Source organism: Myotis lucifugus, unplaced genomic scaffold (assembly GCF_000147115.1).
Source record: "Myotis lucifugus unplaced genomic scaffold, Myoluc2.0 scaffold_20, whole genome shotgun sequence".
Lineage (NCBI taxonomy): Eukaryota > Metazoa > Chordata > Mammalia > Chiroptera > Vespertilionidae > Myotis > Myotis lucifugus.
In genome coordinates this window covers 2,602,232-2,674,320 of record NW_005871068.1, presented here as the reverse complement: position 1 = coordinate 2,674,320, position 72,089 = coordinate 2,602,232, and the positions used below count along the sequence as shown (strand labels likewise).

Genomic DNA, 72,089 nt, shown 5'->3' with positions numbered 1-72,089 from the left:
GAATGCTTTCAGTTAAAACCATTCTGAGGTAGACCTTTTAATAGAAAGTGACAATTTAAATTGCCATGATAACAGCGTAAATGGTGCTTAAAGTCATTACTAGACTGATGTCACAGTTGGCTCCAGACCAGTTTGTTAAAGCCAAAGAAAAGGTGTTGGGGGAAGGGAGGAAAGTAACTAAATGGTGAATCATTAATTCCTTTTATATTCACTGTAATAACATTAGCCGTGATGAAGTCATCTGGCTCCCAATGGATGTAATGTACGTTTCTATTGAATTCCACATTATTCGGTTCTAATGTCGCCCTGATGAATGCCTAGAACTCAGGAATTGCTCCAGTCACAGGCACTTACTTCTCTGCAGTTACTTTGTTTTCTTATCTTCACTCCCATGGTCCAAAGAGGAGAGCGGTGGCTTCCATTTGCTGGTTGGAGTTTCCAAAGTATAAGTGCTAGATTTATCTATGGCCTGTCTTTCCTCTCCCTTAAATAAGTCAGATTCTCCTGGAAGCTGTTGGAAATGGCTCTCACTAGCTTTCAAGGAGCTCTGCTCTTCCCCCAGAGCTGAAGGTGTCATGTCATGTGAGTTGAGGTCAAGGCCACCTGAGCAGTGCCATTGGTCAAACTTGATTGGTTTAAACAAACCAACTGGTTTGCTGAACCAGGGAGGTCACATCTGGGGGCCCAGTGGGTGGGGGCACCGTAAAACCTCGGGCAGTGTGGCTCTGTGAACCTGGAAAGGTGCTCATAAGTGGATTAAGGTTGAGTTTGGAGTACTGGGGACAATGGGAGGGATGGTGATAGGGGTCAGGAGAAATGGATGAGGAACAGAGAAGCCTGTGGGATTGAGGGCCACTCAGTCACCTTCACAGTATCTCACTCAGATGTCTCGGTTCTGAAACATCCCCCCCTTAAAAGTAAGTTAATCATTAGGCACAATAGGTCAACTAGCTTATTATAAAATTACTAGAGGCCCGATGCACGAAATTCATGCATGGGTAGGGTCCCTAGGCCTGGCCGGCGATCAGGGCCGATCTGTGGGGCGACTGGCAGGGTGATGGGGGTTGGAGGGCCCGTTGGCACCCACCTTGGCTGACCTGGGGCCTGCGGGCAGCTCCTGCGTTGAGTGTCTGCCCCCTGGTGGTCAGTGCACGTCATAGTGACCAGTTGGTCCCCCATTCAGTCGATTTGCATATTAGGCTTTTATTATATAGGACTAGAGGCCTGATGCACAAAATTTGTGTATGGGTAGGGTCCCTAGGCCTGGCTGGCGATCAGGCCAATCTGCGGGGTGACCGGCGGGGCAATTGGGGGTGCTCCCCCGCTGGCACCCGCCTTGGCCAGCTTGGTGCCACCCGCTCACCAGCCCTGCCCCCCACTGCTGCTGCCAGTCGCCTCCCTCTGCGGGGCCCCCTGCTGGCACCTGTCTTAGCTGGCCTGGGGCTTGCAGGCTGGGGGCAGCTCCTGCATTGAGCATCTGCCCCCTGGGGGTCAGTGCACATCATAGCGACCGGTCGTTCCACTGGTCCTTCCACCGTTCAGTCAATTTGCATATTAGGCTTTTATTATATAGGATTTTAAAATAGAGGGTGTGGCCCTGGCCGGTGGCTCAGTTGGTTAGAGCATTTTTCGGATACACCAAGGTTGTGGGCTCAATCCCCAATCAGGGCACATACAAGAATCAACTAATGAATGCATAAATAAGTGGAACAAACAAACCAATCTTTCTCTCTCTCCCTCTCTCTGTCCCTTCCACTCTTTCTAAAAAAAGAAAATTAATAAGTAAAATACAGGGTATACAAAAGTAGGTTTACAGTTGTGTGTATACAAAACAGAGTTGATTCTTGTATTATTATTTATTATTGTATTATTTTCCATATGAACAACTGTAAACCTACTTTTGTCCCCACCCTGTATGCTGCACATTCCTTTTCCTTATATAAAAATTACCTCAAGGAATTAATAATTATAACTGGGTTCACAGCAGAAAAATATACTTCACATTGTAAACTTAAAAAATTTTATTTAGGACTGGGTTTCTGAAGTTTCCTGAGCTCATACAATTTCAGGGTTCTGGGAATGATTCTATACCTTTAAAATTTTCCCTAAATCAGACATTATAATTTCTGGAATTTCCATCACTCAAAATTGGAAGTGATCATGGTGACCATCTGGGACATGATATTAGGGTCTTAATTTGGGGTCTGGGATGGGTTACAGAGAGACCATGAAAACCATACACAAAAGAGAGAGTTCATTTCTTTCATCAGAATGAGAAAGGAGCTTGCAAACCAAAAAAAAAAAAAAACAGTTAATCCAACATTACTTTACTAAAAACACAAAACACACACACACACACACACACACACACACACAGAAAACAGAGGCCCAGAGAGGTGGCTGACTTCCCAAGGCCCCTGATAGCTCTTGGCCAATCTATAAAATCCTGGTCTCTGATTCCCAGTCCCAAACTGCTTATTAAACTTTTTACAATTCTTCCTCCTTTTGCAAAACAATGCATACTATAGTGCTGTGCTTTTCTGAAGGTCGCTCTCCTGGCATCCTCAACTCCCTGGGACACAGCTGTCCCTGGCAGAGGCAAAAGGGGCCTTGGAGCCACTAAAATTAGTCACAACGTTCATGCACATTGGTCCACGAAAGAAGCACCCCAGAGCTCACCTTCCACGCCATTCATTTGCTTAACAACAACTTATTGAGCTAAATCGTTATTGATGCTTTCTTTTTTTCTTTCAAATCATAAGAGAAAGTTTCTTTGGCAAGTTACAGAGGTAGTAGAAGTGAGCCAGCTGGGCTGTGGAGGCTCAGGAAACAAGATCCAGAAGCAGAAGAAGGGCCCTTGGAGGTTAGGAGAGGGCAGGGAAAGGCGGAAAGCGCCTATCAATGCTTTCTTTATACATAATTCGGACAAATTTTGTTCTCCAGTTTCACGGAAATAACAGCAAGTTAGATGAAAGAGGACTGCAAAAGGCAAGGACGTCGATCCCAAATTGTGAGAGACTCGCCCACAGCTTAACAGCAGAGGGAGAGCAAGACACTGTCATAGAGTGAAGACTCTGAGCCATGAAGCAGACGGCAAATGACTTCTCACAGTTTGTCTGGTTGGCTGAACCAGTGAGATCACATCTGGGGGCCCAGTGGGTGGGGGCGCCATAACATCTGGGAGGGAACACAGGGCTGGGCACAGTGCATTTTAGAAAGCTCTTTATTTATGGGGTTAAAATGCATGGCATGTGATGAAAACACACGTCCACTCAAAAGCTTGTATAAGAATGTTCATAGCACCACCATTCAGATGAGCCAGAAGGTAGAAACAATCCAAATGTCCATCAACAAATGAATGGATAGATATATTCACCAACAGATGCCTGCAGCATAGCCATACAATGGAATGTTATTTGGCCTTAAAAAGGAATCAAGTAATGATGCTACAATGTGGGTGAACCTTCAAAACATTATACTAAGTAAAAGAAACCAGGACCATATAGTATACGATTCCATTCATATGAAATGTCCAGAATAGGCAAAACTATAGGCAGGTCCCAGGTTCGATTCCGGTCAAGGGCATGTACCTGGGTTGCGGGCACATCCCCAGTAGGAGATGTGCAGGAGGCAGCTGATCGATGTTTCTCTCTCATCGATGTTTCTAACTCTCTATCTCTCTCCCTTCCTCTCTGTAAAAAATCAATAAAATATATTAAAAAAAAAAAAAAAGAAACCAGGACCATATAGTATACGATTCCATTCATATGAAATGTCCAGAATAGGCAAATCTATAGGCAGAAAGTAGATTAGTTATTGATTAGAACTGGAAAGGATGGGGGGGGGAAGGAGACGATAACTAAAGGATATAGGGTTTCTTTTGGAAGTGATAAAAATGTTCTAAAGCTGCCCTGGCCAGTGTGGCTCAATTGGTTGGAGCGTCATCCCATGCACCAAAGGGTTGCAGGTTCGATTCCCAGTCAGGGCACATACCCAGGTTGTGGGTTTGATCCCCAGTCAGGGCACATGTGAAAGACAACCAATCAATGTTTCTCTCTCACATCAATGTTTCTCTCCCTTCCTCCCTCTCTAAAACTAATGAAAACATATCCTCGGGTGAGGATTTTAAAAATAATAATAAAATGTTCTAAACTTGACTGTGGTAATGGTTCTACATATTTGTAGATATACTAAAAGGCATTGAAAATATTAGCCACCTTAGGGAAGGTAACTCTCAAGATGGGGCAAGGGAGAGAGGAGGATGCGTGCTATAAATAAGCTTACTGTGTTTTGAAAGGCTTAGTCTTAGTGGAGGAAACTAACTGTTGGTGTCCAGAAAATGGGGTAGTCAGCCTGGCCAGCTTCGCTCAAGAGGTCATGGTTCGATTCCCGGTCAGGGCACATACCCGGGTTGTGGGCTTGATCCCCAGTGTGGGGCGTGCAGGAGGCAGCTGATCAATAATTCTCTCTCATCATTGATGCTTCTATCTCTCTCTCCTTCTCCCTTCCTCTCTGAAATCAAGAAAAATATATTTTTTAAAAAGAAAGAAAATGGGGTAGTCAGTCTCTTGGGTTTAAGGGTCAAAGGAGAGAAACTGCCTGCTTGGGGGTGGGGGGTGGGGGAGGGTAGTATAGAAGACAATCTAAAAGTCTTGAGAAAGGGTATGGCCCCTCCATTGTCTCTGGGAATACAGGAGGAGCCCTCTGGCACCATTGAGATCCCCAGGAGTGGGGAAAGGGACAGCAATTGTGAGTTTCACAAAGCACAGACATCTGGCCAGCCTGGCCCAGCACTTCTGAGATGTCATGGCGCCGGAAGGGGCCAGATTGTGTAGCTGATGGGACCAGGCACTAAGAACTATGACCTATGGAAGCCATGAGCCGAGCACCCTGGGTTGAACAAGTCACTGATGGGGCACAACACACACCAGGGATAGGAGCTGGACCCGGGGAACGAGGCTGCCAGCATGTCTTCGTGACACTAGGAGGCAGCAAGTACCACTGCAGCAACGCCAGCACCAGAGTGACAGCTGGGATATTGCTGGGATATTCCATCTGGACTGTGTAAGGCCCACAATATTCTCAGACCACCTGGAGGGGTGTGGAGGAGCCCAAAATATTGATGTACCTGGCACTTGTGGTCCTGAGTCTATCTTAATTGAACTTGGAAAACGAAAAGATATGTGAGGTATTTGTACCCTGAAGTTTGTAGAGAAGTTCACACTGATGACAATGACCAGGATAAGCCCTAGAACAGCGATGGCGAACCTTTTGAGCTCGGCGTGTCAGCATTTTGAAAAACCCTAACTTAACTCTGGTGCCGTGTCACATATAGAAATTTTTTGATATTTGCAACCATAGTAAAACAAAGACTTATATTTTTGATATTTATTTTATATATTTAAATGCCACTTAACAAAGAAAAATCAACCAAAAAAATGAGTTCGCGTGTCACCTCTGACATGCGTGTCATAGGTTCGCCATCACTGCCCTAGAAGCTGTACAGAACCTGGAATTTATGACATGGTTTCACAAGCATTATCTCATATGGTCCTCACAAAAGCCCTGTGAGAAGATAGCTGGTGGGTGTTATTCTTTTTAGTGGGGCCAAATGAATTGCTCAATTGCAGATAACAAGTGCTGACGCTCTGGCTACAGTCAGGCGTTTTGACCCTTAATCCAGTGGGCCTCCTATTACGCCAGGATGCCTTTCAAAAAGAAGAGGGAAACAATAAAAATATTTTTTTTTAAAAAAAGAGGGTTACATAGGTTGCCAAAATTTTCAGAATTTTCCTTGCCTGGAAGGAATGATCATAGTCCAGGGCCATATTCCTCAACAGCATCAGCTGCTCTCCCTCCTTTCGTCCAGGGCACTCGTGAAAAGAAAACTGTCCTCAATGCGGCTGGGCTCTCCAGCTGCTCCGGACTCAGGCAGGCGCAGGCCCACAGCTGTGCCCCCAGTGCCTCCTGCCAGGATCGCATGTGCCCTAACCGAACCCCGCCACCTCCACACAGCACACCGTGTAACTGAACTCACCATGGCACAAAGTGGATGCTACGCTTTGCCTATTGGGATGTCTGTCTTCAGCATTCCTGGTGTCTTGCACCATTAATTATCTAAGTCGTTGCTGCTGATTCTGTCTTCCTTACTAGAGTGGTAGCTCCTTGTTTTGCCTGCTTTTGATTCTCAGAGGGGTCTGGTGCATAGAAGGGGCCAGTCAACCGTTTGGAATGAATGCTTAGTCCTTTCCAACACATAATGGGTGCTCAGCAAATATTTGTTAATCACCTGATTGGCAGATTTACTATTCTCTAAATAACGCCTCTGCCCAAATATAACTAACTAACTAATTCAAGATCCTCTGCACCTCTGCCCACAGTGACAACCCTACTTCCTCTGGGGATAGATTCAAGCCTCTACTTCAGGAGGCTGTGTGACCCCAGGCGGGTTGTTAGGCTCTGGCTTCCTGCCTGTGAATTGGGGATGGGAGAATAACAGCTCTTATCACTTAGAGTTGTTATGGTGATTGAGTTAAGGTGTGCTTAGAACAATGCCTGGAGCACAGATAAATACCTCCTGTTAAGATTGCAAGTTTAGGCCTTGTCCAGCTTGGTTCAGCGGCAGGGGTGGGCAAACTTTTTGACTCGAGGGCCACAATGGGTTCTTAAACTGGACCGGAGGGCCGGAACAAAAGCATGGATGGAGTGTTTGTGTGAACTAATATAAATTCAAAGTAAACATCATTACATAAAAGGGTACGGTTTTTTGTGTTTTTTTTAGTTTTATACATTTCAAACGGGCCGTAGTTTGCCCACGGCTGGGTTAGAGCATGCCGGTTTGATTCCTGGTCAAGAGCACTGTACCTCGGTTGGAAGTTCCCCAGCCCCGACAGGGGTGCCTACAGGAGGCAAGCAATCTTCTCTCTCTCCCCGCCCCCTCTCCTTCCTCCCTGTATAAATCAATGGGGAAAATATCCTCGTGTGAGGATTAAAAAAAAGATTCCACGTTCAGGATTACACCTGGCCTGCCCAGATGGAATATACAGTCCACTGATGCCATGGGCTTTCCTCACTCCCCTCAGTCAAGTAGATAAAAAGCAGATTCTAAAATCACCCCCAAGAGGAGGAAATGAAGGGTTAACAATTGCTTTTCTGGGAACATTTCCCTCCCTCTTCAGGAGGGGACTTTAAAAAGGGAATGTTCTGTGACTTAATTGAGCTATTAGAGTCACAACAGGTCGTGACATACTTCATTCAATGACAGCAAATCATCTCATCACAGCAACAGTATTAGGAATTTTCTCATGCCCCCAAATTGTCAAAAGCTTCATAGGCTTGGGTGGGTGTCTTTTTAGGAAGCCACTTCACTATCAGCCATTTCCTCATTCAATCAATCATTCAAACATTGATTTATTCACTTATTCAGTTGTTTAATAAATACAGGCGACCCTTGAACAATGTGGGGAGTTAGGGGTGCCAACCACCCACACAGTCTAAAATCCACATGTAACTTAAGTTCCTCTCCACCCCGCTCCCCGCCCTCCCTCTCCCCCCGGGCAAATTCCCAACCTTGGATGGAAAACATCTACTTATTTAGCACCAACTATGTGGGGGGCATATGATAAAATGCAACTGCTACTGCCATTACACACCCTTGATCCTCCAGAATCCAAAAATTGATCATTTACATTCCCTAATAAGTTACACCCCAGTCACTTACAGACAACAGACAAGATAAATGAGTAAAATATGTAGCATTTTTAGATAGTGATGTGTGCTAAGAAGAGAAAATAAAGCAGGAAAGGGAGTGTGAAATGTCAGGGGATGGATGCTGCAATTCTAGATGAGCTGGCCAGGGAACCAAAATCTGTCTTAATCAAGGTTCTCCAGAATAAAGAGAAGCAACAGGATGGAAAGAGAAAAACATGAGAGGTGGAGAGGCTTTAAGGAATTGACTCACATGAGTGTGGGGCTGGCAAGTCTGAACTCTGCCGGGCAGGCCACGCTGAAGACCGAGGGAAGAGCTGACTTTGCAGTCTTGAGGTCAAAGGCAGTCTGGAGCCAGAACACCTTCTTCCTGAGAGAACCTCAGTTTTTTTCACTTGAGGCCTTCAATTGATTGAATGAGGCCCAACCTGTTAGAGGAGGTCAATGAGAGAACATGACTGCCAGCTGACCCTCAAGCTGGCTGGGGCAAATAGAGGCTCCTTACCTCCTCCCCTGTCCTTGGAATGTATGTTCTGTTCTCTGTTCCCATAGGTTAATTCAAGCAAAAATCAGCACTGCGATTTTTAAAAAGCTGTCTCCTCAAACCATAGCTCTCTCCTTCCCCTATCTTCACCCTCTCATCTGACCTTGAAACCTGTTTCAAGGACGCAGCCTCAAGAGAAATAATTTGTTGCTGAGACCAGCTGAGCTGACTATGTGACTGAACTCTGTGAAGGCCTCTGTGTAAACGGGCGGGCGGGTGTAGAGATCTACTCGTCTTGTGGCACCTAAGACAAGTATCGTAGGTAAGTCCCCTTGCTTAAGAATCCTGCTACCTACCAGTCTGGAGTGGTCTGCCTCTGCCTTCGGTCTCTCCTTTCCCTCCGTCTTTGAGAGCCAATTTGCAAACCAACACACCCACATTAGAGAGGGTAATCTGCTTTGCTCAACGTCTACTAAGAAAGAGGCTTTTGGGAAAAAAAATTTCAGAAGGTGAGAGAGCAAGCCATGCAGATAAGTTTCTGGGAAGAAGAAATTCGGTGGCGTGAGAAGCACAGAGCTTTGAAATGGGAGTATGCCAGGCACACTGCTGGAGTCATGAGAACAGGGGAAGAGACATGGATAAGGGGTCAGAATGCGAGGGAGCAGAGCATGAGGGGCCTTGTAGATCTTCATAAGGACTTGGTCTTATTCTGAATAAAATGGAGGGGAGGTTTCAACAAGGGAATGATAGAGGTTTTAACAAGATTACTGGATGCTGTGTTAAGAATGGACTGCAGGCCCGATGGGCGTGCCTCAGTAGTTGAGTGTCAACCTCGATCCCCAGTGTGGGGTGTGCAAGAGGCAGCCAATCAATGATTCTCTCTCATCATTGATGTTTCTATCTCTCTTTCCCTCTCCCTTCCTCTCTGAAATCAATCAATATATATATAGAATGGATTGTAGGTGGGCAAGAACAGAGGCAGAGACCACTTGGGAGGATTGCCGTAATCCAGGTGAGAGATGATGGCGGCCTGGGCCAGCGTGGTAGCAGTCCAGGGCAGGGAGAGAGATCAATTCTATATATAGTTTGAAGATTGAGGCAAGAAGATTTTCTAACAGACTGGATATGGGTTGTGAGAGACAGAGAGGAATCAGGGATGACCCCGAGGTTTTGGGCTTGAACCAGTAGAGCTGCTATTAACTAAGGTGGTGAAGTTGCAGGAGTACTTTGGAGTGGGGTCAGTACACATCAAACACTCTATTTTGGACAAGTCAGTGGGGGGTGCTAACACATATTCTAAACGGAGATATTAAGCAGGCAGTTGGAGGTACAGGTCTGGAGTTTGGGAGCAAGATCCAGGCTGGAGATATAAATTGGAGAGTTACCAACGTACAGATGGCATTTAAAGCCCTGAGACATTAAATGATGTCACCCAGGAAGTGAGAGTAGATACACTTGGAAGTTGGAAAGAGAAAGAGAAACCAGCATACAGGATGAGAAAGAGGGATCAAAAAAGGAAGACAACGGGGTGAGTGGGGTATTGTGGGAGCCAAGGAAGGAAGTGTTTGAAGGAGAAAATGAACATGTCCAATGCTACTGCTGAGGACTAAGGGATCATTGGACTTAGCAATGTGGGGGTCATTTGTGATGAGGGAACTTTTGGTAGAGAGATGGGACAAAACCTCATCGGGTGGACTCAGGGGAGATTAGAATCAGAGAACTACTATTTAATAGAGTAGAAATAACAGCACATGTGTTTGCTGATGAGAATGGTCAATCGGAGAAAGTTGGTGATGCAGCAGAGAGAGGAGGAATGCCGCCGCCATGGCCTTGAGTGGGGACTATTCTTGGCCTGCAGCATAAACAAGCCACCCACCTTATCAGAGAGAAAGATCATATGGGTCCAGATGCAGGAGGGAGGGTAGCTGTGGTGCTGGAACTTGTGGAATTTCTCTTCTAATTCTTTGCATTTCTTTAGTGAAGGAAGAAGTTAGGTCAGGGTCAGATGAGAGGGTGAAGATAGGGGAAGGAGAGAGCTATGGTTTGAGGAGACAGCTTTTTAAAAATCGCAGTGCTGATTTTTGCTTGAATTTCAATGAGGTGGAGGCGAGTTCAGTAGTTAGAGCACGAAACACACAAAGCCGGGAGTGAGCTAACCCAAAGGCTCCGGGTCACAGTAAGATCAGTATTCATAGAAGGGAGGGAAGAGGAGCGTGCAAGGGACCCCAAGATGCCTGCTGCAGGGCACGAGGCACCCCATCCTGAGTATCAGATAGGAACTGGGGATACTAGTCATTTGCCATGTTGGCCAGTCTTGAATGCCCTTGTGACGTCTGCCAGTGTCTCCAGAAAAGCAACCGATGAAGAGCACCCCTTCCATCTTGCCCATTTCCCCCCTTCGAATGGGGCCAAGCAGACCTCCCCCCGCCTGAGTGGCCGGCCCTGCTCCTCTGAGGACACAGGCGAACGTGGCAGTGCGGTGGGTCATGGGACTGCTAAGAGGAAGGAGAAAAGAAGGCCCATTCTAACCTCTACACTCCAGGGAGCTCCTCGTGTGCAAAGGCAGCAGCCTCAAGTGCAGTCCCTGAAGCGCAGCAGCAGTTTCACCTGGGAAATTGTTCGAAAAGTCCATTCTCGGGCCCCATCCCAAGACCTACTTCATCACAGCCTACAAGGGAAGGGCCCAGCAAGCTGTATTCTAACCAGGTCATTCTGTGTAACCAAAGTTTGAGAACCAGTATTTGGAGGCAGCCTGGACACGTTTCTGTTTGCTCTTATCCAGGAGTGCCACCTATTGGGCAAGCTCCTCCGATGCTGGGAGGTGAATATAAACACTGGGGAATTTCCTTTTATTTTTCTGTATTTAAACAACTTTACAAACCCAAAACAAAAAGCAACCTTCTTATGACCGCTCACATTATGCAAACACTCATTTTACATGGCTGTAATGAATATACTCACTCTTTCCCCCCCCAAAAAAATTTTTGTACTCACTTTCCATGTATTAGCCAGGTAGAACATATAGCCATTGTTTTTACTGTAAAATTCCATTATAATACAATTACTTAGTCACAGTGACCACATTTATCAATGTAAACTGGACACATGGTCTGACCTAGCATAAACAAACAGATGAAGACAATGTGATCTAATATTTGGAACTGATGCCATCCCGGGAAATCTTAGCAGTTTGTTATCATAACACAAATCAGTCCATCATTCCATGGTTTTAGATGCTCAAGCTATTGCCAGTTTTCAGTAGTTATAAATAATAAAACAATAAGTACCTTTGTACAACAGGCTGGGGCTTGGGGGGGAGGGGCTTAGTTATTTCTTTGGGGTTAAAAGAAATTGCTAAAATACAATTTCTAGCCCAAAAGGTCGATAATGCCACAGCAGTTTTGAAGTAAGTCAAAAGAAACACTAGAAATAATCCAAATGTGTTGACAAAAGAATTGGTAAGTTGTGGTACAATCATCACAAGTGCTATTGTGCAGGCATCACAAATCAAGTTTACAACAAGCTTTAAAAAAAACAATTGTCAGGGAATTTTGTCAAGGTTGTGGCTTCCCAGCATATTTTTTTTAAATATATTTTATTGATTTTTTACAGAGAGGAAGGGAGAGAGATAGAGAGCTGGAAACATTGATGTGAGAGAAACATCGATCAGCTGCCTCCTGCATACCCCCTACTGGGGATGTGCCCACAACCAAGGTACATGCCCTTGACCGGAATCGAACCTGGGACCTTTCAGTCCACAGGCCGACGCTCTATCCACTGAGCCAAACCGGTTATGGCCCCAGCATATTTAGAACACCCTCCCATGTTGGTCCTGCCTCCATGGAAGAAGCCAGAAAACTTTGTCAGAGAGGTTCACACATGACCTAGGGCTCATCCATTAGGCATACCGAAGTAAGACTTTGATTCAAAAGTGAGTCATGGGAAGCAGGAAACCAGTGGAACCCACTTTCTGGTGAGGGTGGCACTGGCTTCTAGCATTCAGAGGTTCTGGTATCTGGTCCTTAGCATCAAAGGTGCAAGCTGTGGGTCTATGTCCAGTGGTCTGCACCTGGAGATGTGGTTTGACCATCACTCCTTTCAGCCTCTGGCTCTCTCAGAGATCTGTGAACTATTTAATTTTCTTGAACAAATTACCTTTCTGCTTTTGTGTTCATTCTAGTACTTTTGCTGAGGAACAAGTCAGTGGTTTTGCAAATCAGAGGAAATGGTTAGCTCTAGGGGATGGAGGGGATGAATACTGACTGAGAAGAGACATCGTGAACTTCTAGAAGGCTGGGCTCATCTATATTTTGATGTAGGAGGTGCCTACATGACTGTATACATATGTTAAAGTTAGTGGAGGTATATAGTGTATTAATGCCCTATAAGTACTTTATTTCATCCTTCAATAAAAAGTAGAGATAGAATTCCTTGCCTTTTTAAAGGAGCTATTGGATTCTGTCAGTTACAACTACCATCCTCACTAAGGAAGATGGTGGTGCTCACCACTGGAAGGCCAGGGCTCCCACGGCAGCCACTATGCTCCTGTGTGGCCGGCCCCTCTGCTAGTTAAGCCCCAGGGAACCCCATCTCTACAGGGGAGAAGTCCACAATCAAGCATTGTAACCCAAAAATATTACAAGCTGAGGGATTGAAAAATGTAGCTGTTGAATGTACCAGCAAATAACAGGGTGTTCACTGCTGAAGAATACATCAAGAAGCTGAGAGGTTACATTGAGAAGCTTTCCCAGAACACAGCACAAAGAGATAAAGATATGAAAAGAATGAAGAGACGTGTCCATGAAACTGTAGTTACAAGATTCCTCTAAAAGTCATTTTCAAAAGGAGATAAAGCAACAATTCAAAAAACAGTAACAGTCAAAAAATTCTCAGAATTGAACCCGTCTTAGATAGAGAAAGACCTCTGAGTGCTAATCAGTATTTAAAAAAATAAAATAAATAACACACATGTAGACACTGTGGCAAATTTTCCGAACAAGAAAGATAAAGAGCTACCTAAAAGCTACCAGAACAAAAGCAGCTGAAAAAAATGAGGAGGGGATTGACGTAAGAGTTCCTGTCAGCCAAAATGATGCAAAAAATAGTGATAACTGCTCAAGTCAAGGGAGCGAGATACACAGGGGTTCGTTACATTATTCCCGATACTTTTCTGTAAGATTAATTTTGTTCATAATAAACAGTTTTCTATTTCTTCTTTTTTTCTGGATGCAAGAAGATAATAGAGTAACATCTGCAATGTGTGCTGAGGGAAAATATCTTTGAACTTGGATTCTACATCCATTTATATTGTCGAAGAGTGAGGACAAAATAAACACACTTTCAATTACAAGGACTCAAAAATGTTAACATACCCGATGCTCCAAAAGAACTTAACAAGGAGAAAAATGAAATTAAAAGAAGCAATGGGATAGAAGAAGCAATAAAGAGCAAAGAAATCAAGCAAAATATATAATAAATCTAAATTATTGTCACTTATAAAATTTATGGTCTTTAACCCCAAACTGTGACTAAAATTCAAGCTCTATCAACAGGGAAGTGGTTGGAGAGGGAGGAAGGGGTAGAGACCAGGGAAACAAAAGCTTCTAAGGGTCTAATTTTGCCCGGCTTGGTTATACAGAAGGTAACTGACCTTTAAAGGAATGTCCCTCAACCTGTACTATGTATATAAATCATCTGGATTTTGTTAAAGAGCAGTTTCGGATTCTGCAGGTCTCAGATGAGCCTGAGATTCTACATTTAAAACACGTGTCACATGGCCCTGGCCGGATAGCTCAGTTGGTTAGAGTGTTGTCCTGATGTGCCAAGGTTTCGGGTTTCATCCCCAGTCAGGGCACATACAAGAGTCAACCAATGAATACATAAATAAGTGGAACAACAAAAATCAATATTTTCTCTCTCTCTCTCTCTCTCTCTCTCTCTCTCTCTCTCTCTCTTTTCCCCTCTCTCTCTAAAATCAATAAAAGAATATTTAGCCCTGGCCGGTTGCTCAGTGGTTAGAGCACCGGCCCTCAGACTGAATGGTTGTGGGTTCAATTCTGGTCAAGGGCACATTACCTCAGTTCCAGGCTCAATCCCCGACCTGGTCGGGACACGTGCGGGAGGCAACTAATCAATGTGTCTCTCTCATATCAATGTTTCTCTCTCTGTGTCTCTCGCCCTCCCTTTCACTCTTTCTAAAAAAAAAAAATGGAAAAAGTATCCTCTGGTGAGGATTAACAAAAAAAAAAATTAAAACACATTCCACAGAACGTATTTGGAGTAACAAGGCTTTAGACTATATTAAGGTTAAGAACTGTGTTGACTCAGAGTGAATATATGCTAAATTTCCCTCTGTTTCCAAAATGTAAAAATGATAGATGCAGTGTCTCAGGAAATACTCAGGGACATGATTTTTTTAAAATCATGGACCACAAAAGGAGTGGAAACCCATCACAGTAAGTGCAAGCTTAACACATGGGCCCATAGAGGACATGATCCAGACAGTAAAATCTGAAATTTGTTGTTGTTGTTTTCACTTTAATTTTTCAGTTTTATTGAGGTATCATTGACATATAGCATTGTATGAGTTTGAGGTGTGCGGCATAATGGCTTGCCTTACATAAATTGTGAAATGATTACCACAGTAAGTTGACTTAACATCCACATCATAGAGATACAACAAAGAAAAAAACATTTCCTTGTGATGAGAACTTCTAGGATCTACTCTCTTAACAACTTTCAAAAAAACCATTTAGCAGTAACTACAGTCATCATATTGTACATCACATCCCTCATTCTTATGTGTCTTATAACTGGAAGTTTGTACCTTTTGACCACAGTCTGAAATTTCAACTCCAACCAAGGAATAAGGAACCACCAATCTCCCCCCTATTCCCAGTGGGGAAGCTGATGCACTGAGCACATGCTCTCCCAGCTGTATCTGAAGGCTGAACAAGTCCTATCGATCTACTCAGGAGTGGAGCTAGAAACAAAATGCTTGCTTGCCATAGAGCAAGAAACAGAGATTTGCATCAGCCACCAGGTATACATCTCGCATGAGCTGCTGGTGTGGAACTGTGACATGCCCACGGGGCAAAAGCCAGGAGCCATTCTGTCTTAAGAGACAATCATAGGAAGTCTCCTGAGCCACAGCGGTGCCAGGTCAAAGGCTGACTTACCCACATGGTCCTGTGCTCAGGCTGCTTTCTCCCACTGGTTGGTAGAGTGGACCCTTGCTTCCTTCCTGCCTCTTCTTCCTCTTTGTGGCTCTGTCCACCCACTGGGTTGCAAACCGAGCTCCCACCCACCTTGCAATTACTGATAGGTAAAAAAAATTTTGTGGGGTCTTAAAAATGGTGGCGAAGTAAATGGAAGCTACACTGACACTCTCCCAGGACCAAACTGGAAAGACAACTAAAACACAGAAGAACCACCCTGAAAAATCCACTGTAGACTAGCTGGAGAGAACCCTGATAACCAAGGATGGAAAGTAGAGACCACATAGAGACTGGGAGGAAGGGCGGAGATGGGAAAGGACTGGCCGGGCTCCCACAGACAACAGCTGAAGGCCCGAAGGGACCACGACGACGTGCAACAGGGTCTGCTTTTCCTAGCCCTGGGGCCAGAAGGAGATCAGGCAAAGACTCAAAGCCTCCAGAGATATGCCTCTGCCTGCAGTCTTGATTAGCCCCAGGATATGGACCACAGGGTCAGGGAGAGGTCTTTCAACAGGATGTGGTAACTGCCTTTCCCTTTGTGACTCTGCTGGGGGGGGCGGGGTTCCCACTGAGAACCCTGGAGTCTAAACCCCAAGCTGAGCTTCCAAGCCCAGAGAACCAGAAGTGAGAAAGGTGCCCACAGAACATCTGGCTGTGAAAAGCAGCAGGGTTGCTGTCTGCCAGCAAGCTTCAGCTGGATATGCAAGCACCCTCTTAAAGGGCCAACGCACAAAATTTTGTGTTCAGCTGAGAGGTGTTAGCTTGACACGCAGGTAAACAGGGAAGGGGTCCAGTGAAAAACAAAGGCAGGGGCAGATACAGCAGTTTGAGCAAGACTTATCACAGAAACCAACCATGCTGAAATAATAGAATGTTCTTAGACACAGAGCAGGAGGTATGTGAAACCAAGGGAAGGACTGCAATAACAAGGTGTACTTCGCATAGGAACAGGGAATGTTCATGTCCTTTCCTGGGCAAGAACAATGAGGGAATCAGGTGGCAACACAGGTATATATAGAGCAGGCTCATAGCACATATATACCCCTAGACCGACTAGCTTCACTGGGGTCCCCTCCCTATACGGAGAGTGTGACTCTGCTTGTAATAAATTTTCCATGCTTTTGCTTAAATCTTCTGGTCCACAGTGCTCATTCTTCAGGGCCATCAGACATGACTTGGGGGGGGGGGACCTCAGTTCACCATTCTGGTTTTACAGCCACTCACCTTGGGCTCCAACAGAGGGAAAGCAGAGTGGACTGGATCTATGTGAGGAGAATCCAGGCTTGGGGGCTCTGGGTTGGAGCTCAGAGGGCAGCCACCCCAGTTTCCTGTGCTGAGTCATTCCCTCACACTGCGGAGAACATCATTCTCTGGGGACCCTTGCTATCCAGGCAGTTTTGGCCTGGGGGAAAGGCAGTTGCCACAACCTGTTGAAAGACCTCTTGCCTCACCCTGTGGTCCATACCCGAGGCTAATCAAGGCTGATAACAATCACACTGCAGGAAGAGACTGATCTCTGGAGACTTTGAGTCTTTGCCTGACCTCCTTCTGGGCCCGGGGCTAGGAAAAGCAGACCCAGCTATACATCATGGTCCTTTCCAAAGGCACTCAGCCACAGCAGAGGGGGCCACAAGCTGCCGTTTGCTGGTAGCCCCAAACAGGGTACTCAGGGCCAGTCAGAAACAGCGTCTGGCATGGTCCTGCAGTAGAGGTTGGAAGTTGTAGATCTACCTAATACACAGACACAAATCCAAACAGAAAGCCAAAATGGGGAGATAAAAAACAACCCCAAAATGAAAGAACAAGAGAATTATCCAGAAGAGCTAAACAAAATGGAGATAAGAAATTTATCTGCTATAGAGTTCAGAATAATGATGGCAAAGATGCTCAACAGCATGAGAAAAAATATAGTAACTATGAAAAAAAGAAGAGTCAAAAATAATGACAGAGCACTAATAAAGAACACATTGGAAGGAATACACAGCAGATTAGGGAAAGCCAAGGATTGGATCAGTGAATTAGAAGACAGGGTAGAAAAAAATCACTCAATCAGAAAACCAAAAAGAAAAAACAATTAAAAAAAAGAGGACAGCACCCTAACCAGTTTGGCTCAATGGATAGAGCGTCAGCCTGCAGACTCAAGGGTCCCAGGTTCGATTCCGGTCAAGGGCATGTACCTTGGTTGCGGGCACCCAGTAGGAGGTGTGCAGGAGGCAGCTGATCGATGTTTCTCACTCATCGATGTTTCTAACTCTCTATCCCTCTCCCTCTCTGTAAAAAAATCAATAAGATATATTTTTTAAAAAAGAGGACAGCTAAAGGGAGCTGTGGGACTATATGAAATGTAACAATATTTGCATAATAGGAGTGCCAGAAGGAGAAAAAAAGTGAGCAAGGGATAGAGAACGTGTTTGATGGAATAATGGCAGAAAACTTCCCTAACCTGGTGAAGGAAAAACTCACACAAGTCTAGGAGGCACAGAGAGTCCAAGGAAGAAAAACCCAAACAGGCCCCATGCCCAGAGATATCATAATTACAATGCCAAAAATTAAAGACAAAGAGAGAATCTTAAAGACAGCAAGAGAAAAGCAATTTGTTACCTACAAAGAAGCTCCCATAAGGCAGTCAGCTGATTTCATATCAGAAAGTCTACAGGCCAGAAGGGAATGGTATGAAGTATTCAAGGTAATAAAAAGCAAGGATCTGATATCAAGATTACTATATCCAGCAAGGCTATCATTCAAATGAGATGGTGATATAACCCTGGTAAACATATATGTATATGCCCAATAGAGGAACATCTAAATATATAAAATATATATGTAAAAAATAAATATATAAAAAGACTTCTAGAAGACTTTAAGGGAGAGATCAATAGCAATACAGTCATAACAGGGGATTTTAACACCCCCACTGACTGCACTGGATAGATCTTCCAGACAAAAAATTAACAAGGAAACAGTGACTCTAAATGACACATCGAATCATATGGATTTAATTGACATTTGTAGAACATTTCACCCCAAAGCTGCAGAATATACATTTTTCTCAAGTGCACAGGGGTCATTCTCAAAGATAGACAACATGTTAGGACACAAAACAAGTCTCTACAAGTTCAAGAAGACTGAAATCAGATCAAGCATCTTCTCAGATCACAATGGAATGCAATTAGAAATCAACTACAGTAAAAACACTCAAAAACATTCAAACACATGGAGGCTAAATAGCATGTTAGTAAACAATGAATGGGTTGCCAATGAGATCAAGAAAGAAATAAAAAAAACTTCCTGGAGACAGATGAAAATGAACGTACAACAACCCAAAATCTCTGGAACAGAGCAAAAGCAGTCCTGCAAGAGAAGTTCATAGCACTACAGGCCTACCTCAAAAAACAAGAAAAATTAATAATAAACTATTTAACCCTACAACTTAAAGAATTAGAAAGAGGCCCTAGCTGATTTGGCTCAGTGGATAGAGCGTCAGCCTGTAGATGAAGGGTCCCAGGTTCGATTCTGGTCAAGGGCACATGCCTAGGTTGTGGGCTTAATCCCCGGTGGGCGGCATGCAGGAGGCAGCCAATCGGCGATTCTCTCTCATTACTGATGTTTCTATCTACCTCACCAACTCCCTTCCTCTCTAACAATCAATAAAAAATATATAAAAATAAAACAAAAAGAGAAGAATTAGAAAGAGAACAAGAAAAGCCCAGTGTGAATAGAAGGAAAGAAATAATAAAGATTAGAGCAGAGCCCTCACTGGCTTGGCTCAGTGGATAGAGTGTCAGCCTGCGGACTGAGGGGTCCCAGGTTCGACTCCAGTCAAGGGCACATACCCAGGTTGTAGGCTCAATCCCCAGTGGGGGTTGTGCAGGAGGCAGCCAATCAATGATTCTCTCTCATCATTGATGTTTCTATTTCTCTCTCCCTCTCCCTTCTCTGAAATTAATAAAAATATATTTTTTAAAAAGATTAGAGCAGAAATAAATGACATAGGGACTAAAAAATATATATTAAAAAATTGAAGAAACCAAGAGCTGGTTCTATGAAAAGATAAGCAAGATTGATGAACCATTAGCCAGATTCATCAAGAAACAAAGCAAGAGGATCCAAATAAATAAAATCAGAAACAAAAGTGGAGAACTAACAACTGACACCACAGAAATACAAAGGATTGTAAGAAAATACTATGAACGACTATATGCCAACAAGCTGGACAATGTGGATGAAATGGACAAATTCCTAGAAAATATAATCTCCCAAAAATGAATCAGGAAGAATCAGAAAACCTGAATAGGCCAATAACAACAGATGAAATTGAAGCAGTAATAAAATTAAGTAAAAACTCCCAGCAAACAAAAGCCCTGGTCCGGATGGCTTCACAGAGGAGTTTTACCAAACATTCAAAGAAGAATGAACACCTGTCCTCCTCAAACTATTCTAAAAAATCCAAGAGGAAGGAACACTTCTAAACTCTTTTTATTAGGCCAGCATTATCATAATTCCAAAACCAGATAAAGACACTATAAAGAAAGAGAGCTACAGGCCAATATCCCTGATGAACATGGATGCTAAAATCCTCAATAAAATATTAGCAAATTGGATCCAGCAATATATTAAAAAGATCATACACCATGACCAAGTGGGATTTATTCCAGGGATGCAAGGCTAGTACAATATTCGCAAATCAATAAACGTGATACATCACATAAACAAATGGAAAGGCAAAAATCACATGATCATATCAATAGACCCCAAAAAAGCATTTGACAAAATCCAACACCCATTTTTGATAAAAACTCTCAGCAAAGTGGGAATAGAGGGATCATATCTCAACATAATAAGGACAAACCTACAGCAAACATCATACTTAGTGGGCAAAAACTAAAACTATTTCCCCTAAGAACAGGAACAAGACAGGGATGTCTGCTTTCACCACTCTTATTCAACATAGTACTGGAAGTGCTAGCCATAGCAATCAGACAAGAAGAAGAAATAAAGGGCATCCATATAGAAAAGGAGGAAGTAAAACTCTCATTATTCACAGATGACATGATATTGTACATAGAAAACGCTGAAGACTCCACCAAAATCTACTAGATTTAATAAATGAATTCAGCAATGTAGCAGGATACAAAATTAACACCCAGAAATCATTGGCATTTTTATACACCAATAATGAATTCTCAGAAAGAGAAACTAAACAAATAATCCCATTTACCATTGCAACAAAAAAATTAAGATACTTAGGAATAAACTTAACCAAGAAGGTAAAAGACTTGTACTCAGAAAACTACCACAGGATGTTGAAAAAAGAGATAGAGGAAGATATAAACAAGTGGAAGAATATACCATGATCATGAATTGATAGAATTAAGACCATTAAAATGTCTATACTACCCAAAGAAATCTATAGATTCAATGCAATCCCTATTAAAATATCAACAGCATATTTCACAGATCTAGAACAAATAAATACTCCAAAAATTTATATGGAACCAAAAAAGACCCAGAATAGCCACAGCAATCTTGAGAAAGAATAACAAAACTTGTGGGATCACAATACCAGATATCAAGTTATACTACAAAGCCACTGTACTCAAAACAGCCTGGTACTGGCACTAGAACAGGCATATAGATCAATGGAACAGAACAGAGAACCCAGAAATTGACCCAAGCCATTTCATTCAATTAATATTTGACAAAGGAGGCAAGAACATACAATGGAGTCAAGAGTCTCTTCAATAAATGGTGCTGGGAAAATTGGACAGATACATGCAAAAAAATGAAACCAGGCCACCAACTCACACCATACACAATAATAAACTCAAAATGGATAAAAGACTTAAATGTAAGTCATGAAACCATAAAAATCCTAGAAGAAACCATAGGCAGCAAAATCTCAGACATCTCTCATAGCAATATGTTTACAGATACTTCTCCTAGAGCAGTGATGGCAAACCTTTTGAGCTTGGTGTGTCAGCATTTTGAAAAACCCTAACTTAACTCTGGTGCCGTGTCACATATAGAAATTTTTTGATATTTGCAACCATAGTAAAACAAAGACTTATATTTTTATATTTATTTTATATATTTAAATGCCATTTAACAAAGAAAAATCAACCAAAAGAACGAGTTCGCGTGTCACCTCTGACACGTGTGTCATAGGTTCGCCATCACTGTCCTAGAGCAAAGGAAACTAAGGAGAAAATAAACAATGGGACTACATCAAAATAAAAAGCTTCTGCACAGCAAAAGAAACCATCAACAAAATAAAAAGGGAGCCCACTGCATGGGAGAACATATTTGGCAATGATACATCTGATAATATCCAAAATACATAATGAACTCATACAACTTAACAAAAGGAAGACAAACAATTCAATTTAAAAATGGGCAAAGGACCGCCGAAACCGGTTTGGCTCAGTGGATAGAGCGTCAGCCTGCGGACTGAAAGGTCCCAGGTTTGATTCCGGTCAAGGGCATGTACCTGGGTTGTGGGCACATCCCCAGTAGGAGATGTGCAGGAGGCAGCTGATCGATGTTTCTCTCTCATCGATGTTTCTAACTCTCTATCTCTCTCCCTTCCTCTCTGTAAAAAATCAATAAAATATATTTTTTTTTAAAAATGGGCAAAGGACCTAAATAGATACTTCTCCAAAGTAGATATACAGATGGCCAAGAGATATATGAAAAAAATGCTCAAAGTCACTAATAATCTGAGAGATGCAAATTAAAATAACAATGAAGTATCACCTCACATCTGTCAGAATGGCTACCATCAACAAATCAACAAATGACAAGTGCAGGTGAGGGTGTGGAGAAAAGGGAACCCTCGTACACTGCTGATGGGAATGCAGACTGGTGCAGCTACTATGGAAAACAATATGGAGTTTCCTCAAAAAATTAAATATGGAACTGCCATTTGACCCAGTGGTCCCACTTCTAGGAATATATCCTAAGAAATCTGAAACACCATTAAGAAAGAATGTATGCAGCCCCTATGTTCACAGTAGCAGAATTTACAATAGCTCAGATTTGGAAACAGCCCTAGTGCCCATCAGTAGACGAGTGGATAAAAAAAAAAAAAAAAACCTGTGGTACATTTACATCATGGAATACTACGCAGCAGTAAAAAAGAAGGATCTCTTACCCTTTGAGACAGTATGGAGGGACCTGGAGAGTATTATGCTAAGTGGAATACACCAGTCAGAGAAAGACAAGTATCCCATAATCTCACTCATATGTGGAATCTAATGAACAAAATAAACTGATGAACAAAATAGATCCAGAGACAAAGAAGCATAGAACAGACTGCAGAATCTCAGAGGGAAGGCAGGGGAGGGTGGGTGGGTGGGAAGAGATCAAAGAACTTGTATGCTTATACGCATAACCCCATAGACACAGACAATAGGGTAATGAAGGCCTGGGGTGGGGGGCAGGGGCGAGCTAGAAGGGGTCAATGGGGACAAAAATGGTACATATGTAATACTTTCAACAATAAAGATCTAATTTTTTAAAAATGAGAGAATCCAAACAAAGAGAGAAAGAGACAATCATAAAACCAGTTTCCAGGGACAGCGAGTGGGAGAGAAAAAAAGCTTCCATGAAGATAAGCATTCAAAAAGCAACAATTACGAAGGCCACAATGAAGCCCAATACCACAAAAGGAAGCCAACATGTAAGAGGAGTCACACAGAATCCAGTAGGAATAATAGAACAATCTGAAAAAGATTTTAAAATAAATGCATTTAAAATCAACACACCAAAAAGCAGGTGGCTGTGAATCAAGAGCAGATGAAAATCTTGGAAATGTTTGTTAAAACACTGAAACAATGTTTTAGATGGCGCATTACTCAAGGTCCAGTCAGGAAAAGAAAAATCTCTCTAGGTATTTCCGACAAAAACAACATAATGCAAGGAATGCATTACACAGGTGACGGAGGAATGAGAAGACAGGAGGGGACCATGATGCATCCCAGAGATTTAAAAAAAAAAAGGCAGGAAGCTATTGCCACCCCTATGGCTGAAAGGACAATAAAGAAGATTGTTATCAAACCCTAGCGTTTACCACCATCCATGGGAACTAGAGTCACAGCTGCTGTGGCCATGGAAGTTATAGCTATCTGGCAGGAGATGGAGGCTCAAAGGAGACACAGTGGCTCCCAGATACATTACCCAAAGCCAAGACAGAGGGAGAGAAATACCGCAGTTTCTCCCCTCCCTCTCCCTCAAGGCATCTGCCAATACCTTCCTTTGGCCAAACTACCTAGAAGGAATCATGGGATACATAGCTCCTTGTAACATGGAACACACTGGGTTAGGGAATGAATCTGAGAACAAACTGACAAATGGCCCAATATAATGAGATAAACAAGAGAGTGGGCCGCAAAAGGTGAATTCGTGATTTAGGAACCAGAGCTGCTGAACTCACTCAGAGGCAGCACAGTCACAAAACGATTTAAAATATGAAAAAGCGATTAAGGGCTAGGAGGGTAGGTGGAGAGGCACCAACACAGATTTAATGAAAGTTCCAGAGACTGAAACTAGAAAGAATCAGGAAGTGGCAATATTTAAGGAGATAATGTCTAAGAATTTTCCAGAACTGCAGAAAGGCAGAGTCCCTTGATTGAAGAAAGGGGGGGGGGGGAGCTATTTCCAGGAAATTAGCTGTATTATTTGAACAAAGCATCCCACTGAGTACATTTTTTAAATCTTCAGAGCATTGAAAAGCTAATGAAAGAGTAAGGAAATATCAGGCCAAGAGAAAGCAGGAGCCTCCAGAATTAAACAGTTTCAAAGCCCAGAATTGGTTTTATCCCAAAGGATTTGCTAATAAGGAACACTTGTGCTTCGATTTTAGTGGCTTCATGGGGAAATGTGAACACAGAACAATGCCAGGGCCTGCCCAAGGTAGGGAAAGTACAGGCAGACCTCGGAGATATTGGAGGTTCCGTTCCAGACCCTCCTCAATAAATCATCGCAGAAAAGCAGTCGTCATCTTTTTTTGCTGGTGGAGGGTCTTGCCTTTGACTTGTAAAAAACACAACATCTGTGAAGTGCAATAAAGCAAAACGAAGTAAAACAAGGATGGCTGTAACCGGAGCCCTTTCCCATGTTAAGTTGAGACCTCACTGGCGTGCCGATTTCGAGCAGGAAAAAAAAGGGGGGGGGGAGGGAAAGGAGAAATCCTTCCCTGTGAAGTTGTGACCGTGAACTTGCAGCTCAGGTTCACACTGCTTGAGTAGTTCTGGGAATTGAGAGCTGTGTACCTGGGTTTAAAGTGGTTCCAGATTGGGACTACCCCAAGAAGAAAACGCAAAGGCAACGTTTTTGGAGAAAAGCGGCTTCATCCTAGGCTTCAGTGAATCTACAAAATAATTTTTCAAGTCCCATCCAGTCATCAGTAGAAGGTAGAAAATAAACAAACATATAGGAGAATAAGTCACCATGAGCTGAACCAGCTGAAACAACAGACTGCAGAATCAGACTTAACCAAAACTTTGGATACAGATTTTTTTTTTTTGGGGGGGGGGGAGGGGATGCTTACTTTATTTAAAGAAATAAAATAGCCCAGCCGGCGTGGCTCAGTGATTGAGCATCAACCTATGAACCAGGAGGTCAGGGTTCGATTCCCGGTCAGGGCACATGCCCGGGTTATGGACTCGATCCCCAGTGTGGGGCGTGCAGGAGGCAGCCGATCAATTCTCTCTCATCATTGGTGTTTCTCTCTCCCTCTCCCTCTCCCTTCCTCTCTGAAATCAATAAAAATATATTTTAAAAAATAATAATAAAGAAATAAAATACATGATTAAAAATATCTACAAGAAGGGAAAAGTATAAAAAGTGACCCTTCTTGGTTTCCAATACCATTCTCCAATGAAAGGAATCAGGGCTCATTGGAGAAGAGGTTGTTCTAGGACTGGGGCAGGAAAAATACAAGATGAATGAGGAGCATCTTGAAGTGCCTGAAAGTAAAAAAAAAAAAAAAGGCTCAAAAAACAAAACCATGAGTGTATCACAAAGAAACACAGGAGACAACCCGAAGGAGCTACTAATGGCCAAAGCTGGAACAATTGGGACAAGAAAAACAAAGTAAATAATGTAGTATTGAACTATAACCTAAAGTTATATTTTTAACAGATGTTTTATTGACTTTGAGAGAGAGAGGAAGGGAAAGGGAGAGCAAGAGAGAAACATCTATGTGAGAGCGATACATCAATCAGCTGCCTCCTGCACGCCCCCTATCAGAGATCGAGCCCAAAACTGGGGCATGTGCCCTGACCAGAATTGAACCTGCAACCTTTCAGTACATGGGGGAGATGACACCCAACCAACTGAGCCAGACCAGCAAGAGCTAAAGTTATATTTATAAAATAAATATCCGTGAGTCCATACTGATATCCATGTATAAAATAGTTGATATTCATTTATAAAATAAATATCCGTGAGTCCATACTGATGTCCATGTATAAAATAGTCAATATTAATTTATAAAATAAATATCCATGAGTCCATACTGATATAAAAATTGAAAAAGAATTAATTTTTCAACAGAACAAGATAGAAGAAAATAAAACATATTTGAAGTGTTGAGAATAAATAACTGCCTATTTCAAATTATATATTTAATGAAAATATCCTTCAAAATGAAGGTGAAAGACAAATGTGTTTGGACACCAGACTGATGGGATTCATCACCGGTAGAATTCCTAAAAGAAAATACTAAAGGGTGTCCTTCAGGCAGAAGGAAAATGATCCCAGATAGATTTGCAGGAAGAATGAAGAGCAAAGAAAGTAAATACATGGGCAGTTCTAAATTAATATTGAGTGAAAAAAATTAATTAATTAATATTGAGTGCACAAAATGATAATAATGTTGGGAGAGTCTCCATATACACAACTACAATGGCATAGAGGTCAAGAGGAGGAATAAATGGAATCTTCTAAGGTTCCTGCCTGGTACAGGAAGTAGACAAAAAGGCCAGTTAACAACAGACTTTAATAAGTCAAAGATGCGTGTTTAATCTCTGTTACAATGACGACCCAGCAATTTTATTCCTGGGTCTGTGCCCAAGAGAAATGTGTGCGCTGAACATGTGCACACAAAAAAAGCGAAGTGCAAAAAAGGTTCCCAGCAGCACTGGAGATAGCCCCAGATGTTGACAGAGAACGGATAAATCAATGGAAATATATTCATCCAATGGAACAAAACCGAACCAAGGAGAGCCTCTATGACTGGAGTTGCTTGACCATCTTTTCCAGCACAGGCACTGGAATGAATGAATTAATTTGCTTCACTCCGTTTAGGATTAAAAGCTTAAAAGTTCCCAAAGACTGAGTCACCCTCACATACTTTAGGCAACATGCTGACACGTTGGCTCTGTTGCAAAGATTAGAGGAAGAATCTGGCAGATGGAGCCTTCAGGGGCCTCTTTAGTTTCTGCAGCAGGAGTCCTGCCAGGTCCTCAATTTATCTTTCCACCAAGATCGTATGCACCTAGGGAATTGCCCAGGAGTAATCAGGCTTGCTGTTAGCAAGGCCAAAGCGTTAGGTGGTGTCCCCCTTCCCTCCCAAAACAGTCCATCCCTTTGGTCACTCATTATTCACATAACCCATTTTCCCCTATACACACTTTCCAAAATTCTGTTCTCTAAAATAATGTGATTCTCCGCGCCCCCCCCCCCAGCAACATAAAATGTACTCACACTTCCCAAAAAGAGACACACCAGTCTCCAAGTCTCCTAAGTTTCTGTGTCCAGCTGCAAGATAGAGATCTTTGGATCCGATCTGTTCCTCTTCAAATTCCATCACAATTCTGTAACCTACAGTCTAAATAACAAGTCTCCACCTTCATGTACATGGAGAAAGGAGTCGGTCAACAACCCGAGAGATTCTTTTAAATGTACAGATTTCGCAAGGAAAGGAATTTGAGGATCATCTCTAATCTTTGTTTTTGCAACTAGTGAGGTTTGCCGCCTCCATCACACAGTCATTACTCTTGCCTTGCTGTGGGAGGGGTCCCAAATTGTAATCCCTGAGAGTCTGTGCCCTGTCAGTCCTGCCTGATTAGGCGTCCTGTAGTCTTCCATTAATTTACCCACGGGAGGCCCCTGATTCCCATGGGTCCTCTGCCCCGCCCCCATAGCGTGGCAGCAAGCTATTTTGCATTAATCAAAGGCAAGAAACCAAGCCACTATCATACCCCTCTTGGTTTGGACTTCACACAGTAGTATGGGGAAGAGGCCAGCAGTTTGTAACCACAGTGGCTCTCTAGATTACTGTCCCTGCTGAAACCAGGGACTCTTCCTCATCCCAAAGAGAGAGGCTGGCCCAGCCGGCGTGGCTCAGTGGTTGAGCGTTGAACTATGAATCAGGAGGTCATGGTTCAGTTCGATGCCCGGTCAGGGCACATGCCGGGGTTGTGGGCTCGATCCCCAGTGTGGGGCGTGCAGGAGGCAGCCGATCAATGATTCTCCCTCATCGTTGATGTTTTTCTCTCTCTCTCTCTCCCTTCCTCTCTTAAATCAATAAAAGTATTTTTTAAACTAATAATAACATTTTAAAAAATAAAACATTAAAAAACAAAAAAGAGAGAGGCTGCACTGCAGTGAGCTCAGTTTCTCAGAGGCTCTCCTAGTGCTCACAGTAATGGGCGGCTGATTTTCTCAGAACTGGTGTGTAGCACCTCTGGGTAGCTGGCATCCAAGGTCAGATCAACACCCTCCCCCGCTACACACACACACACACACACACACACACACACACACGCACACACACACATATGCACACACACGCACACACACCTGCTCTCCCAAGAGCCCTACAGAAAAAGAGAAAACCTGCCAATAAACACATGGAAAGCTTTTCAACCTCACTAATAACCAACGGACTACAACCTTAAAGAAGGAGAAATCATTTTTCACCCACCAGACTGGAAAATATGATATTTTGGCAAGGCTTAGGGCAAACGGGCACTTTCCATACTTCAAGTGGCACAGGCATTTTGTCAGGCAATTTGGCAGTGTCACTAAGACTGCAGCGTGCATGTTATATGACCCAGCATCTCCCCTGTGAGGCATCTGCCCTAGAAAACACACTCCGGCACCAACAGGCAGGTGATGTTCACTGCAGCATGGGGTGTAAGAGTCAACATCCGGAAACAACCTTAAGGCTATCCTATGACATACAGAGGTAAAACATGGGGTTTTCATTTCATAGCCAAGAAGGAACTAGATCCACATGTATCAAGTGAGATTTCAAAACTGGATGAGATGGCTGGTGGGGGGAAGCAAGGAGGAGTTAAAAAGTGAATGATATTGCAAGAGAGTATTATTTTTGTAAAAACAAGCACATGCATGTTTAGTATATAATTTTTTTTAAGTTCTGGAAAGATTTACTCCAAATTCATAATAAAGAGTGGAGGGGTGGGGAGGAGAGAGGCCTAGATCAGGTTACTGTTGAAGAGGACTTTATCCGTATCTATGTCCTTATTTTCACCAGGAGAATGTGTTCATGTTTTATGCTTACAATTGAAAATTAATAATAAAAAATAATGCACGTTACTTTGGAAAATAGATGTACCTTCAAATGTTCACTCACCTGGTGTGTGGTAAAGACCTGCCTTTTGTGACATCCTCTTTGCAGGACTACAGTCTGAGTGGCCCCAGAAGCTTCCAGAAGTACACCCCTGCTGACGCAAGGTCTAACAAGCTAACCAGCCAGGCACAATAGAGTCTTTATGAGTTTTATCGAGCCAAATTCAAACAGGACACCTCTGAAGCTTTTGATATCCATCAAAATAGTGAGCCAGACTGGCCCTTGAATTAGTTACCTACTGCTGCCTAACAAATTATCCCCAAACTTAAGGGCTCAAAACAATACTTATTCTCTCACAGCTTCTGTGGATCAGGAATCCTTATGGTGCTACTAGAGGTCTGGTGCACGAAATTCATGCACTGGGGTGTGGGGTCCCTCAGCCCAGCCTGTGCCCTCGCACAGTCCGGGAGCCCCTCAATTGATTGCCCCAAAGAGGTAGGCCCTGCCCACCCAGTGGGGGCTCCATGATGGATCGCCCCTGCAGAGAGAGGCCCCGCCCACCCACCACAGCCCGCCAGTTGGTGGCCTGGGCCTCCCTCTTTGGGGCGATCATGGAGCCCCCCGATTGATCGATTGCCCCGCTGGCCGGTGGCCTGGGCAATCATGGGGCAATGGCCGGGCCCCCGACCAATCGCATCACACCCCGCCTTGGCCGGCCTGGCACCAGTGGGTGTCACAGTGTGGTCATCTGGAAGGTCATCCAGAAGGTCATTTGGCTGTCTGGTCTAATTAGCATTTTATGCTTTTATTATTTTAGATAGTCAAGGTGTTGACTGGGGCTGCAGTTTCATCTGAAGGCTCTACGGGAGAAGGAGCTGCTTTCAAGCCTATTCAAAGGTGGTTGGCAGGACTGTCTCTCACAAGCTGTTGGACTGAGGATCTCGGTTCCAATGAGGGCCTCAGGTTCTCACTGGTTGTCAGCAAGAGGCTGCCCTCAGGTCCCTGCCACGTGGACCTCTCCACAGTGTAACTCACAGCACGGCAGCTGGCTTCATTACAACAAGCAAGCAAGAGGCACCAGAGAGAGACACTTTGTGATGAAGACACAGGTCACCGTCTTTTGTAACCCAATCTCAAAAGGGACATCCCATCACTTTTGTTATATTCTCTTTACTAGAAGCAAATGACCAATGCCTCACACACTCAAGGGGAGATGAGCCTTGTCAGGATCCAGTTCAGAAGCTGCTACCACAGCCCCGTGAAGATTCTGTGCTCCGTCTATGCTGTGTTGAAATGGGCCCAGTGGGCCCTGGTCGGGTAGCTCAGCTGGTTAGAGTATTGTTTTGATAAGCCAAGGTTGTGGGTTCAATCAACAGTCATGGCACATATAAGAAACAACCAATTAATGAATAAATAAGTCCAACGAATGCATAAATAAGTGGAACAACAAATCGATGTTTCTCTCTCTCTCTCTCCCTTCCGCTCTCTCTAAAATCAATAAATAAAAATATATTTTTTAAAAATATATTTTATTGATTTTTTTACAGAGAAGAAGGGAGAGGGATAGAGAGTTAGAAACATCGATGAGAGAGACCCATCCATCAGCTGCCTCCTACACACCCCCTACCAGGGATGTGCCCGCAATCAAGGTACATGCCCTTGGCCGGAATTGAACCTGGGACCATTCAGTCCGCGGGCCGACGCTCTATCCACTGAGCCAAACCGGTTAGGGCAATAAAAATATTTTTTTTTAATGGGGCCAGTGGGAGAGGGGGAGGGAGTGCTCCAGGAATGGAGGAAATAGTATTCAAAAACCTCCTATCCTGGTGTTGTTAGAGAGAATATTAGTAAATCCAGCAGATGGCACCCTTCACTGTGAGCTGGCACCCATTCCCTTGAGACTAGCACCTTCAGCCATATTAACGATTAATTTTCAAAGAAAAATAATACAATTCTAAGTGATTGCTGTGATTTTCTTTTTTAAAATTTGTTGAAGATTTTGATATGTATGGTGTCAACTTATACCATAGCAACGTGTCAAGCCAGGATCTGAGTATTACTAAGAGAACAGTCATTTTCCAACTAAGAGCAACTCGAGTCAGCATCACAACTGACAAATTCAGCATGTGGCCATTTGTACCTAACAAAAATGGCCATACTGTCAATTAACTTTTAAACCTTTCTTCATATGGTTAAAATCTCGGGGTTGCTATAAATCTGAAGGGTTAATTTGAGTTCTGAGTTCTCTCTCTCTCTCTCTCTCTTTCTCTCTCTCTCTCTCTCTCTCTCTCTCTCTCTCCCCACGGGCTTGTGCTAATGGAGTAGCAACATGTGTTCTCTGCCTAAAACTTCCCCAGAAAGCCAGCAATCCCCAACAGAGAGAGAACCCATTTCACTCCAGCCCTACAATTCTCAAAACAAGCTCCATGCCTAGCCAGTGTGGCTCAGTGGTTAAGCATCAACTTATGAACCAGGAGGTCATGGTTCAATTCCCAGTCAGGGCACATGCCCGGGTTGTGGCTCAATCCCCAGTGTGTGGAGTGCAAGAGGCAGCTGATCAGTGATTCTCTCTCATCACTGATGTCTCTCTCTCTCTCTCTCTCTCTCTCTCTCTCTCTCTCTCCCTCCCTCCCTCCTTCCCTTCATCTCTGAAATCAATAAAAGCATATTTAAAGAAAACAGAAACAACAAGCTCCATTATCAGAGCCAGCATCACAGCCATACAAGCAGGAAGTTTCCAACACAAACATGAGCATGCAACGATCACAGACTATCTGAGGAAATTCACTGCCATGAAAGACAGGCACCAAGCTCAACCAACACGGAAAGTACTAGAGTTTGCCTCTGGTGTTTATGGAGGGATAGGGGCGCGCGTGCGTGCGTGCGTGCGTGTGTGTGTGTGTGTGTGTGTGTGTGTGTGTGTGTCCCCTTTCCACCCCACCTTCAGGAGTCTAAAACATCACAAGGCTGAGGTAACAGCAGGAGTCTCTTTAAAAATCTTATGTACAGCACTGAAAAACTGAGGAGACATGAACTCTTTCAGCATAATTAGGTTCAAAATATACACCAACAGCAGTTATCCTCCACAGAAACGTCTGATTGCTTTGTCACTTTCTCCCACGGGTCACAGCACCATGATGTCCACTTCCACCTTCAGGATCTAAAGTTTCTCCTCCCCCACCAAAAGGGGAAGTGGACGGAGTACAGTAAAACAGACAGCCCACGACAGAGGTACTAAAAAGACCAAGGAACACGGGGAAGGGGCAAAGACGCTGGAAATGGTTCAAGGAGGTTGCTCTCTATTCGCAGAAGGACTGGACATCGGAGCATCAGATGAGTTGAATGGATGAGGACAACCTGCCAAGTTCCTCTTTAGGCTGCATATGGCTTCGATTATGAAGTAAAGAACCAATGTTGTGTGCTTGCTTGGCTGAGGGCTTGGGTATGCTCCATCTTTTACCTCCCCAATCACACAGAACTTGGCTTTCTCCCCAGCAGAAGACAGAGAGGAAAAGGTCATGACAGGGTGTTACTGACCATCCTGTCCCTTCCCCAATAAAGCAGGGGCCATAGGGCCTGGCCTACATTTTGCTATAAACTATCCTTGGATATTTTTTTTATTGTCTAAAGTTTTACATATGTCTTCTTTTTCCCCAATTGACATACTCCCCCCAGCCATTCCCACCCCAGGCAGCCCCCACCGCCCAGTGTCTGTGTCCATTGGTTATGCTGAAATACAGGCACACAAGTCCTCTGGTTTATCTCTAACCCCCCCTCCCCTGCCATTTGTCTCTGGATCTATTCTTTTTTTTTTTTTGGATTTTTTTTATTGCTTAAAGTATTACAAAGAGTATTACATATGTCTCCTTTTTTTTTTCTTTCCCCGCCCTTGACAATCCCCCGGCCTCCCCTACCCCCCAGTGTCTTATGTCCATTGGTTATGCTTATATGCATGCATACAAGTCCTTCAGTTGATCTCTTACCCGCCCCCTCCTGCCCCCCAACCCTCCCCGGCCTTCCCGCTGTAGTTCGACAGTCTGTTCGAGGCAGCTCTGCCTCTGTATATATTTTTGTTCAAAAGTTTATTATGGTCTTTATTATCCATAAATGGGTGAGATCATGTGGTATTTTTCCTTCACTGACTGGCTTATTTCACTTAGCATAATGCTCTCCAGTTCTGTCCATGCTGTTGCAAATGGTAAGAGTTCCTTCTTTTTTACAGCAGCATAGTATTCCATCGCGTAGATGTACCAGTTTTCTAATCCATTCATCTACTGATGGGCACTTAGGCTGTTTCCAGATCTTAGCTATGGTGAATTGTGCTGCTATGAACATAGGGGTGCATATATCCTTTCTGATTGGTGTTTCTGGTTTCTTGGGATATATTCCTAGAAGTGGGATCACAGGGTCAAATGGGAGTTCCATTTTTAGTTTTTTGAGGAAACTCCATACTGTCTTTCTGGATCTATTCTTGTTCATCAAATTATGTTGCTCATTATATCCCACATATGAGTGGGATATGTGATATTTATCTTTCTCCGACTGGTTTATTTCGCTTAGCATAATACTTGGGTATTTTTAATATTTTTTTCTTTCTTTTTTTAAATATATTTTATTGATTTTTTACAGAGAGGAAGGGAGAGATAGAGAGTTAGAAACATCGATGAGAGAGAAACATCGATCAGCCGCCTCCTGCACATCTCCTACTGGGGATGTGCCCGCAACCAAGGTACATGCCCTTGACCGGAATCGAACCCGGGACCCTTCATTCCACAGGCCGACGCTCTATCCACTGAGCCAAACCGGTTTCGGCTTTTCTTTCTTTTTTTCATCATCTTTGAATTTTAAAGTTTGATAGTTGGCTGGATTTTAGAGTAAAACTTCTGTGTTAAATGTGAACAAGGAAACATTTTCACCATGAATATCAGATGATTGAAACAATGGAGTTGCCCAGACCCAAGTCGTGACAGATCTGCCATTCACCCAGATAGCCCAGAGTGGAACCTTGGAAGGTCTGAAGTCAGGGTGGCAAATCTGGGGGAGAATATGCTGTTAGAACTGGATATATTGGAAAGAAAGCCAAATATATACGACATTCTGTACGTCTACCACATTGAGAAAGTCTGAAGTTGTAAATCAGATGTCATTTAAAACATAACCTCCTGCCCAGCTGGTGTTGCTCAGTGGTTAAGCATCGACCCATGAACCAAGAGGTCAGCAGTTGATTCCCAGTCAGGGCACATGCCCAGGTTGCAGGCTTGATCCCCAGTGTGGGGCGTGCAGGAGGCAGCCGATTGATGATGTTTCTCTCCCATCGATGTTTCTCTCTATCCCTCTCCCTTACTCTCTCTCTAAAAAAAAAAAATTTTCAATAAAAACATATTTTAAAAAAACATAACCTCCACAGATGTCCAGCTTCTTGAGATATTAGAGTTGTTCCTGGATGGGGACAGAGGTCTTGTGACAGACATGCCTGCATTCACTCAAGTCCCCGGAACTGAGCAGCCTCTGTGAGGCTGGCAATAATATAGCCGGTTTGGTTCAGTGGATAGAGTGTCAGCCCACGGACTGAAAGGTCCCAGGTTCGATTCTGGTCAAGAGCACATGCCCAGGTTGTGGGCTCAATCCCCAATAAGGGTCATACAGGTGGCAGCCAATCAATGATTCTCTCTCATCATTGATGTTTCTAGCTCTCCCTCTCCCTTCCTCTCTGAAATCAATAAAAATATTTTTTTAATAAATAAATAAATAAAATAGAATAGGCTTTAAAATCACTGACAGGGAACACTTGCTACCAGAAACATGATCAAGTAGTGAGAAGCAGCTCTTAAGGTACCAGATCAAAAGAGTTTGATCATGATTAGAGATGCCAATGACATGGGACAAGAGTGGAAATTACAAGGTTGGAGCATCGACCTTCAATACAGGCCGCTGGCAGTATAATGGCAATGCAGACCCTACCTCCCCAAGAATATGAAAGTGATGATGACTCTCACAAAGTGTTGGATTTAACTAAATATGCAAGAAGACACCACTGGTGGAATTGTGTTTTGGGCCACAGTCTGGACCTATGGTAGAAAAATACTCAGTAGCCACCCAGATTGTAATGGGTGGAGTGACTGGCTGGTGTGCGGGATTTTTGTTCCAGAAAGCTGGGAAACTTGCAGCAACCACAATAGGTGGTAGCTTTCTTCTCCTTCAGATTGCTTCAGATTGCTAGCCACAGTGGCTATGTGCAGATCGACCGGAGGAAAGTTGAAAAAGGTGTAAACAAAGCAAGAAGACGGATTAAGAAACGAGCAAATAAGGCAGCATGTGAACTCAACAACATACTTGAAAGGGCAACAGACTTTGTTGACAGAACGTTGTGATATCCAGTGGATTTGTGGGAGGCTTTCTGCTAGGCCTTGCATCTTAAGGATATGAGTGTTCTGCCACAGTGGAGTCCAGAGTGACGAGAAATAACTAGCTGGACAATATCAAACTCACAACTCAGCATTTTGCCATCTGAAGTTTGGCCAACTACTATCTGCTGTAAAACAACCTATATGGTATGTGTGCAACAGTATTCTGAGCTGTCATTTATTCAAAGCAGATGTTCTTTATTGTGCTTTACAGTATAGTGCCAATAATTAAAAATGTGTATTATATCTACAACATTAGGGCTGACTTTTTAAAAAAAGATAATGTTTGCAATAAGCTGAAAAACTGTAATGCCCTTTTGTGGAAGGATTTAGAAATAGAATTATTAAAGATGTTAAACAGATTTAATACCAATTTTAGATTGTTTTTCCCTGCAATTATCAGTTTACTTACATAATAACTGTAGTAAACAGTTTCAAGGAAGGCTCTTCTAAGGAAATATTACATGTTTAAAGCTTTTCATTCTTTTTTTGGATGTCTGTGGTTGTAAAAATATATATTATATATATTGAAGCATCAATTAAGTGACTCCCATGTTAGGATTGTTTATGGACCTAAGTTACCAAATTATTTGTTTGTTTGTTTGATTTTGAGAGCTGCCTCATAGCCCTAGAGAGAATAACAGAATGGAAAATGGCTGCTATTCATTTGCCCAATTTATCAGTACATGTTGGTGAGAAGGAGAAAAGGCCACTACCTCAGACTGGAATGGAACAGCTATGACAGCAGCGCCCCCTCTCCAAACCCCTCCCCAGGGAAGAAGACAGCAATGCTAGAAGGGACAGAAGCACCAGGAGCACATCGTATTGTCTAGGGAACTTTTGAAAAATACTGATGCCTCGGCCCTTCCTGCAGAGATTCAAGTTCAGTTGGCCTGGGCTGAGTCCTGCGCAGAGGAATTTTAAAAAATAATCCCAGGTAAATCTGATGTGCAGCTAGAGTTGAGAACCTCTGGCCCAGATTAAGGGTTTGTAATCCTAATTTACAGGCAAGATTTATTCAGCCATTTTAGACTTCTGGCAATCTTCAGAATTCTCACCAGTGAAGCTAATCTGAGGAAGAAAACAAGGTTACCATAGCTGGTCCCCCAAAGCACGATGAAATAGTAAAGCTCTCATTTTTCACATCACACAGAGCAGAAACTGGAGCGTGCCGCTCCGTGACTCTAAGACTTGGGAGAAGGAACCACAATGAGCCCAGGCTCAGCCTGGCATGGCCTCCAGGATGCCAAAAAAGTAATTAAACTCATGCCAGCAGGAGAAGGACGGAGACTGAACTGTGCTACTATTACATCCCGGGATTCTCTTTACAGAAATCTTCAAATACTTCCTTGGGAAAAGTGTGACCCAGGCTGTTTGTTATTCACAATCTTCCCTCACTGTGTTCAGTTTCTAAGGGAGAAAGATGCTTCTTAATGTGGCAGCTCTTGGGTTTTCCTTTGTTGTGGAGAATCCACAGTTAATGTATAGGAGTTGGTGTTTTTTTTAATGTAAAGACCATAGAGATTTCACGTTGGAAAAAGAACAACAAAGGGGGGGGGGAGAAGAAGCTGTATGGACCAGATAGTAGAGGGGATTTGAGAGAGCTGGAAAGTGACAGTGGGAGAGATTTTCAGAGATCTGTTGCCAGCTGTGTAAAAAGTACTGGGGAAGCAGCAGTGGGGAGAAACAATGGTTAAGATGTTAGATAGGCATTAAAAATGCATTTCCTCTTTGGTTTTTCTCAAGAGACCAAGTAGAGCTGTAAATTACTCATCATGGATGTTGGCTGCTGACCTAGATTTCTTTGGATGGATGCCTCGCAGTAACTGGATCACATGAGGCCCTGACTTAAATTAAAAGTATTGAGAGTAGATACAACACAGAGAAAGTGAGTTAAAATTAATTATTAATATCTGGAGCAAGATTAGAGAAGCTATCACATTTAGAAAGCAAGAATTGGTTGTTAAGAAACAAACTCATTTTAAGATTAAAAAAACTCTCTAACTGTAGAACAAGTTTTTCTGAGTGATCCTCTTAGAACACAGTGTAAAGGGGGAACAAAGGAGCTGAACACGTGAAAGTTAAGAGAACAAGGACAGAAGCATCGGCATTGATCTAATGAAAGTTCCCGAGTGGCTAAAGAGAATAGAGGGAAGGGGAATAATAAAAGAAATGAGATCAAAATGCCCCAGATGTAAAAAAAAAAAAAGACACAGTTTTCATATTTAAAGAGTCAATCACATGCCAAATAGGATCAGTTTACATTTTTTTATCTGAATCTATTACGGTGAAATATCAGCACACCAAGAATAAAGAAAAAATTCTTAACATTTCCAAAGAGGAAAGACATATTGCCTTCAAAAGAACTAGAATAATATTATTCTCCGAATTCTCATCACTGCCTCTAAACGCTGTAAGAAAGGAAAGAATGTAGCTTCGACTATCAAGAGTGAAAACAGAATAAAGACATATTCAGACATGCAAAGAGTCAAAAAATTTACCCTCCCAAGCCCTTTTCAGGAATTTGGAGAATGTGTTCCAGCGTGTTACTGTGTAAGCCTAGAAAGAGAAAGACATAATATTAAAGAAACAGCAAGTAGAACCAGGAAAATAAGAAGAAGAAATAATTTCAGGACAGCAGCTGCACAAATAACCTGGATGGATACCAAGCCAGTTGAAACAGGGGAAGGAGGCTCCCAGAGAAAACTGTTTGAGAACAAAATCCAACCCAGCAAATGCTGCATCAAAAAAATAAAAATAAAGAGCTCAAAAATGGCACGGCAGTCGTGAAATGACTGGTGGAGAACATTGTATCGATATAAACGTAGCGCTCACACTACTAACTCTAGTAAACAACTGAAAGTTGGGATTATAAAATAGAATGCAAATTTCAAACACCTTGGTGAAGTCAAATGAAGCATAGAACAAAAACATGAAAGGCAGTTTTTCTATATCTGGCGATAGTGGACTAACTTGCTGCATACCAAGTCTCAGCAAGTACAACCAGAAAAACGAGGTAAGGTATTTTTTAAAATCTGTTTGAAGGTATCAGAGCCAATTCAATGAGGGCTTTGAGAGCCAAGATTTAAAAAAGAGATGAGAAACACACAAAGATGAGACCAACGTTCATTTCTGGCTGCTTTTCCCTCCAAGGCATTTACTGATTCTAAAAAAGCAGCTGAAAGGCTGAGAGGCTTAGCAGAAGCGATGACTCATAGACCGAGGAGCTGAGCAGTGTTTCCAATAGTCTCAAAGGGATAGGGGGGAAATTAAAAGTTTAGGGTCCACCAAGGAAAAGAGGCTCTGATAAACACTCCATTTTTTCCACTGGAATCTCAGAAGGGCCATATATTAGAAATAAGGATAAATCAGAAATGAATAAGCCCTCAAAAAGACTTACTCCCAGCTTCAAATCAGTTTAATCCCTGATTATATTAAGGAGAACTGCCTTTCTTTCAGCTGCCAGCCTAAAGCTAAAGTAAAAATATTTTCTTATCCTATAAGAAAATAACACTTTACAGAGAATCAAATTATCTCCGTAATTTTTCATACACAATGTCAAACACTCCCATCAGAAATTATTAAGAGGATTGTGGCCAAGATGGAGTAAGAGGATCAAATTTACCCTCCCACTGAAACAACCAAAAGATGAGAAAAATATCTATGAAACACTGGGTTACAAGACACTAGACATTAGGGCAACAAATGACAATAATGGGGAAAGCTGGGAGACAAACAAGGTGAGCCTTAGGATCATCCCAACTACTGCCTTAGGTTTTGAGGTCACAGTGCAGGGAAGGGGAATCCAGGGATAGACTGGCAACCTCCTCGAATTGAGGAAGCTGAAAATCTGAGATCAAAATATCTAGAATCTGCAGGAATGAGCTCCAGAGAGGAGAGACCTGCAAAAGAGAGGACTCCAGCTATCTGCAGGGGGCCCCCCTTGAGTATTTAGCAGAGAACTCAATAGGGTTATGTTACAAAATGCCCAAGGCCAGAGAAACAACCACGGGAAGAGATTAGAGGGAACAGTACTAGTACTCAGAGTTTACCAGGGCCAAGAATACTGCCTGTTCCCACTAAACAGACTGGACAAACTCAAAATTCACAGGGAATTTGGCAGAGGACTCAGAAGAATCTTAGGTCAACTATGGAGATAATTAACCCTAGACTAAACATTGTTCTGGTTCTATGTAACAGATCTGAAAAGCAGGACCTGAAAGGATCCAATTGTTTTCCAAGTAACTTAACTGTGTCACAGAATACAGCTCAAGAATGTTTATAGAAATACATTAGATAAATGGTGATGGAAAAATTTAAATTTAAAAAGAACTACAAAATTATCCATCACTTGACAAAGTACAATTCACAATGTCTGGTGTCCAATTAAAAATGACCAGGCATGCCGCCCTGGCCAGGTTGCATTGCTGTCCCATGCACCAAAAGTTTGAGGGTTGGATTCCTGGTCAGGGTACATCCCTAGGTTGTGGGTTCAATCCCCGGTTAGGGAGCAACCAATCAATGTTTCTCTCTCTCTCTCCTCCCCTCTCTCTCTAAAATAAAAAAGCCTCCCCCACACACAACATATCCTTGGGCGAGAATTTTTAAAAAATTACTAGGCAAGCAAAGAAGCAGGAATGTACAACCCAAAATGAGGGAGGTGGAATCAATCGATCAAACCAACCTCCAAATGACACACATGTTAGAATGAGTGGGCAGGAACATTAAAAGAGTAATAAGAGTATTTCATATACTCAAAAAAGTTAAGACATGGAAGGTATTCTTTAAAAGACCCAAATTGAGCTTCAAGGAATGAAAATTACAATGTCTGAGATGAAATTATACCGAATAGGATAAATAACAGATTAATAATAGCCCCAAATTTTCCAAATATGATGAAAACTATAAACTCACAGATCCAAGAAGCTCCATGAATCCCAAGCATGAAAAACATGAGAAAAAATATATCAAGGCACATCAAAATCATATTGTTCAAAACCAGTGATCAAGAGAAAATCTTAAAAGCAGCTAGACAATAAAAAAAATCACAACAGAAAAACAGCACTTTTCTCTTTGGAACAATGCAAGCAAGAAGACCGTGAAGAAACATCTTTAGAGTATTCAAAGAAATCAACCTAGAATTCTATACCAAGTGAAAATGTCTTTCAAAAATGAAGGGAAATGGAGACTTTTTCAAATTTAGAAAAGCTGAAAGAAGTCATCACATGATGTGTGTTTTTACCTTAAAAAATTTTTTAATTTTTTTCAAACTTTTTGGGCCGAGGCCGGAGAGGAGTTGGCGGTGGTGGCGGCGGCGGCTGGAGCAGCAGCATCGCCAGCCGCAGCCTGAGCCCACTGAGCCCAGCCATAGGCGCAGCCCGTCCCGGCTCCTGCGGCAGAGGCTCCAGGCAGTCCCTGGCCGACACCCTGGAGGGTGGGATGCTCTTGTCCAAAAGCAACTCACTTGCCCACCTGCGCGCCGCGCCCTGCAACGACCTGCACCCCACCAAGCTGGCGCCCGGCGAGGAGAAGGAGCCCCTGGAGCCGCAGGACCAGGTGGGCCCGCTACTGGGCAGCGGCGGCTTTGGCTCCGTCTACTCAGGCGTCCGTGTGGTCGCCCACTTGCCGGTGGCCATCAAGCACGTGGGGAAGGACCGGAGGATTTCTGACTGCGGAGAGCTGCCCAAGGGAACCGGGGTGCCCATGGAATGGTCCTGCTGAAGAAGGTGAGCTCGGGCTTCTCGGGCGTCACTCGGCTCCTGGGCTGGTTCGAGAGGCGCGTCAGTTTCGTTCTGATCCTGGAGAGGCCCGAGCCGGTGCAGGACCTCTTCGACTTCATCACGGAGGTGGGGGGGCGGGGCGGCCTGCAGGAGGAGCCGGCCCGCAGCTGCGGGGTGCTTCCCCGCGACATCAAGGACGAGAACATCCTCATCGACTTCGGGTCGGGGGCGCTGCTCAAGGGCACCGTTTACATGGACTTTGACGGGACCCGAGTGTATAGTCCTCCAGAGTGGATCCGCTACCATCGCTACCACGGCAGAGCCTGTCGCCAGGGCCCAGCAAATAACAGCCTTTCCAGCAGGTCTTCCCCTCCTGGCAGATGGTCCAGGGAGGGGAAGCTTTTGTACCAGTGACACTTCTCACCAAGCAGCACAATGAACAACATTTACAACTCATTCCAGACCCCAGGCCCCTGAAGGCGGCCTCGGACAGGGGACAAGAAATTCCTCTGGGTGTCCTAGGCCTCAATTCCTCATAGATGCTCTCTCCTTCTCATAGGTGTGCAGCCAGCATTGCTGGACTCTGTAAAATCCCGGGGGTGGGGTGGGGAGGGGGCTGGGGGTCAGAACCCTGTCATGGAACTGTTCCCTTCACTGAATGTCGTGATGGTCAGGTTAGGGGAAAACAGGTTGGGGTGGGATAGGACTAGCACCATTTTTTAAGTCCCTGTCACCTCTCCCTTGACTCTTCTGAGTGTCTTCTGTGGGGACTCCGGCTGCGCTGGGAGAAATACTTGAACTTGCCTCTTTTACCTGCTGCTTCTCCAAAAATCTGCCCGGGTTTGGTTTTCCCTGTTTTTCTCTCCCGCCCCCTTCTCCCCATCCTTCATGTGAAAGGTGCCATGGAAGAGGCTACAGGGCCAAACGCTGAGCCACCTGCCCTTTTTCTGGTCTTCCTTTTTGGTTTTTACTTCACTGTTTCAAAGCCAAGACCTCACACACACACAACGCACAAACAATGCAAATCAACAGAAAAACTAAATGTGTGTACAGCTGGCATGATAGTGTACAAAAGGATTGTAGTTGATCTAATTTAAAAAAATTTTTGCCTTTAAGTTATTTTACCTGTTGTTTCTTTTTTGGTTTTGTTTTGTTTTTTGTTTGTTGTTTTGTGTTTTTTTTTTTGAAAGATGCGCATTCTAGCCTGGAGGTCAACGTTATGTATGTATGTATGTATGTATTTATTTGGTTCCCTTCAGCCCCAAGCTTCCACGGCTGCTGCCATAGTTTTCTTTTCCTCCTTGAACTTGGGGACCTTTTGGGGGAGGGCTACCACACTTGCTCTGTTCTTAGGGTGATGGGGCTCAGGCGGGACTGCTGCAGGCCCCTCTCGCCTGCTTACCCAAGTGGGTGGGTTCGTGGGGAGGAGAGTTGCTGACTTGTGTATATAGGGTAGATAGCGGAAAACCAGTTCTGGACAATGTGCCTTCCAGATCCTCTCTGGGGCTGTGTTTTGAGCAGCACGTAGCCTGCTGATTTTATCTGAGTGAAATACTGTACAGGGGAATAAAAGATACACACACACACACACACACACACACACACATATGGTGTTTTTTGAATAAAAACCTTTTATCTTAAAAAAAAACTTTTTAAATTCTCACCCATGGATATGGTGTGTGTGTGTGTGTGTGTGTGTGTGTGTGTGTGTGTGTGTTTTAGAGAGAGAGAAAAAGAGGGAGAGAGAAAAAAACATTGATTGGCTGCCTCCCATATGCTCCCAAATTTTGGCTATTATTAATCTGCTTCAATAAATGGTGTTGGGAAAACTGAATATCCATATGCAAAAGATTGAAATTTGACCTACTCCTTATTCCACACAGAAAAAATTAACTCAAAATGGATAAAAAGACAAATGTAAGACCTGAAACCATAAAACTCCTAGATGAAAACACAGAAAAGCTCTTTGACATTGGTCTTGGCAATGACTTTTTGGATATGACACCAAAAGCGCAGGCAAAAAAGAGCAAAAATAAACAAATGAGACTACCTCAACCTAAAAAACTTCTGTATAGCAAAGGATACCATCAACAAAATGTTGCTACCTTTGGAATAGGGGAAAATATTTGCAAACCACATATCTGATAACGAGTTAATAGCCAATATATACAAGGAACTTGTATATACACAACTCAATAGCAAAACAACCAATAACCCAACTTAAAAATAGACAAAAACCTGAATAGACATTTTTCTCCAAAGAAGACATACAAATGACCAACAGATTCATGACAAGGTGCTCAACATCACAAATCATCAGGGAACTGCAAATCAAAACCACAATGAATTATCACCTCACACCTGTTAGAAAGGCTATTATAAAAAAAGACAAAAGAAGTGCTGGTGAGGATGTAGAGAAAAGGGAATCCTTGTACATTCTTGGTGGGAATGTAAATTGGTGCACACATTATGAAAAAGAGTATGGAGGTTTCTAAAAAACAATTAAAAGTAGAACTACCATATGACCCAGCAATCCCACTTATAGGTATATATCTAAAGGAAACAAAATCAGTATCTCAAAGAGATATCTGTATTCCCAGGTTCATTGAAGCATTATTCACAATAGCCAAGGTATAAAAATAATCTAAGTGCCTATAATAGATAAAGTAAATGTACATATAAAAAGAGATTGTCAATTTAGATGAAAATAACTGCCAACCTAGAATTCTATATCTAGCAAACACATCATTCAAGAACAAATATGATACAAAGACATTTTTTTTCCAGTTGTTAATGAAAATAAGCTTTATTACATCAAGTAATAAATACATACAAAGATGCAAACAGTATTAGTCACTTTCTTCCAGATGTTTGGATCCACTGATGGGAAAGGCGGAACTGAAGTCTACATACATCATTAGGGAAGATTTCAGGGGTCCTTGTCAGGCGAGGTTGGAGGTTGAGGTTCGGTAAGTTGCTCTTTCTTCTGTATTTATAACTTGTGCATTTTATAGATGGACTTCAAAGTACTAATAGTCATGCAAATGCTTAAGCAAAAAAGAAAAAAAAGTTACACTGAGCAGAATTTATAGTGTGTGGTGAAAGCGCTGGCCACTAAAGCGCTGCGGCAGGACTCTGAAACAAACCCTCAGAGCTGGATCAGCTCAGAAGAGAAACAAAGAACCACGTAACAGAAATGCATCCAGAAGAGAAACACCGGTATCTGGGAGGCCAACTACGGTTTGCGGTGATAGGTAACTGACGTGCATCATGTAAATCAATGCTTAAAAAAAACACAGAACGCCCTGGGTAGTTCCTAACTAACATATAAACCTAATAACTGCGAAAATCTCCATCTCAGCGACGGGAGGTTCGGAGCCTGACGAACCACGGGAGGGGCGGGGAGGAGAAACCAAGCTGTTACCATTTTGAAACCAAGATTCATCTGAATAGGGGGCATGAGCTGTCACTTCTGGGAAGAAGATGGAAAGCCTTCGCGCTGACTCGGAGGCTAGGACCTGGCGTTCCGCTCCGTCTCGGCCAAGCACTCCCGAACCAGCCCTCTCGCGTGGATGATGCCTCGTTTCAGTCTCTCCATCGCGCTCTTGCTGCCCAAGTACGTGGGTCGGATCTCCTTCCCCAGCTCTTCGATGACGGCCAGCAGCTCAGCATATTTGCTCTGGAGCACCTGGCTGTTCCCGGTTCCCTGCGCGTAGCCTAGAGATGGTGGTCCGTACTCACTCAGCAGCTGGCGGTACTGGGAGGACGTCGCCATGTTGGTGGAAGGCGGGTGGACGCTCCCAGCGGCGCTGAGGGAGGCGGTGGGCCTGTGCGCGGTCAAGTTCGGTTTGTAAGACATCCCCCCGGGCGGCGAGGCGGCGGAGGCGGCGAGGCCGGGCGGCGGCGAGGCAGGTCCGGAGTCCGTGCGCCCGTCCACCGAGCTCCCGCGCACTTTTTGTTGTCGCCGGTCGTCGCCGGTCGGGCCGCACCAGCAAATATGGCCGCCCCTCGCCCGCCGCCGCCGCAGTATATTACCCAGACATCTGCGGGCGAGGGGCGGCCACAAACTTTGAGCTGAGCCAGCGGGGCCGGCCCGGGCCGGGCACAAAGACATTTTTAGACAACTGAGAAAATTTGCCACCAATAGACCTGTAGTAAAGAAAACTCTAAAGAGTATTCTTCAGGCAGAACAAAAATGATAACAGAGAACATATCAGAGAAAAGAAGAGCAACAAAAACAGTACATATGTGGGTAAAAATGAACACTCATATACTAAAAATAGTAATGTCGCCAAAACCGGTTTGGCTCAGTGGATAGAGCATCGGCCTGCGGACTGAAAGGTCCCAGGTTCGATTCCGGTCAAGGGCATGTACCTGGGTTGCGGGCACATCCCCAGTAGGAGATGTGCAGGAGGCAGCTGATCGATGTTTCTCTCTCATCGATGTTTCTAACTCTCTATCTCTCTCCTTTCCTCTCTGTAAAAAATCAATAAAATATATATAAAAAAAATAGTAATGTCTTAGACGGTTTAAAACAGAGAGAATTAAAATGTGTGACAACAGTAGCATTTAAATTGGAGGAGCTAATGTGGTTAAGGTGTTCTATAGTCCTTACATTTTCTCAGAGAAATGTAAAAGTACCAATTAACATTTGACTTTGATAAGTTCAGGAACCATGTTGTAATGTCCAGAGTAACCATTATTTTTTAAAATATATTTTTATTAATTTCAGAGAGGAAGAGAGAGGGAGAGAGAAATAGAAACATCAATGATGAGAGAGAATTACTGATTGGCTGCCTCCTGCACACCCCCCACTGGGGATCGAGCCTACAACCTGGGCATGTGTCCTGATCGGAATCGGGAATCGAACCCTGACCTCCTGGTTCATAGGTCGATGCTCAACCACTGAGCCATGCTGGCTGGGCATTAAAATGGTAAAAGAAACTTCTTTTAATCTGCAGACTAACAGAAGGGGGGAAATGGGGTAGTAAAAAACAATAAATATAAAATTAAGCAAGTAAGTAGATGAAATATGCATCTAAATTTACTCAACAATCGTGGCATCACCAAAGGTGGGAAAAACCAGATCTTCTGTGCCTAATGATGTGATGCAATATGAAGCATACAGCATCACCTATGAAGTCTTCTTGCCAAAAGAATTGAATATGAGCCTAATCAAGGCTTGACATCTAACTACCCCATTACAAGAAATATGAGCGATAGAAGAACAAGTTAAATGGCATTGCAAGGAAGCAAACAAATACAATTTGTGAGATATTCTATATTACAAAAGGCCTGGTTTCTCTGAATAATCAATTTCATAAAGAAAAAGGTGGGTGAGTGAGTGAAGAACTCTTATAGAATAAAAGTCAATTAGAGAAATTTGAATATGGATTCAATAATACATGATAAGTAATTACTGTAAATGTTTCTTCATCTGATGATGGCGTGGTAGTTCTATTTAATTTAAATGCCATCTGTTTGAGAAGCACACTTGGCTATTTATCTATGAAACTATATGATATCCAGGATTTACTTTTAAAGCACTCCAGCATAAAATGGGAGGGGAGAGATAGATGAAAAGGGATTGGCAAAAATGTTGATAATTATCGAATCTGGATAATGGGTAAACAGGGGTCTGTTATCCTATTCTGACTTTTTGTTTATGCTTGAAATTTTTATAATAAATGTAAAAAACATACAGCAGGTTGGGTAAATATTAAATATATCACTGATAAAACAATTACAGTTAAAAGACTAAGATTGTAGTATTGATTTTTTTAAATTTGCTTATATATTGCTTACAAAAGATTAATCTAGCCCTGACCGGTTTGGCTCAGTGGATAGTGTCGGCCTGTGGACTCAAGGGTCCCAGGTTGGATTCCGGTCAAGGGCATGTACCTGGGTTGCCAGCACATCCCCAGTGGGGAGTGTGCAGGAGGCAGCTGATCAATGTTTCTCTCTCATCGATGTTTCTAACTCTCTATCCCTCTCCCTTCCTCTCTGTAAAAAAATCAATAAAATATATTTTAAAAAAAGATTAATCTAAGGCAAGCATGTCAAACTTGCGGCCCACAACGCATACTCATTAACGATTACTCATTTATTTCAGCCCTTTGTATTCAGCATGTCTCTATTAAAATAAACCTATGAAAATTGAAGCTTTTGCTTTTTGGGTTTTATTTGCGGCCCACATAAACTTAAACCTTGTTTATTTGGCCCGTGTTAGCCGTTGAGTTTGACATGCTTGATAAGGCATGGTGATACCATAAGGTTAAAAGAAAAAAAAAAGATTAAAGGAAAATGTTATGATATCTTTGTAAGCACATGGTAAGTTCTCTTGCCATTGCAAAGGACGGAGAAAACCAAGACACCCTTGGAAAACAAAAAAATGGGTAGACTTGCCCTAGGAAATATAAGAATTATTTTTAAATTATAGTAAGTCATGGGACGGCTATCCAGAATGCATAAAGAACTCTTTGAACTCAATAATAAGACAGTCCAATTAAAAATGGGCAAAGGATTTCATCTTCTCCCAAGAAGATATACAACTGGTGAGCAAGCACATGAAAAATGCTCAACATCCACCTGGCTGGCATGGCTCAGTGGTTGAGCATTGACCTATGAACCAGGAGATCATGGTTCAATTCCCGGTCAGGGCACATGCCCCGGTTGTGGGCTTGATCCCCAGTGAGGGGGGGGGGGGTGAGGGGTGAGGGGGGGTGCAGGAGGCGGCTGGTGGATGTTTTGCTCTCTCATCAATGCTTCTCTCTCTCTCTCTCTCTCTCTCTCTCAAAATCAATAAAAAAATATTTTTAAAAGGGGGAGGTACCTAGAATGCTGTTATTCTGTGACAGGTAACTTCTGACTGAAGTTCCTTCTACTAGTACTAGAGAGAAATAAATCAGGAGCCCTGTTTCTCCATCAGGACAAGCTGCATATGTACAGACATTATCACTCTCTTGCTGTTTTCTTCAAGAGACATTGATTTCAAGCATTTAAAATTCTCAGCACAATAATGATCACACATTGGGGTGTGGGATGGAAGGGATTCTTTCTTCTCCGTACCATTTTATGATGACAAGACAAATCCAGATCTTATATGTGAATTATGGGAATGCCCAAAGAAGCAAAATGCCAGTTGGAGAAGTAATAATTACACACATCATTTAAGAAAATTTCCTTCAGCTTAAGAGACTTGACCCCTTAGGAAGAAAGGGTTCAACAAATAACAAATCCCAAATCTGATTAAAATCACACACACACCTAGATAGATCCTAGTGAACTTTTTCAATTCCAAAGATGAAGAAAAAAATCACGTAAACTTTAAGAAATAAAGGAAGAGGCAAAATACACAAGAGAATAAGACTAGTATCAGACTTCTCATAACAATGAAGTTGGAAAAAAACAGAAACATCTATAAACTGAGAAAGAAAAGGGATTGTGACCAAAAATTTCTACCTCCCAACTAAGTTACCATTTGTCCAGGCAAAAGTAGTTATTTGGAAGTAGCCAAGGCCTCTGAAAGAATATACACCCACATACCAGATGTGGAAGCACAAACATGAAGTATCCATCAATCACACGACAATTTATTCAGCACAGAGATGTCAAATGGGGAAAGATGAAATGATAAGAAATAGCAGTAGCAATAAATCATGGAAAATAGCCTTATGTCTAAATAGATTATAACATGACTGATATCTGTAAGGTAAGAGATAAGAAAGAACTGTCAAAATAGAAAACATATCAGACAAAGCTGAATTCAAGATCAAGTGTTAAAGAGAACATAAACAGATGGTCTGTTAAAGGTACACTTATGAAGATGATATGTCAAATATCTATAGAAATCAAATTACATAAAGCAAGACTTGAAACTGCATAAAAACACCCTTATAGTGGAAGATGCTAATAGTTTTTCAAAAATTAAGTAGTCCGCCCTAGCCAGTTTGGCTCAGTGGATAGAACATCAGCCCATGGACTGAAGGGTCCGGGGTTCAATGCTGGTCCAGGGCATGTACTTCAGTTGCAGGCTCCATCTCCAGCCCTGGTTGGGCATGTGCAGGAGGCAATCAATCGAGGTGTGTCTCTCACATCGATGTTTCTGTCTCTCTGGCTCTCCCCCTCCCTTCCACTCTCTCTAAAAATCAATGGAAAAATATCCTTGGGTGAGGATTAACAAAAACAAAAAAATTAACTAGTCAAAAATTAGCAAGGATATAGAGGATTTGAAAATATAATCAGCCCTGGCTGGGTGGCTCAGTTGGTTGGAGCGTCGTCCCATACACCAAAAGGTTTCAGGTTCAATCCCAGGTTGGGAAACAACTGAGCAATGTTTTTCACATCAAAGCTTCACTCTTTCTCTAAAATCAATAAAAACATATCCTCGGGTGAGGATTCACAACATTTTTTAAAAAGAAAATACAATCAACAAGCTTATATAAAACTAACTAGAGACCAACACTAAAGAGATTAATGAAACTTTTACTACTTGGAAGTTAAACATATTAAAAAGAGGAAATTAAAACTGATAATGTGATCACTTCATAAGGTCTAATCACTAAGGTGTACAACAGAAACTAATATAATATTGTATGTCAACTGTAATTGAAAAAAAAAGTTAACTATGTAGAACTATCTAGAAAGTGATAAAAATGAACAATTCATATGCAAAGAGACACAGCCAAAGCTATTTGTTTACCAAAGGAAATGCACAGCTTTCAAGGAGTTCATTTTAAAATAAATTATATTTGAAACATAAGACATTTTAACTAGATTAACAACATAACCCAGAAGAAAACTGGAAAAGAAAATTAATAACAATGCATGAGGAAACTAATTAAATAGAAAACCAAAAAATATAAATAAACAAAATTGAGAGCTGCTTCTTTGATAATATCTATGAAATGGCTAAACCTCTGAAAGCCTGTTTAAATAAATATGAACATATTTATGAACATAGGTGAAATAGAAACATTCAGGCTAAGAAAGAAGATGTAACCAGAAATACAAGAGCTTAAAATAATTATAAGAGAATATTGTGTGCATCTTTTTACGGCAATAAATTGAACATCGAGAAGAGTGGTTCTCAACCTTGGCTACACACTGATGCCTGGAGCCTCACTCCCAGAGATTTTAATTTAACTGGTCTGGGGTGGGGCCTGGGTAGTTGGATGTTCAAAGCTGCCCCGGGTAACCCTAACATTTTGGAACCCTGAATTCTTAGAGGGGGATGTGTGGTCTGTGGACCAGCAGCATCAGCATCACCAGGGCGCTTGCAAGAACTGCAGAATCTCGGGCCCCACTCCAGAGCCACTGAGCATGTTCACATCATCCTCCAGATGATCTGTGTACACATTATTATGCGAGATGTACTGATTGAGAGAAAATGGGCAGATGCCACGGGAAATATACGTGCCAACATTTATTTAGGAAGAAAGGCTGATGGACGAATTCACGTTGAAGAGATCAGAAAAGTAAACCTACCATTTATAAAGAGGCACCAGACCCAAATACTTTCACAACTGAGTTCTGCCTAATCCTTAAAAATCAGACAAGGCCTCTGGTTTTTCAACCATGGCAGAATATCGAGCTAGAATTACATTCATATTCAAACCTGATCACAATGGTACAAAACAAGAAAACACCAGAATTATGAACATAGATACAAAAATTCTAAATAAAATACTAGCCAATTTATGCTTCAGTATTTTGAAAGAACAATAAAAATTGCCTAAGTAGTAATGGGGGGATAAGGACACATATGTAATACCTTAATCAATAAAGAAATTTTTAAAAATTGCCTAAGTAGGGTACTTTTATCCTAGAAATATGAATATGGTTTAACTTTAGAAAATCCAGCACTGTAATTCAATATTCTTCATTACATCAACAAATAAAAACAGAAAATCAAGTCATTATATTAATAGGGCTAAAAGACATTTGATAATATTATTTTGTCGTTGCTAATAAAATCTCTAAGTAAAATAATAATGGAAGGACACTACCCAACCTTGGAAAATGCTATTTTCCAAAACCACTATTATACTAAGTGGTTAATTACTGAAGTATTGCCATTAAAAGCAGGCATAGCACAGAAATTCCTGCTCTAATATATATTATTTATTCAGCATTGTTTTAGAAGTTCTACCTAATATAAGACACAAAAATGAAATAACTGACATCTTTTTGCCATATAACTGCACACATAGAAATTCAAGAGTACTAAAGCACAATTAGAATTGGGAGGATAACGTGGAAAAGTAGCTGGGTACATGAAAAGTATATAAAAGTCTAATAGCTTTTCTCTATACTTTAGCTGCAGTTTCTAGGTGGCTAAAAATTATAATGGGCTTATGAAAAGTATATGACCTATATATGAAGAAAGCTATGAACATTTTATTAAAAGATATAAAACAAGACCAGAATGAATGGAGGGATACGGATATGAAGACAAGATGAGAAAAATGCCAGGTTCGATTTAATATTAAAAATTCATGCAATTTGCCCGGCTGGTGTGTCTCAGTGGCTGAGTGTAGACCTATGAACCAGGAGGTCAAAGTTAGAAACGGGGTCAGGCCACATGTTCAGGTTTTGGGCTCGATCCCCAGTGTGGGGTGTGCAGGAGGCAGCCGATCAATGATTCTCTCTCATCACTGATGTTTTTATCTCTCCCTCTCACTTCCTCTCTCTCTAAAATCAATAAAAACGTATTTTTTAAAAATTCATGCAATTTGAATAAAAAATCCCAATGGGTCTTCTTAGTGGGGTAAAATGATCTTAATGTTCCTATGGAAGAATAAATGTCAAGAAAACTATGAGAAAGAAAAGAACTTGCATTCTAGATATCACAGGTCACCATCGAGCACCGTGAGTGGAAGGATATATTGGCACAAGAAGAACAAAGAGGTCGGTAAAGGAGAATAAGACTTCAGAAATTAATCCAAGGTTATATAAGAACTTATCACACAACGAAGTGTCATTTCAGTTCAAGGGAGTACAGGATGACTTACTAAATAAACAGCGCCGTAATAACTGGCTCTCTATCCGAGAGAAAGAAGAAACTAGACCTACCAAACAACACACACGGAAAGAACACCCCAGAACAAAATGGCGGTGGAGTCTCGATCCATTGATCGATCGATTGATTGCTGACCTGGGTCCCCGCAGAGCTCAGGTGGATTGGGCTGAGCGACAGTAGCTGCGACTCCAAGCGCAGGGACATCGATCCCAAGCGCAGGGACATCAGCAGATAAAGGCCTGAGGCCTGAGGATAGCGAGTGGACGCAGGGCCTGGTTCACTGGGCGGTGGGGTCGAGGGACTTTAAGGATGATTACGCCTTAAAGGGGTAGCGACTGGCTTTCCGCACTTCAAGGTAGTCCCTCCGTAGCCTTTTTCCTCTCTTTTCATTTGTGGGGCCTTTATAAACGCTGGGTGAAAAAGATTTGTTATTGTGGTTGTTGATGCCAAGGAAAGACGCCGGGTCTTAGGAGTCACCGAAACCTGAGTTCAAATCGAATCCTACTTTCTCGCTGTGTGTCCTTGGGTGAGTTCCTTCACCTCTCTGAGCCTCAGTTTCCTCCTCTGTGAAATGGCGTAATTAGTTCGTTTCACAGAGGATATTGTATAATGCAAGTTTTAGTACCGTGCCAGACAAATGATATCAGTAAAGAAAAGCTTGTATGAAATTTCACTCTAACTTGGCCCCACAGGCAGCCTTGCATTCTCAGCTTCTCTTTGTTGTTCTGTCGGTGGGGGACTCTGGATATATATATTTTTTTAAATTTCAGAGAGGAAGAGGAGAGAGAGAGAGAGAGAGAGAGAGAGAGAGAGAGAGAGAGAAGCATCAGATGAGAAAGAATCACTGAACGCCCCACACTGGAGATCGAGCCAGAAACCCGGGCATGTGCCCTGACTGGGAATCGAATCCTGACCTCCTGGTTCATAGGCGATGCTAAACCTCTGAGCCACACTGGCTGAGGTCTCTGGGTCCTGTGTGTCTCATTTATAAATAATTGCTTTGGAGTTAGACCTGAGTTCAAATTCAGAGCCTAGCGACCTCTGACAAGTCCTGTCCCCTCTCTACATTTCATTTTCTCCCCGTGAAGGTGAGCTTGATAATAACGCGCATCTAGGTTGTGATGGTCATTAAACCTGGCTGCCGATCTAGTCCCACCATATAGGGAGAACCCCGCTGGGCTCAGTCAGCAGTTGGTAATGATGGCGCTTCACCCTTTGCAGTCTCATGCTCTTGCATAGTTCCCCATGAAGTTGGACTTCTCCAGAAAAGACTGATTTTGAGCAGGTCTCGTGGGAATTTTGAAGTAAAGGAGAGTCTGAGACCTGTCTCTTTGTATTAAAATCTTGGCTCTGACCCTTACTAATGGTCTAACCTGGGCGATGGGAGATACTAAATGATCTCACAAGATTCCTGTTCTTATTAGAGGAGATCACTTAGAAAGGACTTGGCCCATAGTGGGTATTCCAGCAAAATGTTTTCTGTTAGGTTAGGTGGCTCAGGAGGCGGCGAAGGAAATAAAGAGAGTTGATCAGAAAAGGAAGGAAGGAAGGAAAGTTTATTCTGCGTCCCCGGGAGAACCACGTACCTCCAAGGACAGGGCAGGTGGATTCACGCCAACAGGGAGGGGGGCGCTTTTTTTATACTGCGGTTGGGTGAGGGGCGGGGACATGAGCTGAGGTATTCAGCTGAGGAAGTTCCCACTGCAGGGGGTCAGCCAGGTATTCAGGAAGGAGTCAGTATCTGTGTGGGGCACGCTGATCTGTTAGAAATGCCAGGGAGAGTCCATTATCTCATCACACGTCTGCATGTGTCTGATCCTGGGCTCTCTCCGACCTAACATTTTCCTTTTGCTTTTCATAGGATCCTGATGATCATCAACCTCTTGTCTGCTAATCTTCCCACCTATATCACTGTTCTTTTTCTAACTGTATTGTAAGCTGCTTAAGGACAAAGTAGTAAAGCTCACTTATATGCTATTTGTTTCCAGATGCTTTTATTAATATGTTCTCATTTAATGCCAATTACAGTGTCATGATGACAAAATCTAGGTCAAAGAAGGGTAAATGTTTCATTTAATCCTTTCAGCAACCCTAGGATGTAGGTATGTTAGTTATTCTCAATGTACAGATACGGAAACTGAGGCCTAGAGAGGATAAGTAACTTGGCCAAATGAGATAGAATCAAAACTAAAAAGAACCAAGGACTGCTTTGTCTGATCCAAAGCTTTTTCTATTACACACAGCCTTTGCTTCTCAGCGGCATCTAGCAATGTAAGCCAAGCATGTCAAACTCGAGGCCCACAACGAATAATTTTGCGGCCCAGCCAATATAACGGTATGTAAGAAACATTTTAATAAAAATTTCATAACTTAATTTTTACAATATCCTATTATACATAATTATTAATAATGAACTACAACGTTTGCTAATGACTGATTACTATAATCATGTTGCATTCATTTCCCTTATGTGCCTGAAGTGCAGGCGCACCATTTCTCTCCACTAACACCAGCAGCGAATATTTTAGCAGCCAATTGCCAAGTCATTACTCTTGGACTGACCTGTTTGGTGTGCGCAACAGGAAATATTTCGCTTTCGGAGAACAAGAAAAATAGGTTTATTTGCGTTACACTTATTAATTTGTGTAGTTATTCAGTGTCTGGTAAGTTAATGTTCAAGAAAAAATATTAATTTTTATTAAAATGTTCTATTATTTTAACGATGACTCACTTATTTCAGCCCTTTGTATTCAGCATGTCTCTATCAAAATAAACCTACATTTCTATGAAAATTGAAGCTTTTGTTTTTTTGCGGCCCACATAAACTTAAACTTGTTTATTTGGCCCATGTTAGCCTTTGAGTTTGACATGCTTGGTGTAAGCACTTCATTGATGAATTATAGTACACAATATAGATAGAGGAGGTGAATAAGAAAGAATTCAAGCCCTAACCGGTTTGGCTCAGTGGCTAGAGCATCAACCTGTGGACTGAAGTGTCCCGGGTTTGATTCCAGTCAAGGGCACGTACCTCAGTTGCAGGACTCCCGGCCCTGGTTGGGGGCATGTGAGAGGCAACCAATCGATGTCTCTCTCTCACATCGGTGTCTCTTTCTGTCTTTCCCTCTCCCACTCTCTCTTAAAAAATCAATGGAAAAAATATCTTCGGGTGAGGATTAAAAAAAAAAGAATTACAAAAACTGGAAAGTATAGACTTATCATATGTTGTCAACAGAAACCAACATGTAACATTGCTGAGGGGATGATAATTTCAAGGAAGGATTCTTATCCAGAGAGGCCCCCTGGGAGAAGTGAAAGTTTGAGATAGCAGGTCCTCAAATAACATTGTTTTGTTCAATGTGTGGACGAAAAGGGGCTGCATGCTAACCTGGCTAAGTCAGCGAAGGCCTGCGTGGCGCCTTGCAAACTCAAAGATCTGAACCACAAAGGACGGTCTGACATTAAAACCTTTCATTAAAAAGCAGTTAATAGTGGGTAGTCATGTCTAGGCCGGTATCTTCCTGACAAAGATCAACTTCGATCTTTACTGAGCCTATTGACTTTTTGCATCTAAGATAACATACCTGTGAATGTCAGGGTAATTTGTAACTTCCCCTTTTCCGGACCCCCCAGGGCACACCCATTGTTATTGTTATTGAGGTCATTGTTAACTGTTAACTATCCTGTACCCACCTGTGTAAAGGAAGTATGTGCCTATCATTTTACTTTTTACCCAATCCCAGGGATTCCCCCTCTCCCCTGCTTTTGCTTTCTACCACCTGGATATCATTAATGGGTTTCTTGTAACCCATTTAAGTCTCCTCTTTTTATTGTAATGTATGGTAAGACAAGGTGAAAAACTGCCATTCTCTGGAGCATTACCTCCATCCAGTTAATTGTCGACAGTTTGGCTCAAATAAACTCACAAAAATTCTTTACAGGTGTGAATGTTTCTTTAACAAATGTCTCCTTTCATGATAAAACATTGATGAGATGGCCTAGGAACTTAACTGTTGTTTATATCAATTAGCCTGTGGTAAAATTGGTTTCATTATATGTCGTTTTGTCCCGGTTGCAATAACCACGATGTTAACCAAGGACTTGCTGTAGTCTTACAAGTACTTAGTCGCAGTTTGTGTGCAGCCTCCTATTTTTCCACTGGGATTAGGCTCCGTCTTCTACTCCTTCACCCCTCCCCCACACGAGGGCCTGTGTTCATGTTAAAGAAAGAGCATACCACTGTGCTCATGTCTTGGGCCCAGCTCTTTTGCAGCTCTCAGGAGCTTGAAGCTATTACCGTCTAAACAGGGCCAGGGGTTCATTGCCCATGTCACAGGGCTGGTGAATCTTAGTGTACCCAGCAATAGGGTAAAAATCTAATGAGTGAGGAATGGAAGGGTCCCAACATTATTTCCTACACCAAGAACCTTAGTGACAGATAGGAGCCTCTACTGAAGACTTTTTAAAAAAAAGAAAAGAAAGAAAAACTACCCTAACCGGTTTGGCTCAGTGGATAGAGCATCAGCCTGCAGACTGAAGGGTCCCAGGTTCGATTCCGGTCAAGGGCACATGCCCGGTTGTGGGCTCAATCCCCAGTAGGGGGCGTGCAGGAGGCAGCCGATCAATGATTCTCTCTTATCATTGATGTTTCTCTCTCCCTCTTCCTTCCCCTCTGAAATCAATAAAGATATACTAAAATAAAGAAAAAGAAAAACTTTGTGTCTATAATATAATACATCAGCCCTGGCTGGATGCCTCAGTTGGTTGGATATTGTCCTGTACACGAAAATGTTGTGGGTTTAATTCCCCACTGGGGCACATATGGGAGGCAACCAATCAAAGTTCTCTCTCTCTCCCTCTCTTTCTCTCTCTCCTTCCCTCCTTCTTCCTCTCTCTCAAAAAAAACAACAACAAAAAAACACAATCATATATCAAAATAATTTTAATTGTATGAAAATCCAAACAAATTAAAATAATACAAATACCAGAAGAAAATCTAGGCACATATTTATAAAGAGCCTTGGGGTAGAAAAGGCCTTTTTAAGTAGGACAAGAAACCCCAGGAATCATAAAGGGGGGGAAAAAGACATATATTTGATTAAACAAATATTAAAGATTTTGGGATATCAAAAGGCAACATAAACAATAACAAGATAAATCACAGACTAGAAAAATATGCAACAAACATATTAGAAAGCTAATAGTGGTGATGGAAGGAGACTTGACTTGAGGTGGTGAACACACAGTACAGTGTACATACAGATGATGTGTTGTAGAACTGTACACCTGAAACCTGTATAATTTTGTTAACCAGTGTCACCCCAATAAATTCAATCAAAAGGGGAAAAAAGAAAGCTAATAGGCCAAATGTACAAAAGGCTCTAAAGAGAAAATGGACCACAGGATTTGAACAGGTGATTCATGATAGAGAAAACTCAAAGGGCTATTAGACATATGAAAGTACTGTATTACTTAACTCCTTGAAACAATGATGGGAGAGCGAGCTTTTCTTACCCGTGCTATTGACTCTAACACCCACTGTTTGTAAGATTGAGGAGAATGGGCCCTCCAATATATTGCTGTGGGAGTGTGAACTGCTAATGGTAAATAACCTTCATACATTGCTAGTGGGCTAATGCCAGAGAACCAACAGAATTGGACTAACCCTTATTATTTCACTAGAGGCCCAATGCACGAAATTCGTGCATGGGTAGGGGCCCTAGGCCTGGCCGGTGATCAGGGCCAATCAGATTCCCCTCCTACCCGCCTCCTCCTTCCCTGCCACTGAGCGGTTCCAGCCTCCTGCTTCCCTCGCTCCCGCTGCTGGTCGCCCGCCATGTTCCGCACCGCCCCCTGGTGGTCAGTGCACGTCATAGTGAGCGATCGAACTCCCAGTCTCCTGGTCGAACTCCCAAGGGGACACTTTGCATATTAGCCTTTTATATATATAAATGAGGATGACATAAGGGAACTCTTCTCTGCCTTCCCTGAATCTGGGCCTGGGAGCACTGGGGAGAATACTGCAGCCATTCTCACCCACATGCTCCATTTCTCTGGTGGGAAGCTAAGCAGTCTCCCTATAGCTCACTAAGGGGAGGGTGGGCCCCATACCTTCGAGAAACTGGCTGCATCACTCGAGGCCTACACTGGAGGTGGAAACAGATTTGGCCTCTGGATCTCCCAACCCAGCTTTACTAAATGAAATCACACACTCAACTGGTGGTTTCTTGAGTCTATTTTCAATGTGATTAGGACCCAGAGAGGATGGGTATAATTAGAACCTCCAAAACCCCAATGGATGGCTTTGCAATCCCTCCCCTTACTTCAAAAAAGCCCAGGCAAAAGGAAACAGGTTCTGCTTTTAAAGCCAAACACAGCACGAAGAAGCAGAAACTGGCCTCTCTTAGATAAAAGCAAAATAATAATATCGCTTCTCGGCCTTTTGGCTAAGATCAAGTGTAAAAGCAAAATAATATAGTTCTAGTGAACTATTCTATTTTTGTCAATACATTTGGATATTTCTGTGGTAATATACATGATGAACAAATGCCATCTACAATTCTTAAGCAAGTTTTCTGTAGCAAAGTATCCTAATGGCTTTACAGTATCAGCAGGTCACTACAATGCCAAATCCCTTGTGTTCACTGATACCAACAATACAAATAACTTGGGACCAAGTGAATAGAAAAAAACAATCATTCTTGAATTTTACCTCAAACTTAATAGACTAAAAGAATTGCCATCTCAAAGGTCATGAAAGTGATTTTAAAGTCTGAGCAAGTGCCCTAGCTGGTTTGGCTCAGTGGATAGAGCATCGGTCTGCGGACTGAAGGGTCCCAGGTTCAATTCTGGTCAAGGGCACATGCCCGGGTTGCGGGCTTGATCACCGTGTGAGGCGTGCAGGAGGCAACCGATCAATGATTCTCTCTCATTATTGATGTTTCTCTCTCTTGCTCTCTGAAATCAATGAAAAACAATTTTTATAAAAAAATAAAGTCCAAGCAGGTGCAGGTGTTATACCTGTATGCAACACTGATACTTCCATTGGTGCTAGAAGTGCTCAACTACTAAAGGGGTCACATCACTTCCAGCTTATACTGTGTCAAGAATTTATTAACCGTGTGATTTATGTTTCTTCATTTCCGTGTGTGTTTGTGTGTGTGTGTGTGTGTGTGTGTGTGTGTACGCGCGCGCATGCACACACACACCCTGTCTATAGCCAACACTCCACTAGGGTAACTTAAAACAAAATAGGAATTTATTTACAACAATAGCAGATGTCAAAAATAACAGGAACAATATATAACAAATCCAAGAATTATTTTATGAAAAAGGCAAACAATATATACACAAAAGACAAAACAAAACCCAAATGGGCAAAGTTAATTTTTACTTTAACTAAACAGCTACAGATATGGGTTTTCAGATATGAATTACTTAAGTAACGTTGGGCCAATTAGTTAAACACATACACACTTTCCAGTCCTTCTCTTTTACTTGCTGACTCTTCCTCTGAATTCTTATCCACCTTTGAGGAGCGTAACTTAGGGGAAGCCATACAAGATTAAGTGCAGGCTATTTACATGTGGACTAAAGGATTTACTTACTGACCAGCAGGCTCACACTTTAAAAAGGGTAAATCCAAGGTATAAATTGAGTCCCATGTCACCTTTAACTGCTTATCTCTGGCTTGTGTGTATGTGTGTGTTTCTAATCTTTGAAGTTCCTCAAGTGCTCTAAAACAGCATTTCCCAAACTTGAGCATGCAGCAGAATTACTTGGAGGACATGTTAAGACACAAGATCACTGGGTCCCACACCCAGTTTTCTGATTCAATGGGTCTTGGGTAGGGCTGAGAATTTGGCAGCACTTGAAAACCACTGCTCTGAAACAGCAACCCTTTAAGAGTTTGGTCATGATTTTCTTTATATGAATTCTAGAATTTGTGGGAGCTCAAGGAAATTGTCAATACTAAGATTCCCAGAGAACAGAGTAATACACTGCCTGGGATCACAGACTGGTATGATGTTATCTGTCAGGTATTTTATTACAACCAAGTTTCTCAGCATGCTACAATTTTCTGTCCAATTTATGGCTCTGGACAGTGACATTCACCATGTCCTCTTGATCCTTTACCTCAAGTTTTTCTTATTTACTGTCTCAACTATTAGGCAAATACTTATTCCTACATAGTTGAAGATCAGCAGGATCTCATCTTTAAAAATCAATGACTGAAATCTATCTTGTTCTAACTCCTGATAACTTTTACCTAACTTCTCTTATTATGACAATGACCATTCTCTAGTATTTAGTGTCTTCTAGAACCCTCCAAACTGGGCACAAAGGGGAAACTGTAGGGCAGGGTTGCTGTGGTGGAGGTGGGGACAACCCCCACTGACCCAATGTGCAATGCATTGATACTAAAATGAACTTTAAGTGCTCTCAAAAACCACTTTATGCAAGGGAAATTTATCTCCGGGTAACTGGAGATGCTAATAAAACAAATCCTTTATGAAGATAAAAGAAAAAAATAAATTTCAAGGACATGCTCATCAAAGGACTCACCAATCACCTCTTAACTCCTCTGAATTACTTGCAAATCCGCAGGGCTGAAATATTATCAGTATTTGCATTCAAGTCATAAAATTCAAAGCAATCAAGCATTTTGAATTCCACTGCTGCATAAAAGGAATTAAGAAATGGGGAAATGAAAATAAACCACTGCTTTTGATGTTTATTAGGTTTACAAAAACTGTACATTTTTTTCTTAAGAAAAAGCATTAACTTAGTACTGGTATCAAATAGACTAAACATTCAGTAACAGGAAAATATTCTGATTTTTATTTTTGCACATTATTCTCAAGTACACAATTACAATAATGTCACACATCCCTATATGATTTTCTTTTTATGTATTTTACTTTTTTTACAAAGTGTACAGAGGGAGGGACATACAATATTTAATAGGATATTTCTACAGAACAATAACTTATATTATGTCCTTGTAAAAATCTGTACCTCTTTAAAACATTTAACTGAAACATCCATTTTTTTAGCTTTGCTAATCAAAATTGTTTTAAGTAAAACTAGGTTGTAACTAATGTCAGTACATAACAGTGACTACGATTTCATTTTCTCTTTATACAGACAAATACATTTTATCATATTCACTTGACCAAACCCTTAAATACCTTTTAAAGGTTTCAATATTGTGCTTTAAAAAGAAAAGAACTGTGTATGATTCCAGACTATGTAAGAGAAATATAAAGTGTGTAAAATGCTGTGTTCTTTATCTTTCAGTTTATTTAAAAAAATATAATGACCAATTATATTTTCTGTATTAATTTTATAGGATGTTTTAAAATTAATAAATTTCCACTTTCATTTAAGTGTTTTACATTACCTCTGGGAAAAATTAAAAATTAGGGACATTTTAAAGGTTCTCAAAAAAACAGAGCTTTCAAGAATAGTACTGCAGGGCAATGAATCACACAATTTTAAGTTACTTTTTTTTAAAAAGCACGTTATAGAGGCCAAGAGGGCACAGGAGCTCCCACTGGGACAGGCCCATGCCTTGGTTTTGACTGGTATTCAGGTTGGAGTTCATACCAGCTTAAAAGTACTTGACTTAGAACTGAAGTAAATCAATCCAGTACTTCAGAGGCTTGTCAAACACACGATATTTAGAGTTCTAATCCTATAAACTCTTGAATACAGATCAACGGCAAAGAGAAAGATGAAAGGTAAAAACCTAAAAGCACAAAGAGGATGGAGCACCATAATGAAGTGGCAAGGCAGCTATCAAGTGGGAAGAAAAGTCCAAAATCTCCCATGACGTGCCAGGTACTCGTATGTGCTGACAGCCAATTTAAGGACCCCCCCCCCCAAACTGTCTTATGTTCTCTAAAATTTATTCTAACATAACCAAATTCTAATTAACTTTAGCGTTGCTTTTATGAATTTATAAATCTGAGTCTGAACTATTTGTTTAAAAAAAATCAACTCAAAGAAAAATAAAACAGTGAAAGACATGGTGATATTCCAAATAAGGCATCAGATTTTCCTCATGCACTTAAAACATACCTTTAATGTTATGTTCTAATCAAAGCCAACTTGAGCGTTAAGTGTTTGAAAGTTTCCTAACTACAACTAAGAAATAACAGAGTAGGCTGAACTTGCCAAGTATAAATCATAATTAGCACCCGATCTCTGATACATGAAGCCATAGCTTCTTTAGTCTCCCTCGCTTGGTAACACAGAGTTCCCTCGGGGGCTTCTCAGAGAGAACTGAGGAAGGTCTGTCCGGATACTCGTTAGCTTTTCAGAAAAATATAAAGGCATGGAGCTGAAGGTGTATGAAAACATTCTATCTAGAAACATCTTAACTTCTATTTTTCAATTACCAAAGATATTTAAAAGAAAATACCTTTACTCTTTAAAAATACGAGTGTCCTTATTTTCCTTCTAATTCTTCACCTGAGTAGTCTCTCTGAAGAGCATGCTTTACAAAATGCTCTCATACATCCCTGCATCTTTCATGTTATTGTAAATTTAATACTTTTCATTATAGATTTTAAACAACTACTACTTGGGGTTGTGTGTATAAATATGTAAAATAAGCAATACACACAGATACATGTTTTATATATATATGTGCATATACATAGTTCAGGGTACATATACATATATAAAGTTGCAAAAGATCCTATGAGCCACAAATTACCTCTAGGAGATTCCAAAATGCAGTCCTCAATAAGTCTCATTTGTAGCACACAACCATTCCAAGACAAAGCAGCACAGACAGAATAATCAAAATACAACAGGATCAAGCAAAATTTGTCAATAAAGTTTTCTAAGACTTTGCTATGCAGACAGAAGATGTAAATACTCCAAAGAAAGCCCCCCAAAGATATATTTTGTCCACTAAACAAAATGAAAAGTAAGCACAAACCCACCCACTGTTCTTTACTCAGCAATGCCAGGGATGCAAAGCTCAAATGGAAACTTTCATTGTCATGTGGTCTGAAAAGATTAAGCAAGACAAGTACATGACTTTCATGTTAGCCTAATTGGACGTGACTGTTAAATCTCCCATTTATGTTAGATGTCTCTGACAATTTTAAGAAATTTATGGGGGGGGGGGGGGGAATAGTTACTCTGAAAGTAATCATGTTGACTCAATCTAAAGTTACCCTAGCTTTATGTTAAATGGTCTTAGAAGAGTACCATTAAGATAATAAGCAAGGTAAATATTTAAATAAATATAAAACTAATAGAAAATTTCAGTATAGAAGGATTACTTCATTAAAAGCAACTTGCTTGTTGCTGCTTTTCCCCATTAATTAAACAAACTGAATAGTTCAGAACACACTACTGAACAAAATGTTAAAAAAAAAAAAGTCAACTACAAGCAATATTCTATTTGTACACAGAATAAATCAATATACAGTATTGTATGTGAACAAGACTGATTGGCTTTAAAATGAATTTTCTGCTTCAAGGCCTGCATCTCCACAAACGTCTGTAGAAGTATTGTTAGGGCAGGCCGACTTCTTTATGATGCCGCATTATGTGCTGGTTCTTTTCCGAAGGTCTCCGGAACCCTTTCTTGCAGTACTCACAACGGTGAGGGTAGTCTTTCGTATGAATGGAAATAACATGCCGTTTAAAGCCTGAGGCATCTGTAGTGCTATACTCACAGTACTCACACTGATACACCTTCCTGCCACTGTGTGTCTTCATGTGCTTTTTAAGCTCATTCTGCTGCCTAAATCCCTTTCTACATCTCTTGCACCTAAACGGAAGATCTTTTGTGTGAACCGAGAGAATATGGCGACTTAGAACGAATGGATCTGCAATCTTAAAGTCACAATGTCTACACTGGTGCATTTTTTTACCCTTGTGGGCAGCCACGTGTTTCTTAAGTTCTGAAGGCCTATGGAAGCCTTTATCACACATGTCACACTTATGGGGGTAGTCTTTCGTGTGAACTGAAATTATGTGTCGTTTCAAATCACTGGAGTTTGAACTCTTGTGGTCGCAGTGCAAACACTGGTGTGTTTTGCTTTCTTGGTGAATAAGAGCATGTTGCTGCACCTCTTTGGTATCTGAGAAAGTCAGAAGACAAATGTCACACTTGAATGGCATCTCTTTACTATGCTTAGTTTTCACGTGCGTTTTCAAGTTGGAAGAGTCTGCAGACCTATATTCGCAGTACTGGCATTGGTACGGCTTCTCCCCAGTATGGATGCGCATGTGCTTTTTGAGCTCTGAGGGGTGACGAAAACCTTTACCGCACTCCACGCAGATATGAGGGAAGTTCTTGCTGTGGACCGCCAAAAGATGGCGGTTCAATAACCCTTGTTCAGCTGTTTCATATTCACAAAATTTACACTTGTACATTTTGTTGGCTCCTTTTTCCTTATGCACCATTTTATGAGTAAACAAAGCCCCAGCATGAGAGAAATGCTTCCCACATTCATCGCATTCGATGGCCTTCTCTGTCTTGCTGGTCAGCTTGTGGCTCTCCAGGTGGTTGTGTAAACTTATCTTCTTGTTGGTAGTGTAATCACAGTCAGTACAGCGGTACTTCTTCTTGGCAAGGTGTTCAGGATGGTTTTTCATGTGCCTTTTCAAAAAACCTCTGGACTTAAACTTTTTTCCACAAATCATGCAAGGATAGACAGTCAAGGGATGTCCATCAGGGCCAATTATTATTGCTAAGAAAGGAAAAGAAAGGTACATGAGAGATCAAACCAAGTTCTATTTTGGTTTCATCAAGAATTTAAAGGGTGTGTTCTGGACATTATTGGGCACTCTTAAGTTAAGCTACTTGCTACTTAACATTCCTTTTAGCATTTTTCAACATAGGAGATATATCAACCTTGTCATAAAGAGGAACCTGGTCTGCAAACTTTATTCGGTATGACTGTACCAACCTCACTCCCTCCAGTTTAAAACAATACATGAATATGTAACTTCTATCAACTAGTGATTAAAGCTATTATTATCAATTTAGAAATCAGTGGGAAATTATTCATAAAAATAAAGTGTTGTAATCACAATTCCTTCTTTGGTTATTCCAAAAACATAATTTATGTCAACTTACAGTAAAGCTTAAATGGGCATACAAGAATAGACAGGAATACATCACATGACCTTAAGTACCTGTTCTGCTGCTCTTTAAAGTATGCCTCTTTACGCTGACATAATCAGATTCTTTAAATATATTACTTTTAAAAAAGTTAATGTTTGTAACATATTTGAGGGATTTCTTTTCATTTCCACACAAAAAAAATCACTGAGTTTTTAATTATTTCCATCCATGTTCAATCCATTCCGTTTCTTTTTATCCAAGAAAATCATTCATGAATATCACTGAATTCTTAAAATTATATTTTCAACTTTGATACGCAAAAGTTACATGTGGTCTAGCAGCTAAAATGCCATCACAACACCTCTGTGGATACATACTAGTTTCATCTGAGAGCTCGCAAAGCACGCTGCGCTGTGGAACTCGTGTGCCCTCACCTGTTTGGTACTGCCTGGAATCAGGTCTTCTCCTTTTCTTTGGTTTTTGTTTAGCCAGTCTGCCGAGCCCAGCAGACTCATCTATGTGCAAGAGGGCACTTGCAGTGCCATTCCGGTTTTCAATTCCATCAGAATTATTACCTAACAATGCGCATTAAAAAACAAAATTATACTGTATTATAAATTATAAAGAATTAGGGATTCTTTATTAACTACAACAACAAAAAGTAAGCCATGATACTCATGAATGACAGAAATTCCCCATTCTAGATAATGGGTTTCATGACCATATTTATTATAACAAGACCGGAAGAAATGGCCGAGCTTCCAAATCTAAAAAAACACGTCAGCATTTTGCCCCATGGATTCTCTTGTCTCCCAAAATTGAAAAGGCATGGGACAGATATAATCAAGATGCAAGTTTCAGCTTGAAAGCCTGTGTGCTTCTTGCAGTACTTCCTTCTACATGCTATATACATGAAGAAAAATCTTGTTAAAAACAAAGACAAAAAATAGACTTTATAATCTTCCACTACTCCTGTTCAAATCAAGTAACCATTATAGGGTACTGGCATTTCAGATTTCTGAAACCTAAAACCACAGAAACCATCTTTCAAGCATGAATTCACATTCAAGAACCAACTCAATTGGAAGAGCTGCTATGCAACTTACCGTAAGCTGCTGCCCACGCTATTGGCATGAAGGTTTTGATTTCATTGTCATCGATTTGCTGTTCGTGTGCGGCGGCTGCTGCGGCTGCTGCAGCGGCATCCTCTTCTCCTACAATCACTTCCATATAAACTTCATCAGCAATTTCAGCAACATCTAAGTAGAAAATTATATAAACTTTTGTGACCAGGTTTACAGAGATTACAGGAAAGATACTGTCATTTGAATTCAATTAATAGACAAGTAGAAAGAAGGTTCAAATGTTATATACCTAGAACACAGTTTTCGCATATAAGCACTCAAATATTTGAATGAATCATTCATTTCTTGGTTTTCACCATAATTCATTTTTTCATTGTTGACACTATTCGTTTTTAGATAAAGTTCTTAGAATACATGAGTTATTGGTGTTTCCCTTGGAATACGGCAGCATAACAATCTCTACAATAATGTTACTTGTTTCCTTTAAATATTGGCCATATTTAAAAATTTTTTGTTAATCCTCACCTGAGGTTATTTTTTTCCATTGATTTTTGGAAAGAGTGGAAGAAAGGGGGAGAGACAGAGAGAGAAACATCGATGTGAGAGAGACACATAGATTGGTTGCCTCCCACACACACCCCAACTGGGGCTGGGGATGGAGCCTGCAACCGAGGTACGTGCCCTTGACTGGAATCGAACCTGGGACCCTTCAGTCCACAGGCTGACACTCTATCCACTGAGCCAAACCGGCTAGGGCCATATTTAAAGTTTTTTTAAAAAAAAGAACTCCAAGAACATTAAATTTTCTCCCACAAAAAGACCACCTACTTACTTAAGTCTTCATCTTCTTGCTGAGAGTCATTGACAGTCATATAAACCATCTTTTCCCTTGGCACACGAATACTGCTATTCTGATCAAGTAGTTCAACTCCATGGTCATTCTCAGGCTCACTCTCCACAATGTCTACGGTGCCACCTATTAGGGAAGATGACAGCTCCAAGAATTTATGAGAAAACTTCATTTCCTCCTATTTCACGTATCACATTTTACATACTTTTCTACTGCTACATTGGAAACCTTGCTTAAATATAATTTTATTTCAGAAAGGAAGAGAGAGTGGGAGAAAGATAGAAACATCAATGATGAGACAGAATCATTGATCAGCTGCCTCCTGCACAACCCCTACTGGGGATTAAGCCCACAACCAGGGCACTGAACCCCAACCTCCTCGTTCATAGGTGGATGCCCAACCACTGAGCCATGCTGGCCAGGCTGGAAACCTTGCTTAAAAGTTATCTTCAGAAAAAGTTTCAAATGTTCTCAATCTAATCCATCCAAAAGTAATCAGGTTGAAGTGTTTAGATCAGGATGAGTAATATGTTGAAGGTGTCCTCTTACCTAAGTCATCCTCTCCAGGGTCAGCTTTAAAAATGTACACCTTGATGACTTCAGGGCAAGAACCATCCACTTTACAAGGATCAATTTCCGACTCTGTCATTCCAGAGGAACCACCATGTTCTATTTTGCCAGCATCATCCACTAAAAAGGCAGGGAACACATTACAAATAACATTAGTAGGTATTTAAATGTTAGCATTTTCAAAAGTCTTTTTTTACAAATATAATCTTTAACTTGATTCACATAAAAATGAACGATTTTACCTAGACAAGTAGACATGTGGAGCATGATGGGAAATGTGGCCAATAGCTAAGCTAAAGCCTGTCACAAAGGGTCTTGTGTAACCAGGCAGAGAAGATCAGACTTGATCCTTGGCTGGTGGTTTCTCAATCTTGTCAGGTGTCAAAATCTCTTTGGGAACTTAGAAACACAGGCCAGCAACCAGCAGTTCTACAGAATCAGAATCTGCAGGAGTGGGACCTGATATATAGACAGATTAAGAGGTACTCTACCCTAGGGATTCTGATCAGAGTTTTGAGAACCTCTGCTATAGGTGATGGGACACGTTTAAGCCAAGCAGTGACAAGGTGAGACCACCATTTTTGCTATACCATGCTGGCCTTGAGAAAGGTGGATCCAAAGGGGTTAGGACATGAAACAGGAAACCACTTGTGAATCTACTTCAATAATGCAGGCAACAGATACCAAGGCCTCGAATCGGGCAGAGACAATGCAGATGGGGAAGAGGGATGGACTTGAGGCTCATCTTAGAACTAAAATGGCAGCACTTAATGCCCAACTAAAAATTGAACATGACAAAGGATAACTATAGGATTTCTGATTTGGGTGATGAACTGCGGGAAGAAATGTTAAGAGAAATGAGGAAAAGGATCTCTCTTCCTACATGTTAATTTAATTAACGTCCAAGGGATAACATCTCTGAAAGCTCTCAGAGCTGGTGTCTGTCCCTATCCCTCTGTACTCATAGCACCCTTTGATTGTTTCTCTGAGTGTACAATTCACTATATTGCTACTATCTGGGGTTTTCCACCTATCTTTCCCATTGACAGAGTAGAACCTGTATTTTCATTATTCAGTCTTTTAAGATAGAGTCTGGTGATAGTAGATGATCAGAATATTGATGAATCAATGATTTCATGAGTGGCTAAGACGTGAAGTCAGTTGCTGGATATTCCAGTCTGAAAGCTGAAGGCTGACACACAGATTTGGGAGCCCATCAGCTCCATGCTAACCAAGCCTTGAGATCATAGAATGAGAACCTGCAGTATGAGGCAAGAGCGGGCTGAGAAAATCCTGGAAATGTCATAGTCTAAGGGAGGGACAAGAAGAGTTCAGAAAGGAAAGCTAGAGAGGTTGATGGAGAGTCATAAAGGAAGCCAGGGAGCTAAAAGTTCCGAGAATTCTAGTAAGACCCATGGCAATAATACAGCATGCATTACTCAAGGAGGAATGTCTGCATTGACCAATCACCTGGAAGTCATTGATGTTCCTGGTGAAAAGTGGTGTAGTGAAGGCCATATGGGGTCAGATGTGGGTTGAGGATTCAATGGAAGCTATGAATTTCTTAATGAAGTGTAATTTTACCGTGAACAGAGAGGCAGTGACTAGAATGGGTTGCATGGTCAAGGACTTTTCTGTTTGAGAAAAATACTTATGCATGCTCAATCTGTAGGAGAAAATATAATAGAAAGTGAGGGGCTGAAACCAGACATGATATGAAATTTATAGATCAAGATCTCAGAGGAAAAGGGAAACGGAAACGAAACTAGGTGCAAAGATAAAGGAGCCCTAGCCGGTGTGGCTCAGTTGGCTGAATGTGATCCTGTGCAACAAAAGGACTCCAGTTTTGATTCCCATGCCTGGGTTGCAGGCTCGATCCCTGGTAGGGGGGGTGCAGGAGGGAGCCAATCAATGCTTCTCTCCCTCTCCCTCCCCCTCTCTCTTAAAAAAAATCAATATTTTGATTTTTAAAAATATTTTATATGACTATCAAAAGCATATTTTTAAAAAAGATAAAGGAATTTTCCTTAAATAGGAGAAATTTGCTATACTTCTGAGATGAGAAGGTAAACATGGATGAGAACATAGCTACATTGTGTTTAGGGAAAGGAGGAAGGTTGTAATGCAGAAAATTGGAGTTCATGACTGGTGGCTTCAACCGGTAGATATGAAACAGGAAGGAAGGACTTGGTTACCAGTGAGAGAATGGTAGACTGAGTTAAGAGCTTAAAAAGCTAGAGAAAATGAGTTGATCCAGGACAAGCTTGATGATATGAAGGGTCAGAGACCAGTTGGTTAAACTCTGCAGTTTAAAAAAAGAGAGGTTCTCTGAACTCTGAACATAACTACCTATATTCAAGTATCTTGACTATGTTTTATAAAAATGGTTTGTAGGGGGGAAGAATCGGCATTATGTCCTTATTTCTGGCCTGATGTGTACCTACCCTTTTTCAAAGCTAAATATTTTTATGATATACCCAAGCTGATTGAGCCAATGTTATTTTCTTAAAGGTAGCTTTGGAATTTTAAGCTGAAATAACATTATAAGGATGAAGATCTCACCAAACTAGCAGGAAAGTCCTGAATAAATTTATGTCTTCAAAGAACTCATCTCTGACAGGTGATATGGTTGATGAAGCTTGGCCTCTTCTGGCAAGGTTTGTCCAAACTGATTCTAACAAGTACTAGAAAATCAAATGCCCTTGTGTTTACAAAGAACAAGGTCAGGCTAGCTGTTTTTGGGTACACTAGTTTGTCAGTACTCATAAGATAAACCTTTGATGATTGGAAAATCTAATCATTTTTGAGCTTACAAAATGTCATGTATTTACCTATAACTTGAGCTAAAAGACTTTTCTGTTTGTTTTCATAAATGTGTGGGAAACACATTTCAAATATACAGGCTTACCGGAGCCAAGCAGAGTTATTCTACCATTTGACAAAAGTAGAATTCAGATTTTCACCTTGAGAATTTGCCCCACTAACTCAACCTATGAAATTATTCTAAATATGAAATATTACAGAAGCGATTTGTTTAAAAAAATACTTTGCTGGTTCTCTTACTCAAAATTTCACTCTGATTTTAATGCTACCATTAAAAATGAATTTCTATTAAAAACAGATAAAGAAGGCTTAGATAAAATTGCGTCATACCTATAATTTCTGCGTTAAGTGCCTTCTTCTAATGCAGTAAAATGAAGAACTACAGCTTTAGAATAGGCCTCTCCAAAATAGAAGAGCATAATTCCTGAAAATTAAGACTACATCTAATAATAACTACCATTTGCATGGCATTTCACAATTTCCTTAGCATTTCCTATGTACTTTTACTTATTTGATTCTCATCTTTTCCAGATAAAGAAATAAAGGCTCTGAGATGGTATGTGACTTGCCCAAATAGGTGAACTAATAAGTGAGAAGTGGGAGACAGAATGAGGAGGTACCTGTCTTTAGAATCCAGATCTTTATTTTCATCTTTTGATTTTTTAAGAAATTTATGTTCACTGTATATAATTTAATATTTTAAAAAATCAACAATAGTCCCACCAACCAGAGATTCTATCATTATCTTAGTAAATTTCCTTCCCAGTTTTTTCTTTTAAGTAAAATTGGCATCACATTTTCCTCCAGCCTTATGGAATAATAATCTTTGTATCTCATCCAGCAGTTTTAAACTGTAAAACTAAAGAAAAAATTGACTTAGCAATTATTTCATTATTAATAGCAAAACTATGGCAAAATATAGGCATATTTTATACTGCTTCAAGGGAGCTTCAGTAAAATCCCTGAAGACCAAAAATTAAGGATTGCTTATTTGCAATACTAACAGATGCTATGGAGTCTAAAAATATAGTTCATTAAGACTTCAGAAAACTCAGTAGTTTCTGAAAATAAAAATTACTTGGGGGTGGGGGGAATAGGGGATACACCACTTCAAGCAAACTGCTTCATAAAGGAACACTGATCTAATTTAAAAATCAGCAAAATGAAGCTGATTTGGAGAACATTTGATGGAGAATCTATATAATAAGAAATAACAATGGTTGTGATAATAACACCAAATATTTACCTACCACATACCACATGCCAAGCATGATACTAAGCCCTTAAAATATACCATTTACTCCTCACAACCACCTTATAAAACAGGTGATACTGTTTTGTTATTCTCACCTCTCAAAGCTTCAAAACACATTTCATTATAATTTTTGCCAAGATAGAAAAATATACGGTATCGGATTGCTATAGAACTGCATTTTGTGTACATTAACATCGTAAAAAGAGACATCACACCAAAATCCCTTAGACACTGCCCTCGGTCAGCTTTCTTAAAACAAAGATCCAGTCACCTTACTCTCTAGCAGGTAATGGTGCCCCATTTCCTACCAAGTAAAATAAAAAT

At 41.6% G+C, this 72,089-nt stretch overlaps 2 protein-coding genes and 2 pseudogenes across 8 annotated transcripts in view; 2 read left to right on the top strand and 2 right to left on the bottom strand.

Annotated features, from left to right (window-relative positions):
* The first annotated feature begins 34,887 nt into the window (after nucleotides 1-34,887).
* LOC102442432 lies at nucleotides 34,888-35,363 on the top strand (annotated as a pseudogene).
* A 5,395-nt stretch (nucleotides 35,364-40,758) lies between these two features.
* LOC102433840 lies at nucleotides 40,759-41,483 on the top strand (annotated as a pseudogene).
* A 2,373-nt stretch (nucleotides 41,484-43,856) lies between these two features.
* On the bottom strand, nucleotides 43,857-44,945 carry LOC102442117 (cyclin-dependent kinase 2-associated protein 1). Its single transcript, XM_006085639.3, has one exon. It carries the CDS (start codon nucleotides 44,926-44,928, stop codon nucleotides 44,581-44,583), a length of 348 nt encoding a protein of 115 aa, XP_006085701.1. The 5' UTR covers nucleotides 44,929-44,945; the 3' UTR covers nucleotides 43,857-44,580.
* Nucleotides 44,946-59,322: 14,377 nt separating this feature from the next.
* The window catches only part of ZFX (zinc finger protein, X-linked), a 39,838-nt gene continuing 27,071 nt past the window's right edge, over nucleotides 59,323-72,089 (bottom strand). For all 7 annotated transcript variants that reach the window (XM_023751331.1, XM_023751328.1, XM_006085633.3 and 4 more), the window contains 5 exons: nucleotides 67,667-67,807; nucleotides 67,100-67,243; nucleotides 66,289-66,441; nucleotides 65,617-65,757; nucleotides 59,323-64,805 (listed from right to left, as the gene is read on the bottom strand). In XM_023751331.1, the coding sequence (XP_023607099.1) occupies nucleotides 63,622-64,805; nucleotides 65,617-65,757; nucleotides 66,289-66,441; nucleotides 67,100-67,243; nucleotides 67,667-67,807 (1,763 nt within the window). In that variant the 3' untranslated portion in view covers nucleotides 59,323-63,621. The remainder of the gene's footprint in view (nucleotides 64,806-65,616; nucleotides 65,758-66,288; nucleotides 66,442-67,099; nucleotides 67,244-67,666; nucleotides 67,808-72,089) is intronic.

What these genes read in the sequence shown, in the direction of transcription:
- LOC102442117 (XM_006085639.3), bottom strand. Translation starts at nt 44,928, where the DNA reads ATGTCTTACAAACCGAACTTGACCGCGCACAGGCCCACCGCCTCCCTC.